The sequence below is a fragment of the Numenius arquata genome, chromosome 23 (assembly GCF_964106895.1).
Source record: "Numenius arquata chromosome 23, bNumArq3.hap1.1, whole genome shotgun sequence".
In the NCBI taxonomy this organism is placed as follows: domain Eukaryota; kingdom Metazoa; phylum Chordata; class Aves; order Charadriiformes; family Scolopacidae; genus Numenius; species Numenius arquata.
In genome coordinates, this window is record NC_133598.1 from 5212147 (window position 1) to 5281747 (window position 69601).

The window sequence follows — 69601 nt, forward strand, 5'->3', positions numbered from 1 at the left end:
GAGGAGCAGGGTGGAAGGGTGAAACCAGGCCATGCCACGAGCCCAAGAGAAACGTACACCCTCCCCTCTCCCTTAATGCTTCCTCCTTGCATGAAAAGATTTAACATAAAGCCCTCTGCCCTCTCACACCACCAGGAAAAAGCGCCCTTGGGGGCAGACGACCGCCCTTCCCTCAGCTCCCCACAAAGCCGTGAGGGAAATGGAGGGCGCCGCGCGCCGCCTCGCTCGACGCCTTTTCCCGCCTTTTCCCCCCGCCCTCCCTCGCGCCCCGCCCCTCCCCGCCCCGCGCAGGCGCAGTGCGCCGCCCCCGCCCCGCCGGGTGTCGCGGGGAGCCCGGATGTGTCAGTTTAGGGCAGTGTGAGGAGAGCGCAAGGGGACAGCGGGCGGCGGTGGCCATCGCAGGTGAGGTGGGAGGGGCCGTGCGGGGGAGAGAAGCAAAAGGACTCGGGCGAGGACCGGAAGCCTCCACAGGGACGGGGGGGGAAAGGTAGTGTCGTCGTCCCCCCACACACCGCTTTTAACCTCTGTGAGGTGTATCGTGGGGCAGCTCTCCTCCGTCCTTGCGGCGGGCCGGCCTCAGGGCTGAGACTGCCGCCACCCCCCCCCCCCCCTCCTCCGCTGGCTGTTTAAATGGCGCTGCGACAGGAGTAGCTCCTTGCCAAATAGTGAGCTATCACAGTTGAGGGGACCCCAAGGCACACAGCGCATGCTCCACTGCGCTGCCAGAAAGTGAGCCACCGGGAGGTGGAGCGGGCGGGCGGGGCCGAGCGCGCATGCGCAGGGGAGGAGCGGGGGGGGCAGGCTGATAGCTGCCTGCGCATGCGCGGAAGCTGGCCTGGCGGCGGAGGGCGCATGCGCAAGGAGAAGCGGCGGGGCAGGCGTTTGGGTCCTCTGCGAATGAGGGTGCGCAGGCGCGGTGGGTACGGGCTGGGAGGCGGCGCTGGTGGTGCGCTGCGCATGCGCGGCCGGGAGGGGAGCGCTGGGAACAGCCATATCCTGCCCGTTCGTCAACGCCGCGCCTGCGCAGAAGGGTGCTGCGGGGACCTGCGGAATAATGAGCCGCTGCCTGTGCTTGGGGGGACTCGGAGGAGGAAGACATGCTGCCAAATAGTGAGCCCCAGCTGCTGGTGTTGTGTTAGGGGGGCTGGTTGCGGAGCGGGGGGCAGAGTCCGGGGCCGCCATCCCCACCCGCCGCACCTGCTTTGGGACAGGGCTTCTGGGGCTTCCCCGGGCCGGCCTGGGAGCGGGGCCGGCGACAGGAGTCACTCGTAGGGCCGGGAGGTAAGAGCTGGGGGGAAGGGGACAGGAGTTGCGAGGGGAGAGGGCTGGGGAGCAGGGCCTGGGGGTTTGGGGCGGGAAAGTTGTGGGGAGGCCTGGTGGGGGGATTCCTCGGGATCCCCAGGCAGGGATAGAGTTTCAGGGGGGTGCCAGGAACTGAGTGAGGAAACACGAGTGGGAGAAGGGAAATCAGGGCTGGAGTGGAAAAACTGGGATGACTAACAGCATCACCAAGTAAGGGATGACAGGTCGAGGCTTCGCCACTGAGAGCTGTGAGGCATGTTTCTAAATCCGGAGGGAACTTGGGCTTCCTATGAATGAGACCCCCGGGGTGTCTGGGACCAGCGCTGGTATTTCTCAGCTGTGTCTTAGGCCTGTCGTGGTGTTTAAAGGAAATGGTGCATCATCATGCAGTATGGAAAGGCAAAAGAGTTCCCTTTCTCAGTTAAATGTGTCACTAATTCGATTTGATAGTGCTCGCCAGGAACATTAACAATCTTCTATCTTGATTAGTGATAGATAGTATTATTAAGGTAAAACATTATTCCCGTAGTATGTGCAAAGCTGCCTGTGAAATGGCATTGTCTTTTTCTGACAGGATTTGGGAGGCAGGGGGGAATACTGAATGTAATGTTACTTGTTGTCATTTTTTCTGTAACTCAGCATTATTAGATGTGTTTGCATTTATGATTGTGGAACATTGTTGTGACATAATGAAAAGGAATCCTTTTTTGTGATTTCCTGTTTTTTTTTCCTTTGCCTTTAGAGTTCTAAATGGTTATGTCTGGAGTGGCTTCATGTGAAGCCCTAGAAAAGCAAAGAATTTAACTTCTATTCATGCTTTATAAAATAGAACTCATTGGTTATAAAAAACCCTAAATTACTTAAGTAAAACATGTAACTGGCTTTCTTCTTTTTCACTGACAGTTTCTAACCAGATGCCCAGAATGATTTGGTTTCATTATGTCACTTGTTCTGATGTGACCTGAAGGAAAAAAAACAGATTTTTATTATTTTTTTCCTTAATGGTACTTTGTCATGGGTGTATATCGAGATCAAGACAGCATGATAACAGAAGTACATCGCAAGCTGTCATCCTGTCACTGGATCAGTAGAGGACAGTAATACAAAGCTGTACCTACCATGAGATCGTAGAAACTACTGTCAAATCTGATATCCTGATTTATTGGAGTATAGTTACCGCTGTTATAAAACTGATGGTGTTTCCTCCCCCAGACCTCCAGGATTTGCATGTAGATATAGATGAGGGAGGGAATTAAAATGGAAGAGGTTTTGGGTTGACACATGGGCTCAGCGAGAGATACCATCGCTGGCTGCACACATCACAGTGGAGTGCTTAAAATACCCTGATTTCTTGTGTAATTGATCTTAAAATTTGCTGCTGTTTTAACATGGAGAAAGTACCAGTACTGGCACTGGTATTAGGTTTGATTAGAGATGATAAATATTAAAAACAATTCTCTCAGCTTCCCCTGAGCCGGCTTGACCAGTGTGGGGGAAGGTTTAGGGTTAATCTCTGAACTGCAGCTGAGGCTCTAGACAGACCTAGCGTTAGGCATGTACCGTGAGTGGAGTTTGATGCCCTGTGTGATTTTTCTAGATGCCAATCCAGTTTACAATAAGAGGGACTTACCAGCTTTATTCTTGGCACACCCTTCTGTTGAGCTTTTTACTCGTGGGGCTTGCCATTCCACTGCCTAGCTCGCTGTGGACCTGTAAACTTGAAATCATCTGCTTCCTTTCTTCCTGGACATTATTGCTGCAAAATTGGGCCTGAAGCTGGCAAAGATACCTGTTTCTTGTATGATCAGAAGCTATTGCTGTGTTATCAGTTGCATTCGTAGTTCCACGTTTGGAAATACTTGCTGGAATTTTGTAAAATTCCTTCTTCCAGCTTTGGCTGGATTTTTCTGCACGATTGGAGTATTATGTAAGATCTTGCTGTATTCCTCCGGCCTCTGATGGCTGCTGTTTCCTACTCAGCATGGAGAGGAAATGCAACAAAAATGTGGTGGATTTGTTGTTGGGTTTTTTTGGTTTTTTTGGTGTTTTTTTTTAAGCCCAGCCTTTATTGAGAGTGTTGCTTCTTGATCCTCAGTCGATCAGCTGCTGCTGCATTCTGTCTTGTACTTTGTACTTGAGAGACCTCTTAAATAAAGCATGTGTCCCAAGTTCTAGAAACACATGACGGTACAGGAAACTAGCATGAGATTAAAGTTTCTATACCCTTGAGGAGGCAAAGGAGCTGTTGTTTTTCAGAATCTGTATCTGTAAATAGAACTTCTTTTATTGGTTTCACGTTGTTAAGTGTCCCTTTACTGAACTCTGTAACAGAGTTGAGTGATTCTGGAAGTCTCTTCCTCTTTGCTGATGTGCGTAGCTGAGAATTCAAGAAAATACGTAGCACACATGAAATGTAATTTGTGGTTTGTTTTGTTTCCCCCCCCCTCTCCCCCCTCCACATTTTTAGGACAGAAAAGATGCAGAGCCTCTGACTGTGTAGCAAATGCCCGGAAAAGACTTGGGAGTTCATTTTTATACTGTGAGTAAATTCTTTGGCTACAGGAAGGAGTTGTGTTGCTGCGTTCTGTGCGGTGTAGCTGGTCTTAAAACTGTGGATTTTTAGGTATCTGTAGAGTTTATAAACTCAAGACCATGAGAGGGATTAAACACTCCAACACTAAATGCATGACTGAAGATACGGTTTTGGCCATTGATGTAGTAGAAGCCAGTAGGATATTTGTAACTTTAGATGCACTGACCACAGAAAATAGCATTTAAATTTTCATACTGAGATCTCTGCTCACCTTTTCTTAGCCTGTATTGTAGGTCTGTTTCAATAGGTTATTTTATATGACTGTGGACTTTAAAAATGGCTTTCATTAGAAATCTAGTGTGTCTGTTGAGCATTTTAAATTGGGTCTGATGTAATGCTTGGGCTGTGAATCATATACAGTAATGTTAATGCTTTTAAAAAATTGATCCAACTTCTGATAACAGAAATCATTTTCCAGCAAATAAGCATGCCCTTGTGCACACCTTTAAGAGACTTGCAGACAGAGAAAAAGTCAGAATATTCATTTGAAAACGTGCTAAATTTTAAGCATTTAAAATATTTAGGAATTCCGAAGTTCAGTAGTACTGTTTCTGAAAATATGCTGGAAGGTTTAGAACTGTAAACATTTAAATTTATTGCATATTCAGAAGCATTTCATGTTGCATCCTGTGTAAACTTACATAGGGTATCGTTGGACACTGACTGATAGTTTAAGTTTCTCTGAATCACTACTTATTCTTTGGGGTTTACGTGCCACCCTTTGAGTTTGGAACGCTTTGATACATGTGACATCAGACATGCCAGTGACATCTATCCAGCATCAATCTGAAAAGACTGGTGTGATGGTTCTGAAAAAGGCACCTGTATCTTCTGAGATCAAACAGAACTTCAAGAAACACTTTTTAAACTATAAATATGCAGGAATGATACATGTAGAGGTTCACAACATGATTTATGGGACTTAAACAGTGATGTGTAGTTAGTTATTCATATTTTTTTTTGCTCCTTTCTATCCTAGATCCTCATATTTACCAATAAACATCTATCTCCAAAATGAATGTAACACCTGAATATCTCTGGTAGGGCTGTACCAAGAATTGATAGTTAAGCAAAATTGCATGGGCAGAGAATATGGTCTAGAAAAACTTAGTGATCTTAGAGCCAAAAAAGAAGTAGAAGTTTGCTTGCGGGACTCAGTCAGATGAAGTGATTTAATTTAAAGAATATTTGTATTTTTTTTTAAGTGTTTCTGTTCTGCCCGCATTTTTTGCCCAATACTGCAGAAATTGTTCAACAAATCATAAATCAGATCATAATTGTATATAGCAACTTTTCTTTAATAGTGGTTTACTAGTGGGGGACTTCCCAAGACTGTGAAGTTGTATTTCTTCGGCTTCGATTTTCAAGCTAGTGAGGCCTCACTTCTCTCTTAAAAAGAAATCCTTTTTAATTTTGATATTTTTATTTAAAAGAATGGATTTGCCTTTGTGTCTGAAAGCAGAGCTCGGATGACAGCCCTGTTTCAGAGCCGTTCTTACAGCAGTGAGACGGAACGAGCAGGTGGAGACAAGTCGGCGAAGTGGCCGGAGCCACTCTAGAGCGATGCCGAGAGGCTGCCTTGGCGGCCTCCCAAGGGTGGCTGCATAAAGAGCCTGGAACAGACGCTGACTGCATTGATGGAAAAGTTTTCAGTTCACATGGCTAGAATCATGCCTGCGGATTAACTATGCCGGCTGTTAAAGGATGTTGTCATATTGCCTCCCCCCCCCCCGCCCCAAGAATCCGTTATCTTATGGTGAAGACATACAGTACCTTCCTCGGATGGATGGAAGGCAGGTTACTGTAGGCTGGGGGTCCTCGCCTTACGGATCTGCCTTTGTCATTTCAAAATCATGTTAAATGACACCACTGCATTGGTGCCTTCATTTCCTCGGCTGCTTTTTTTGCACAAATCTGCAACCTCAACAAGTTGTGCTTAAAAGCCACATGTATCATCAGTTTGATGAGTTTCTTAGAAGTGCCTGTGGGCAGCAAATGAAATTCAGAGAACAGCATTTGAGAGACAGACGATTTTCTTAAGATTTCCTGTTAGATTGTGATTTTTTTTGTTGTTCATGCTTGTTCCCGGAGAGGAGAACAGTGTGTCAGCAGAGGTGTTTTGAGTCCAGAAGTTTTGAAAATTGCCATCACGTGTCATCTTCTGACTTGGAGACCTCTGCGTTCTAGCAAGTAAGATCACAGAACGTATGATTGAAATAAAAAATCAGCAAAATCAGTTCCCTGTGTCCAAGATACTCCCTTTGGAAATTTTTCACTTAAACCACAAGTTATAACATTAGTGCGGAAAGCAGTGAAAGAAAATCACCTTGCTGCCCCGCTTCCAAAGTGCCACTAATGTAAACAGACATATAATAGTGCCTCTGGCCCAATCTTTTTTCCTATTGACTAAAAACATATTAAATATAGAATATCTAAGCTACTGAAATTTTTCTTTGCTCTTTGTCTTATTAATTCGATAATCTTGGTCTTGAATGGTTAGGATATTCAAATAGGGGTGTAGGCGAATGCCATAATTGTGTTATTTTTGGAGTGTGATTTATGGTAAGATGGGATTTTTTTGATGTTAATGTGAGTAAGATTATTAAAATTACACTAGCAAAACCATCACGCCTTATTGAAGTTGGTGTGATATGTTTTATAGAAAACACAGCTGCTGATTTTTGAGGAAAATATAGATTGTTTGGAAGTGGAAGTTGGTTGGAATTTGATTTCCTATCGCCTTCCTCTCCTTATTCTTTCTCATGTTGATATCTGATAAGATCTGAGGAAAGACTAAACACAGTAACTTTGAAAATTAAGGACTCTTCCTGCCGATAAAAACAGAAGTTTTGGAGAAGGGTTACCTGGTAGGACAGGCTGTAAACAGGAGTCTTTTCAAGAATTTGTAATTGCTGTTTATTATCTGCAAGAAATAGGTCTTGGAGTGAGCTTTCTGTTGGGTTGATTTCCTTTCATGCATTTCCAAAAACCTGGGCTTGCGTGTTCTATTTATTTATTGGGTTTGGTTTTATTTGGCAATCATATGATCTTTATGTTTAGCCGGTTAAAATAATTCTCACAACCATTTTGAAGTCGTGCTGCCGTTGCTAGGAGGTGAAAGAATCCAGTAGTTTGATGTCTTAGTTTTGGCCACGCGTTGTGATCACTAAATTGATTGTTTGAAAGCTTGATTTCCAGACTAATAATGGCAAAACCTGTATTTCAGCTCCAGTTGGTTTTGATAAGCTCTTAGAAATATTAAGGCAAGATGGCAACTGGAAAATGTTACGTGAGGACTACCAGATGTTTGTGTTACTGGAAAGTTGATATAAATAAAAGGCTCCAGAGGGGATTATAGTCTTGGTGGTTTGTGAGAGGTCAGGTCTGCAATCCCATTGAGTGCTCTAGCAGTGCTCCATACCGGGTCTCAGCGCAGCGGCTTGAAAAATTCAGTCCTGTTTAATTTTCAGTTTCTGCTTGTTCCCTGATTAGACGTCGTACCACTTAGGCTTTTTCTTCCAGTTATTTTCAACTCCCGGGAATCCGTTGGGATTTTAGAGGTGTGAGGTATTTCTAACAGGGTGTTACTCTGGAGAGAGATGAAGTGTCTATGGAGGGGAGCAACCCCCTGCTGCTGCCAGAGGCTTCCCTGGCATGTTGGGAAGTTTTTCTGGGAAAGAGTCATTTTCATGGCCTTATTTTTTGATTTGGAAGATGACTTACATGCTACAAAAGTGCAAATGTTTCACTTTTAAAAAGTTAAATTGCTAAAATGGCAACTGAGTTACTTGACGAGTGACAGGTAACAATTTACCCTACAAATATAAACCGAAGCCGTAAAATACTTTTTTACGACTTGCCTGTGAGGGAGAACCTAAACTAAAAGAGTTCACGGGCAATAGCAAAACCCTTCTCTTCAAAAATAAGATTGGGTTTCTTATTGAAGACAGAAGTCTGCTCTGGCTGGTTCTTTCTGTAAGACCGGAGCTGGTGTGTTGGAATAACATTTTTCCTTGTGAGAGGAGAGAAATGAGCAGGAATGGATTGGCAGGAGGGAAGAGAAAAGAAGTAAAAAGGAGAATTTGGAGGAAAAAAAAAAAAAAAAAGTAAGAGATTTATTTCTTTTTAACGTGCTTATCATCTGAATTAAAAAATTATGAGGAAGATTTAACTTCTGAGGAAAAACAGTTTTGAAGATTTAAGCTTTAAGCATCTCATGACTTACCTCAAGAAGATTAAAGGTGGAAGCAGAAAGAGTTAAAGAAGAGACAAACATCTGGTGAAAATAGGAGTGGTGACACATGCAACAGTAACTCTAAAATAAAAAGAGTTTTGTTTGCTTTTAAGAACTTGATTACTTTTTATATTTACTGGTGTGGATGTAATTCGAATATACTTTGGGTAATTTATAGTTAGGGTTGGATGCGATTAAAGGGGATACAGTTTTCTGCATCTGTTCAAACATCGGCGCGAAGCGGTCTTAGAATGTCAAAAATACAACTTAATGACCGAAGAGCAGAAGTTTTCAGTGGGGCACTTGTTTATAAAAGCAGAAGGTTATTTGGAGAACTCTCGGCTGCTTCTTACCACCAACTTCCTCTCTCTTCCCTTGGTTGGGTTTTAGCTGTTTGCTATTTTATCGGCTGATATTTGGGGAGGAGGGGGAAGGGATGGTAGATGGTCTATAGCTAAAGAATGATGGTGTTTCTTTTTTTACAAAATAAAAGTAAAACTTGTAATTCTCCGTGCAGTGCTGACGTTTCACTGATAATTGTCCCATGCCTTAATAGTTTCTCACAAATTATGATTTTTGTAGGTGACCAAGCCTCTGTTTTTCCTCTGGAGAAACTGGAGAATTGGTTTAAGGGAGAAAATGAAAAACATTCCAAGAATGGAAAAGAAAGCCTTAGTTTTGGAATATTTCTCGAAATGGAATTTTACTTCCTGAATTGTAGTGGGCTGCTGATATTCAGTGTGTTCTGAGATAACTCTTTCTCTATACCTTATTGACTGTGTTGAAAATGCTTTTTTCTAAGTTACTCCTCTTCACTTTTCCATGATCTGTCATCTTAAAAAGAAAAAAAAAGTCATTCTGGATGTTCCAACTTGATAGAGTTTTCTGAAATAAACTGAATGAAGGTGTGTGTGTTTGCCTTAATAAAAATCTTCCTTTTATGCAGTGTCCAGAGGGCCCTGTTGTGACCTCAGGAATTTGGCCTTCTCTGATGTATTTGGCAACTTTGGGGTATAATAAAAAGAAGGATTCAAGTTCCTGAATGCTACTGATGGTATAATGGGAACAACTTACAAACTGAATTAGGCCTGATATATAGTGCCATGGGATGGAGAGAAAAGCAGGACCACTCTTAACTCTTGAGAGAGATCGTTTTGCTCTGTATTTTAAGGAAACCAGGTTCTCCCTATTGTTTCTGTCTCCCAGGTGAGAAGTTGTAGGTCCTTTAGCCTGGAATGCGTCTTCCACTGGATGCCGCTTCCTTCCTTTTACCTCTCTGCTGTGATTGTGTTGATTTTCCAGTCTGTTCTCTTATGAGTGAAGATTGTAAATGAAACTCTCCATGTGTCATTTTGAGCTCAGCAGTTTTTGTGGCGCTCAACTGCGTACAGGTTAAGTAAGATCTTTTTTGGATTTGAGAGCACAGAAGGTAGAGGAAGGTGTAATGCACACACTCCTGGTTTTTAGAAAGTATTCAAGCTTAATTCACTAACGTCTTTTTTTGACATAAATTATTCTTCCCTTTAATTCAGGTACGGTTAAGGCTGTATATATCCCATTCATGTTACTCCTTTATAGGCTGTTTTTTCCAGGTGGAGATTGGCTTCTTGTAGAACTGTTCACATTTCTTTGTTCCAGAAAGATAAGCCTCTCGCTTGTGTAAACCAGGCTCCCTTTCAAGATGTAGCTTTTTGGTATGGGTCACTTTCACAGAATGCGAAGTGTTGGTTTCTAATCTTAGTCTATTTATATTGGTACAGGTTGTTTGCTACCTCGGTGCACTCTCTTCTGTGCTACCATGTTAATAATTAGGCAACTTTGTGTAACCTCTGGAATTCAGGGTGCCTGACTTTCAACCTGCATTTGTAGCTGGACCAGATTTCCTGCAGCACAGGAGACGTTGCAGTCAGCATCACCCGGCAGTTGTTAGCACAGGCTCTGGGAATGCTTTGCCCAATGATTTGCCCATCGTTGCTTTCCTCTGTGGTATGCCAAGCAGGAAGAGTGGTATAACGCCCTGTTTTGTGTATACATTAAAATCTGAAAACTTACTCATTTTATTCATCCGCTAGTTAGATAGCATTGCATCCTGCTTTGCTCTTGCAGTTAACTTGCCCTTCTGTTTCTTTTTTTCCCCCTTTTCTTCTTTTTCTTTCTTTATGGCAGCAAATTCAGACCTTCCATTGTCCTTTCCAAGGCTTTGAAGAATGCAGGAAGATAATGGTCTCTTCCTGTGCTTCCATATCTCATCCCCTTGTTTTATTGCTCCAATTATCTTTGTCCTGCTCCTTTTCTCCCCACTTTGTGCTGTTCTTGGGTAGTCTTTGATGCATTGCTGGTCCAAGAAGCAACCTCTCCCATGTTTGAAACAATTAAAAATACGCTTCTTTTACAGAATTCTCTAAGTTATCTTTTGCTGATTAAAACTTTCTGAAAACTAACATGCTTGGAAATTTCTGGTGTAAACTCCAGGTTTCTTAAAAGGTAGTTGATTTATCTTGAGAAGAAGTAGAGATTGATGGGCTGTTAAGCAAAAGTCTAGTAATTTTGAGGCTTCTTCTAGAATTATTTGTTAAGATTCCCCACCTCTCTCGGGTCAGGTCTCTGCTGCTCACGGAGTATTTTTGACTGTTGATTCCTACAGTAGATAAAGTTTTGAGTTGAGATGTCTGTACAGCTGCGAAGTCAGGAGGTAATTACAAGGACAAGGTGGCAAGGGAACATTTCCTGTGCTTCAGAAAGGCCTGGTCTGGCTCTGGTTCTTAGATAAAATGTCTTCATCTGGAAGTGGTTGTGAATGAGGTGAGAATTATTCTTTTTCTTAACTGTAATCTTAACTATGTCCAGAGACAAGTGCTGTTTGTTATTTATAGCCAAGGAAGTAAGAGACTCTCAGCCGTACATGGGCTCCCAGGGGTCCATAGATAATATTTTGCATTTTGTTTCCTGTGACTTGATAGTTATGCCTGTAGCTTTAAGTTTGTCCCTGCTTCTCCTCGCCAGAAAGAATTTTGATATCCCAACTATTTATGAAATGTTTTCCTAAAACCTCTGCCTGCAGCGTTTTTCAATTCACTCCGAGTTCAGAGGTGCCAGCACCGTTAGTGAAGAAGTGTGAACTGGTGAAGTATTAAGTGTTCATGAACAAATAAACACCGGGGGTGCCCTGCTGATTTTGGAAACTTAACTTTACCTTAAGTCAGCTGCGGTTCCTTGGAAAATACGTTTTATATTGGTCCATGGCAGAAGAGCGATGCAGCATCTGAAGGTGGAACAACAATGGCAGTTTCCACAGGACACTTCTAAAGATATCTTTCACTGACCTTTTATGTGCTTCTCCTGTTCCCGTGCTTGCTAAGCAAGGCAAATGGCAAGTTTTTCCTTACTGATGATGTTTGCAAAAGGCAGTGATGGATATTATCTGTTTATTCCCATTATGACTTGCTACAGCAGTAAAAGTACCAGTGATACCATTTGATGACAAGTATTTGATGGCTGATTGCTGTATTGAGCTGGGGGTATGTTGGAGTTTAACATCTTTTTTTAACTGTATTTAACTGCCTGGCAAAGCATCTGGAGAAAGCTTTGACATACTAGATTGAAAGTATTTTCCAAATACTAGAAAAATCTTTAAAATCTAGAACCTTTGTCCCTTTTGGGCCATTTTAAAAGCGTAACGAATGACGCGCTGGCATGCAGCAATTCTATTAGCACGTTGTCATAACTTTTATTACCACCTGCCTATCCAAGCCATCTGGGAGGAAAGGATATAAGATATAAAAGTGACAGTTACTCAGAGGAAATTAAATAGTCCTGTGTATTTCAAGCTCATACATTTATCTTGCCTTTAAATCACAGAAGCTTTCTAAAGCTTCTTTGCATATGTAAGATGGAGGTAATATTTAGGTAGGTCTTAAAATCCTGTTGAAATACAGAAAGTAGATGTTTAAAGTTTCAATTTTATCACACAATTAACTATTTCCTTCCCCAATTATCTGATTGATGGCTACAGTCTTCTGGAGTTTGCTCCTTGGAGACCAGTGAATGGTACAGGAATTTAGGATTAACTTCTGCCCTCCATCCAGGAAACCCTTCAGTTTCTCAGTGTGTTCCAAGAGGCTTGATGAATGTGCCATTGTAACATTAAAAGTTGTTGTCTCCTCTTTCCCTCCCCATTAATCCCTCATTTTCATGCCATGAAGGGAGGTGTTACCACTAAATTTACCAATTTGTCTTCAAGAAGGACCCACTGGAGTCTTTTAACTGTGTAATTACCTTTCCTGTTAAACCACTTCTCTAATGTGTGTGTAGAGATACTTAATTGCTTCAGTTTACCTGAAAGTAGAAGTCATTTTAGAGAAAACTGCTTATTGTGGATAACTACTTTCCATGGAAGTTGGTTCCTTATCCAGGCTGTTCTGGCTCTGTTCCTTGTAATTATCCCAAAACAAGGAAAGGAGTCCGAGGAGGTCCCTGCTGACTGGAAGCCAGTCCGTGTCCCAGTTTAACAAGAAGGGTGTGGGGGAAGACCCAGGGAACTACAGACCTCAGGATGACCTCAGTTCCTGGAAAAATTACGGAGAAGGTTATACTAGGTGCCACTGAACGGCGTTTAAAGAGAAATGCAGTCATCAGGCCCAGTCAGCATGGGTTCCCAAAGGGAAAGTCCTATTAACTAATTTGATATCCTTCTATGATAGGGTCACCGTCTGGTGGATGAAGGGAAGGTGGTGGATATAGTTTTTCTGGATTTTAGTAAGGTTTTGAAACTGTCCCTCACAGAATCCTTCTGGAGAGGTTGTCCAGCTGGGGGATGATCAGGTTCACAGTGCACTGGGTGAAGAACCAGCTGGATGGCAGAGCTCAAAGGCTTGTAGTGAATGGGGCTACATCTGGCTGGTGACCAGTCACCAGTGGTGTTCCTCACGGTTCAATTCTAAGGCCAGTTCTGTTCAATATATTTCTCAACGATCTGGATGCAGGAGTTGAACATACTATTAGCAAGTTTGCTGGTGATGCCAAACTGGGAGGTGCTGTTGACTCTCTTGAGATGCCTTGCAGATGGATCTAGATATGGGCAATGGTTAATAGGATGAAATCTAACAAGTCCAAATGCTGGATTCTGAACCTGGGACAGAGTAACGCCAGGCACAAGTATAAATTGGGAGAGGGGTGGCTGGAGAGCAGCTCCCCAGAAAGGGATCTGGGGGTGCTGGTGGGCAGCGGCTCAGTAGGAACCAGCCGGTCAAGAGAGGGGATGGTCCCACTGTGTTTAGCAGTGGTGCCGCCTCACCCTGAGCACTGTGTGCAGTTCTGGGCCCTATAATTTAAGAAGGATGTGAAGGTACTCAAATGGGTCCAGAGGTGGGTAACCAAGCTGGTGAAAGTGCTGGAAGGAACATCTCTGAGGAGCGGCTCAGGGCTGTGGGCCCAGACTTTGTCTAGTTTGGAGAAAAGGAGGCTTGAGGGGTGACACCATTGCTCTCTACACCTTCCCACGGAGGGGGTGTGGAGAGGGAGGTGCTGAGCTCTTCTCCCTGGGATCCAGTGGTAGAACATATGGGAATGGTTCAAAGCTATACCAGGGGAGGTTCAGACTGGACATTTGGAAGCATTTCTTTACCAAGAGGGGGGGTCAAACCCTGGAACAGCCTTCCTGGAGAGCCACCTTGAGAGGCGGTCGATGCCCTAAGCCCGTTGGTGTTTAAGAGTCATTTGGACAATGCCCTTAACATGCTTTAACTTTTGGTCAGCCCTGGATTGGCTGGGCAGTTGGACTAGGTGGTCCTTGTGGGTCCCTTCCAACTGAGTAGTCTGTTCTGCTCTATTGTGGCCTCACGGAATTCCTGGGAAGATGCTGATGGGACGTCCCTGACTCCAGCCATTCCTCACGTGGAGATCCAGCCTGTCTCACGGTGACGGGCTGTGACCAAATCCCTGTTAAGAGGAAGACGTAGGTTGTTGTGACTTGAGGTTTAATTCACACCTCTGTTTTGGCCACAATGTCATTGTTTCAAAGAATTCAAAAATTAATTTTAAGTAAGTTATTTTTACATCTTTTCCTTATCCTTCTAATGCTTCTTAAATAAAAGTTGCATTATTTCTCACTTCGCATAAGGAAGTATTTTAAAAGAGACTGGAATACTTCCATGTTGCAAGTAGTTTGAGTAGAAAGATGTTGGTTAAAAACTAAAATCATTGAAACTACAGTTTTAACAGGAAAAAAAATATGTAATTTCACATCCCGCTCTTGTGTTTGATTTATTTGTTTTACTTTCTTCTGGTCAAACCTTCTTATTAGGCTTAGCATCCTGCTGCTCCGTGCGGAGACAGGTTGCCGTCACTGGGGAGGTGAGATTCATCCTTTCCCTGGCTGCTTATTCTCCTTTCGCGAGTTTGTGTCCCTGTGCTATAAAACAGATGACTGGAATAATGTCGATCAAAAATAGCTGTGACCAGGACAATGCGAGAGCCTGGGTGGAGTTGAGCAGCAGCGCTTCTGTGAGTCCCGAGGGGACGCAAAAAGCTTGGGTCTCTCCTGCCCATAGACTAAAACTAGGAAAAAGGCATTCCTTCCCCAGCTGTGGAGAGACAGGTGTTTCCTGCTGCCCGTGATGGAATTTAGGTTTTATCTGTCCTCCAAAGACTGGAGACAGTGAAGCGATGATGTCCTCGGAGGCAAGACTGAATGTTGCCCATGGAAGGGCAGTTAGCTAAATATGCAAAACTAACTCTGCTAATTTTCGCTTAATTTGAATGACACAGAGTGGCTTAATTGAATTTCTTTGGAGGAATTGTGGTAATTTTAAGTTTAATGTAATAAAACCTGCAGCAAGTACCTAAAGTGCATATTGATGTCCCTTTTTAAAACATTTTCCCCCCCTCATTCCACACGCACAGCACAAGCTGCAAATGCAAGACTTTTTTAAAGTTGTTTTATCTGAGACCGCTCGGTTTTCCATTCGTGCTCCTTATCTGCGGTTCAGATCTTACGGAGTTCATTGTTTGCCCCTGAGCTTTGCTCTGGCAAATAAATTTCCACTGAGTTAAATGCGCATCTCTATAGGGTTAAATACCTATTTCTTAGCTCCTGACAGACCTGCCCCCCATTTGAAGACTCCAAATTATGTTGACAGCAGTTTGGGGGAGAATAATGTGCATATATGTTGATGCGCTTGTTGTGAACTTTGTCCTGTTGCTTTGAGGTGTGGGATTTTTATATATTCTCTGTACTTTCCTCTCTTTCCTTTTATTGACTAATGACTTGGTTTTCCTCAAGAGCCTGACCCGCTGCTTTCCCTTTCTCCCCCAACGAACCTCACTATCAGCCTTTGTGTATAAAGCAATTTGTATTGCAAGATAACAGTTTTATGCCTTTCACTCGTCCTTTTTTAATTCTTTCGAGTTCAAAACCAACAGCAATGGAGTTCTTGTGTCCTGTGCAGTAAGAGGAAGGCAGATAAATAACCACCTGCGAAACAGAAAGCGTTTGGCAGAAGGCTAAACTGTGAGGCATGTGATGCTTTTGTATCTGCCAAAGTTATGAAGCTGAGTTTCCAAGCTCATCTTTGAAGATGTTTTGTGTATCTGCCTTAGGGATTGGGACTCAGAAGTCAGAGATGAGTTGATTATTCTATTTTGTTTTAAAACCTCCCCGCTGGTAACTAGGTGCCTGTTTTATCAGTCCTGCCTGTGGATTCATTCAGGTGCGTTGCGGGGGTTTTAACCCCGTATGTTCTCTGCAGATGACAATTTGATTTGGCACTTAGCAGTTGGGAACTTCGTTTGCACATAAAAGTGATGAGAATTTCCCTCTGGCCAAAAGGATTCGATTTGAAGTAGAGAAATCATTACCAGCGCTTTCCCTAATAGTTAAGCTTCAGGAGAGGGTTTAAACTATAGGAAATTACTCTGTTGATGTTAGCAGTGTTTTGCTCTTGAGTTTGGGTTGTATGTTGCTACCTGTAGCTTTTTCAGATTAAGAACTTCATTTGTCAAGCCTGATCTCTGATATTCTGAGACTCTCAAAGTGAAAATAGGGAGTGAGTTGAAATGGTGGCCTCAGGGTAAAATAGTAAATCTCAAGTCAAGTGGGGAGTCTCCTGTTTGAGTCTTGGACTCCTTAAAGGAAATTATATGCTGCGTTTATTCCTATAAGGAGCTGCATATTGAAAGAATGAGTGGAGGTGGTATATCCCCTCTTCAGAAAACATATGGTAACACTTTAAAATGTTTAAATGTAACATCATATTTTGAAGGTGCTGGGGGGAGGGAGAAAGTGTGATGGCTTTAACTTGTGTCCCATAAGATTTAACAGCGCTCCTGAAGTCTTTTTTCCTCTTTGTTCTTAGCTTTGCTTTTTTTTTTTTCTCTTTTTGGGGACTGACAGGGTGAAGATCAGTTATAAATTTCTTCTGCTGAATTGTGAAATTCTGTTTAATCTTCAAACTGGCGATGTCAAGGGTGCCGAGTCCTCCTCCTCCGGCAGAAATGTCGAGTGGACCTGTAGCCGAGAGCTGGTGCTACACTCAGGTAAGTCCACACTCTGCTGAGATATTCTTGACGTAATGTGATTAGAAACTGTGGTAAGAAGTTTATTCAGAACAAGTTTGGAGTCTGGATTTTCAGATGATGTCACTCTTGCAAACCCAGCATTCACCAGAGCAACAGTAGAATGTTGCCCTCAGCCCTTGGTGGAACTTCGGTGGAGGCAGTTGGAGAAGTTGGAGTGGTCCAACTGCTACTGCCAACCATTTCCAGACTGTTTTCTTGCGCTTGAGGGGTTATTTGTCACGCGAGTGACTCACTAAAACTTCCAAGTTCTCAGGTTTTGCCTTTAAGATGGCCAGGGTGAATGGGTATGAGCCTAAACCGCCTATTATCCTCTGTTTTAAGATCAAGGTGGTGAAGTTTTCCTACATGTGGACCATAAACAACTTTAGCTTCTGCCGAGAAGAAATGGGGGAGGTCATCAAAAGCTCAACCTTTTCATCTGGAGCCAATGATAAACTCAAATGGTAAGAAACAGAGCAGAGAGGTTCACCCTGTTTGTACAACTCTGTGAAAGAATCTGGGGCTCTGTAACAGAGGAAATAGATAAAAAACCTACTTGTATTGCACATGGGTTCTTGCTTCCTTGAATGTAGAACGTATGCACGGGGAGAAAGTACTGTTGCTTCAGCGTAGTGTTTGAACATACAAAACCAATGTGAGGATCTGATGGTTTTCAGTGTTCCTCTGATGATGGAAAACATCAGTGGTAAGAGAAGCCGTGGCTGGAAGAGACATGCCATGGAGGATTATTAATGTCTTAAGTTTGGGTTTTTTTGACCGATACTTATTTTGACAAGTTCTTATAAGCCAATGAAAGCCCACAGCCAGTGTATTAAAGCTCTATTTCAGCCTCCCAGTTTCAGACTCTAGTATTCTGTACTGTTAAAAAGATAATTTTTGCTTGCACTCTAAATCCTGCAAGTCTATTGCTACTGTATTACCTTTCTCTTTATGGCAGCTGTTTGTAAATTCAGAGACTTAACACAGAGATAGTCAAAGTAACAATGTTCTATAACTCTGCCTCTTAAAGATAACATTATTTTTTCTCTTTTCCTTCCCTTTAAAACCTTTCTTATCTTCCCTGAGTCCTCCAGTAATTTCCAGTAACTCAGAGTGAACTTTGGTCATAATGTGTGTCTACTGTGACTCGCATCTGACCTAGTGTATCCATGGACACCTGGTTCCTTATTTTATCCCTTGTTGGTGATATTAAATGTTTTAGCATTTTTCTTTAAACCACTTTAGTATAGATTGGGGTAAATCAGCCACTAAATAATATAGTGTGTGTGTGATACAATTTGTATTCCCTTCCTTTGGGTGGCAGACCTGTGCTTTCCTTGGGACTGCTTTTTGTTGTTAAATTACTTACCTTTGTAACCTTTCCTAGTCAGATCTCATTCTAATGTCTAGATCTTTCTGATTTCTTTGTCCTTGTGTGTTTGAGCTGTTAGTCATTTGGCCTAGTTTTTGCTTCTTGTTAGATTCTGTGTCAAGTTTCAGGTCATGGAACTGCTTCTGAGTTAGCCTTTTCCTGCACTTACTACTTTTTCTTCACAAAGGAGTATTCTTCTCTTTTTGCCCTCGTATTATGTTTTTGAGAAACTACCAACCTTCCAGAAATCCATTTTTCCTTTCAGTTGCTTCCTGTGGAATTTTACCTAGCATTTCTCTGGATTTCCTCGAACCCATTGCCTCCATTCTACTATTTCTTTCCTTTTGTGACAGTTGACATCAGGGTGCTCTTCAATAATTTTAAATCATAGCCCCCTCTCTCCTCTTTTCCCCATGTTTTTTTTTTTTTGTTGGTTTTTTTTGGTTTTTTTTAATTGGATTGCCCATAGTTCCTGCCTGTTTATTATTCTCTCTCTTGGAGATGTAGCATGAGGCTGACTGTAACAAACAGTTCCACTCGTGTTTACCTACCTGTTATTTCCTGGGGGTTTGGTGGCTGTTAAACAGAACTTGTTTGCTGTACGTTTTATTGTGAAAATTCTACAATGCCCTTTCTTTGAGAGCTGTGAATGACCTGCCAAAACCCGTTCCTGCCATCTCACTCAGCTGCCTGCTTCTACAGGTGTTTACGTGTGAACCCTAAAGGCCTGGATGAAGAAAGTAAAGATTACCTATCCCTCTATCTGCTGCTGGTGAGCTGTCCAAAAAGTGAAGTTCGAGCAAAGTTCAAATTCTCCATCCTGAATGCTAAAGGAGAAGAAACGAAAGCGATGGGTGTGTAAAAAAAACCCTTTTTCTGTCTGATGGGGTCAGGTGTTTGTCTTTTACTGTTTGATCAAGCGAGTTGCTCAGCTGGGGTTTGAAGCACCGTATCTTTCTTTCAGAGAGCCAGCGAGCGTATCGATTCGTACAAGGCAAGGACTGGGGATTCAAAAAATTTATTAGAAGAGACTTTCTGTTGGATGAGGCCAATGGACTTCTTCCAGATGACAAACTCACTCTCTTCTGTGAGGTAAGTCTTCCTGTGAAGCTGAAAGAATAGCGGTTCCATTAGCTTAAGGGAGATGTGACCTTATTTTTCATCATTGCTTTTAAGGAGTCAGAGGTGCCAGGAGAAATACTGGGTGTTTATATGGCACTTAGATTTTATTTGTGCGTGTGTGTGTGCGCCTGTGTGGCTGGTGGCTTTTTCTCTGCGTGATTCATCCCATTTCACTTCCATTTATTTTTTTTGTTGCTTTGTATTTGTCTTTTACCTGTGATGATGGTAGGAATTAAACACCTTTCATTATCATTTCACTTTTGGTTTAGTATTATCATCCATCTGTTTGTACTCCCTAATTTGAAACTCACTTGGGATAATAACCAGCACTAGCTCTGTGGTGGGAACTAGCCCGCCTATTACTTGCCTGCTGAATAAGGAAGAGTTTTCTTTATTTTCCTAAGTGTGTCTATACAGCCAACAAAAAGAAAAATTTAAGATAAAGGAATTCTATACTAACCGCAATTTTCTGTTCATTGTGTTTGTATTTTTCTACAACTGCTTACCAAATTATTATTTCACTAATACTCATTTCAGACAAAGATACAGGCAGTTATTTCTAAAACTAGATATTTAGGTTTAGAAACCTTAATGAGAAAATTTAAACTGTCTTAATTTAGTGTCTTCAGAGCTTCTGCTGTCTTATTTTCATTGTCTTTTTAACTACAAAATGTCTCCTGTAGCTGTGATTTTTGCCAGAAGACAGGTAGAACAAGTTGTTCTCTTTTTGGATCTCCTGCAGGTTTTCTATGGGAGTCTTTTCTTTTGCTGTGTTTTCTTTCAGGAGTGAAAGAAACGCTTCAGTCAAAGTTGTTTGGCAGCTATATTTTTTTTTTTCATTATTTTTTAGTGGGTTCTTTTGGCCATCATAAACACACATATTTAAATGAACAAACATCTCCTAAAGGATGTGTATTCCATCAGTAGCATAAATTACTGTCATGGAAGGAGTCCTTCCTTTAGCACTTGTAGCAGTATGGAGGGAGAAGAGGACAGTGTCTTGGATGTCACCTCTGTAGATCTGGCAATTACTCTTTCCTTCATAAATAAAAGAGCCAGAAAACTTAAAATTGTGGACTGAAACTGAAAAATTAATGTCCAAGAATGGAATTTGCGAGGTGTGATGTAGATAAACCTGAAATCCACCAGCTGTCTTGGCAACCGGTACTAATTCGAGTCACTTTTTACTGAATTACTCCCTTCCAGAGCTTCCGCTCAGGGGTTTGGTTTGTTCTGGATGGAGAGAAGACTTGTGCTGGCTCCACCTGTCCTTGGTGTCTTCTGGTTTCTCTTCCAGTTTGTTCTACATGTGAGAAATCTTAAGTTTAGTGATATCAGAGGGGAAGGTTTTGCTGTCTGGAAACAGTTTGGCGAGAACTTTCAACAGCTTGGTTTTGGGTTTTTTTCCCCCGCTCTTTTTTTTTGTGGGGCTTATTTTATTTTTTCCTTTTCTTCCCTGAGCTTCTAAGTCTCTTACCGTGGAAACCAGTGGGCCATATGCTCTCCTAATGCTTCCCTGCTGGCCACAGGTGCCAAGTGATGCTGCTCACAGCTGTACTTTCAGCGAGCGTGTTCTGTATTGAGAAACTCTCGAAGGAGTTCACAGTTCTGCACGTTGAGATGCTTCTTATGTGGGGTTATGCTGGAGTTTTCTGCACACCAGAAGGTTGCCGAGTGTCTCCACTGTACCTTCTCATTGCTTTATTAAAGTTAAAAGGAAAAAGCCTTTTGTTCTCTGCTCGTGTCCGGTGCCGGACGCAGATAATGTCTTGCTGAAAATGCTGTTAAGGCAGAGAATGATGTTCCTTGTCAAGCATTTCAAATCTGACCTCGTTTAGTTGTCTGTTGGGGGATTTTTCGACCTCTGTTTTGCCAGTGGGATTGATTGTTCATATCCCAACTGTATTACTTTTGGCTGTTTAAATTATATTCCAACATCATAGGTAAATATCATTCTGGTAAATCTCCAAAAAGAACAGTTTTCCCAAAATTGTGGTAATAGCTCTCTTGTGAGGTAGGTAGCATTGGTTCCCTTGCTAACAGGTTGAAAATAGCTTAAGCAAAACCATATCTTATTTTGACCTCTAAGACTGGTCACCACTTGGAATCTGCCAGTGTAAGCTCCTTATGTAAAACCCCATGTAATATATGAAAGAAAGTCAGTTACTGGCTGAAAATGGAAATCTATGAAGAGAATTTATATGTTGATTTGAGACACAGTTCACTAGTCTTTTTTTTGGCTGATCTGTAATCAGTACTGGTCCCCAGCAAGAGATCTGCATCTTAGAATCCCTTTTTAATCAATCTGATGAGTTTTCATGGAATCACAGAATGGTTAGAGTTGGAAGGGACCTTAAAGATCATCGAGTTCCAACCCCCTTGCCATGGGCAGGGACACCTCCCACTAGACCAGGTTGCTTAAAGCCCCATCCAGCCTGGCCTTCATCCATCCTCAGTGGTTTTCATTCATCCTTGAGTCCATGTTGCTGGTCTAGATGTCACAGGGCACAAAGATGTTGTAGCTGTCAAATTAATGATGAAGAATATTAGCTTCCTCACGTTTTCTCCAGCTAATCATTAGTATTCTTTGGTCAACAGCATCTGGTATTTGGGTTTGAGTGTTGTGTAGTTTATACAAGATGTGGCTGCCACCAGAAACCCACGGGAGGTTTCTCAAGAGAGGGGGGTATGTGCTGTCAGCAGGTTTTTTTTCCTTAAAAGATGCTTCTGTCATCTCTCTCCCTTCATAATTTACTTCTCCTTTTACATAACTCTGAAGCTTCCTTTGCTGTTGGTTGTTATTCTTTGGCCATTGGTTATTAATAGAACTGAAATTTAACTTGGACTTGACAGCAAATCCAGGAAATAGTCTCACGTACGCTTCCCTGTCAATCACTTCTTCCTTTATTCTTTGCTATAGCGGGGTAGTATTAGTCACTCTGATCTTTTCTAATTGGAGTCTGCTGTGGAAGGCGTATGATTTACTGCGTGTTTAACAATAATGGGTCGGTGCTGAACAGGCTCTTAACAGTTCCCTTTGTGTGGGTTATTCATCAGTCAGTACGGCAATGGATGGTGCATGTGTGCTTTAGAGCAGACGAGAAGGAATCCATCTGCCTTCTCCAAATCTTCATGATTACTGGACATAAAGCTGCTTTTTTAAACTTACTGTTTAGAGGGTTTAATAAATTTTATTTTGTAATATGGTGGAAGCATTGGACTCTCGAAGAAATTTAGAACCAGAAGCAGGAAGGCATCTGGGGGATCAGATGCTGCCCTCGCACACGCGTGGATGCGGTGCTTGGTGATAGAAGCTCTCTATGTACCTCATTTTCATTTGTACTGCTGTCTGTATTGCATTATTGATTGGGGAGGGTTTCGGAGTGTTGATGGAAGGAAAAAACTAGGTCAGGTACGGTGTCTGTAAAAGCAGAAAAATAAGGTTCTACTTCCTTAGGAAACCATCTATAAAGTTATGATTAAATTGCGTAGAAGTGTTGTTAATTTGGGGTTGAGAAGAAAATCTTCTGGTGTGATTTAGGACTTGGGACGGACACTATGGAGGAGCAGAGGGCAGGGTTAAGGCAGGGGAGAAAGGATGCTTTAAATATGGAGCCATTTTTAATCATACAACGATTCTACTTGAGACATGTGGGTTTTGCTTTGCATTTCCCTTTACCCCCTTGGGAATAAAAACTTCCTGTAGGGAGATGAGATTTTCTAGTGTGGATTTTTTTAAACTTTGGGGTTGTTTGGTTTCTTTTCCCCTCCAGGTGAGTGTGGTACAGGACTCTGTCAACATCTCTGGCCAGAACACGATGAACATGGTGAAGGTACCGGAGTGTCGCTTGGCGGATGAGCTAGGAGGCCTCTGGGAGAATTCCCGTTTCACGGACTGCTGTCTGTGCGTGGCGGGCCAGGAGTTCCAGGCTCACAAAGCCATCCTAGCAGGTCGGTATTGACTCGGATGGGCCTTAGCGGGATAGGAGACAACAACGTGATGGCAAGTGGGCTTTTTTGGAGTTATTTCTTCTTTAAAGGAGGCATCTGCAGCACTTTTAACTGCAGACCTGTAGTAAAAGGCTGGTTTGTGAACTGTGACAGGGAGAGGAAATATCTGCTCCATTTTTAATTGCCTGCCTCCTGCCACGGCGACGGTGGTAGGATGAACCTTTTGTGGCTGTAGTGTGCTATGATGTATTCCTAAAGCAGCTGTAAGTCTGTTACCACATTTGTTACTACATTCCAGAGGAATACTCTCTTGTAAAGCCAAGAAGCACACCTTACTGCCTGTGTACTCTTCAGCCTTGAGAGAAAGGACATAAGAAATTCTCCCGTGCCCACTTCGAAGCTACATTGGCCACACGACATTGTCACACCCTCTACTTCTTTACCAGTTGTACCCAATTTGCCCTGTCTGCCATAGGAGAGTTTTTCCTGCATTAAGTAGAAGGACAGTTGTTGAGGTGTTGCCAGGCTACGCTTAGCTCCTCCTGAAGAGTAAAAGAGCATCTCTAACTGTGTTTTATTTTCCTCGCTGCCGTAGCGCGTTCCCCGGTTTTCAGCGCCATGTTTGAGCATGAGATGGAAGAGAGTAAAAAGGTAAGTTCCTGCAGGAGGGAGAACCTCTCGGCTGGGTGAATAGTTCTCTGGTCCGCTCTCGGCATCGCTGGGCAGATAACTCTCCTAGGTAGCATTTGTGACTATTGTCACCCTTTAACTCTTTTTCTCGCATTAGATCCAGGTCTCTGCTTCAGCTGTCCTGAAGGGAGGAAGAAAGGGATCAAGGAGGCAATTGTTACCTTTGTTACTCTCGGGGAAAGAGTCTGGGGTGGGACAGGGAGAAGTAGAGAATGCGAAATACAACTTAGAATTTTTCTTGTTTCATCCACATATTTTATTTTATTTTTTTGTGAGTAGTACACATTCTAAATAGTTTCTCTGTAGCAAATTTTTGAATACTGAAAGAGCTTGGGTACGGGGAAGCCTTTAGCATCTTACCAGATTCTTAATAACCTTCTTTTTTCCGATACAGAATCGGGTTGAAATCAATGATGTGGAGCCTGAAGTTTTTAAGGAAATGATGTGCTTTATTTACACGGGGAAGGCACCAAATCTTGACAAAATGGCTGATGACTTGCTGGCAGCTGCTGACAAGGTACAGTTGGGATTTATGGGTGTTGAGAGAACTGGGAATGACGTGGACCTTGCTTTACAGAGAGCTCCTTGGAGATGGCTGCAGCGAGCACTTCATGTGGTCATTGTGTTGGGCAGTTTCTTTGAATTGGTTGTGGTAAACCTGGGTGTAGTATAGATACATAAAAGATAGCTCTATAAATACATAACATAAACCAGTCAGGAATTTCTGTGTCTACTGCTCATTTTTGAGTGATTTCTCAAGATTTCAGAGGACGTCTCCGTTCAGCGTGATCTAACATAAGAACTGGGGGTGAGAGGAAAATGTCAAGGTGAACCTGGTGATATTTTTTTGTAGTGGGATTATTACCAAATCTCAAAAGTAGTGTTCTGTCTTGGCAAACAGGGCCTGCTTCTCCTTCTGCTCTGGCTGGTAACAGCAGCTTCGAGAGATGCTCTAAAGTGATGGATAGCCGAAAGTGGGACGGTCCTGTTGTTTTATTTCCTTTTTGCAGTGGCAATCCCCACTGTTTATGGGTGCACTGGAGGAAGCCCTGTTGCCTTAACCCCTCTGTGGTTTTGCAGGCTCCTTGCCAGGGAGGTGTCGGGGATGGTCTGACTGGAAGGAAGGCTGCTGGTAGTCCCCGTGTAACAGGTGCAGCGCTGTGGCCTTGCCAGCCACTGCTTCCTTCCCTTTGCATCACCAAGGACAGAAGAGAGTGCTCTGCTGGCCTGTGAACCGTATCAACCAGTGAAAATTCCTTATATATAACCAAAATTTTATTTCCTTTTCCTTTTTTTTTTTTTTATTTCTTCTTCTCTTAAAAGTGAACTTAGTGCTGGTGAAAGGTGCCAGTTTGACAGCACTTGGAGACTAAAGTCCTGAATTTATCCCTGGAACAGGTTCAGCACGGGTAGCAGCAGTGCAAGATTCTCCACACTGCCCTGCCAATGTGCCTCAACTCTGACCTGGAGGGAGCACCTCTAGGGGTGAGAGCGTAGTTCAGTCTCCATGCTTCTTCAGGCCTTGGATTCTCTTGTTGGGTGCCGATCAGGGTGGTGGATTTTTAAGGTGTGGATGCATGTAACCTTGTTCCACGCAGCCACCACACACACGGCCATCAAATTTCCTCTCACTGCGGACCTCTGGGCTTCATCAAATCCGCTGATTTTAGAGGTGAAATGCTCCATACGCCATTATTGGGGCCACTGCAACTAGAATTAAAATGGGAAATAATGGAAGGAGATTCTTGGCTTGATTATAATCACTGCCACATATTTTATTCAATATTTAAAGAGTATTGATTGAAAGCTCACATACCAGCTTTAACTGAGAGAATTGTAAGTAAGAAGCAGTACATTAAGGACAGAGTAGGCTTTAATTTTGAGTTTTCTGGCTTTTAATGTAGGGTTTTTTTCCTTTTAAACTCATTGTGTGTCTTTTAAAAGCAGAAATAAAAAATCTTTCATGAAAGCACATAAAACATCTAATATTTACTCAAGAGACTGAAACAGCTTCTTCTGAGTTCCTCCTCTCTCTTGGGGAAAATATGTAATTAGACCAAAACCAAAACAAAGCACGTCTTCTCAACCCGGGAGATACTATTTCACCCTCTTGGGTAAATGTGCTATTAGGTAGGGTGGTTTTTTTAAGTGTAATTAAGAAAGGGGGGGGGAAGGGGAAATCTTGGTACCTGAGAGACCAGAATGGCTACTTTTGCCCAACTCTGTAATTAGAAGCTGAGCTATTTGTAGTGAAAATCAACATAAAAATTGTACATGCGTGGAGGAGAATATTCAATTTACAAAAGGCATAATTTTAAGCTTCGTTTGCTGCATTTTAAGCTGCTGACAGACAATAATATAAACTAATGGCTTGCCCCTCATTTGAAACTGTTTTAGTTATTGATAGAGATTAAGCAAGTAAATTTGATTTGCCTTCTCAGATGTTCTGGTGGGAGAAAACTGTCCTGGTTATGAGTGCCAGGCCTCAATTGAAGTAATTATTATTGCCCAGCCTTAAGTGAAAAAATATTTTTATACTCTAAAATTATTCATTTAAATTTAATCACAATGGGATGAAAATCTCCATCAGAATATAAAATCAATTTCTAGTAATAGCGCTTGTCATATGGCAAGCGCTCCCGGCGTCGTGCAGATGAGCTTGTTACTGGCTCTGCTCAGGTCGACAGAGCAGTCCTTGAGATTTGGTATTTTTTCTGAATGCGACCTCACATACTGAAGAACTGGTTTAGCATCTCGTCTCCTGAGTTGTCCAAAAAAGCTTTATAAACAGTATGAAGGATACTCTCAAATGTAGTTACCTGTCCGATTAAAAAAAAAAATTAATAATCTTAAATATTATTTTTTTTCTAGAAATGTCACTCAATTTGGAGTCATAACGTGGAGACTTAACTGTGTTTAATCTTTAGGACGATTTATATAGTGCTAATGTTATTACTCATATAAGAACTGCATTAGAATTGACTACTTTCCTAACCCCTGGGAAATGTAATCATGGCATCTAGAATATTCAGAAATACTCAGTTTGTTTCACCCAAAGAGCCGCAAACCCCAGAATCAGATCACACGCACCAAGATTTTCAAAAGTATCTCAGTCTCACCATTCCCAGCGATGATACTCTAAAAGACTGAGGTTTGGGTTTTATTTCTTGATGATGACAAGTTTTCTGAGCGTTGACCTTTCCCAAAGTCTGCCCGAGACCACTGCGTTGCTTTTGAAAATCTTGGCTGTGTCTGCGTATTCCTGAAGTGCTGCAGAAAGCAGGGTGTGAAATTCATTAGGCAGCGCCCTCCTGAGTACGTCCTTTGGATTTCTCAACCATTGACATGGCCCAACCCTGTGGATCTCTAAAATGTTGAGGCAAATGGACAATTTAATGGTAGGAGCTCTTAGATTGAGAATGTGAAGTTAGAATAGAGCTTTTGCCAGGGCGTTACAGACATGCTGGGATGTTTTGTTCCCAGCTGGGTAGCTGCAAGAAATCAGGGGCATTTATTGACCATTTTACTACTAAACCAGTACCACATTCTTGAGCAAGGCTGATCTTAATATGCGGGTCATTAATGGTAAAAAAAAAATGGAGTGAAAGCTGCCTAAACCTCACTGGAACGTTCACTGTTAGATAGGTCTTCCCACTGAACCCGGGTGATGCTGTCAGGCAGTAATAGAGTGAGAATAAAGATTTGGCTTTAGCATTCTGTCCTTTGAAGTAACTGAGATAGTAAGTATTATGGGTGACCTGAGATTCTCATTTCAAAGCATGAACACAGCGCCAGTAAGGTTGTAACACAGGAAGGCCGGGCTGAGAGCTATGGTGGGTATGTTTCCTCTCCATTGCTTTTCCTCAGGGTGGGCGCATCATGATTCTCCTATTTTATTTTATTTTTTTTTGCTGGTCACTGCTTCTTTGAGTACAGTTCAGCTGCAGAGAGCAAAGCAGAAAGAGCTGTTCAGCTCAAGAGAGTAATTTGTTACTGAGGAGTGAAGGAGCACAAGTAAGGCTTCACGTCAGGCCTGGTGAGGTGTTTTCTTCTCTGTAACTCTACTTGGACTTTTATTTTGCAGTACGCTCTCGAACGTCTAAAGGTGATGTGTGAGGATGCCCTGTGCAGTAACCTGTCGGTGGAAAACGCTGCTGAGATCCTCATTCTGGCTGACCTACACAGTGCTGATCAACTCAAAACTCAAGCGGTGGACTTCATTAACTAGTGAGTTTACTTTGGTGCCGGGGTGCAACAAATCTAGAGGAAAGTGGTGTTTATTAGCAATGGGGTTCACAACTTGTGAACTGCTGCATAAGCAGCAGAATAGAGATTCTCCTCTATTATTCTTCTGTTGGGATGCTTCATTTACCTGGCATCCCAGGACTGGCATTGCCCTAAGGGCGGGTTGGTTTCATTCTGTGTCCTGGTTTGAGGACTAAACCACGACATCCTGCTGGGACTGTTCGGAGTGTGCAGCAGCTCTGTCTCTGGGAGATATTACGAATCTCTTTAACATCACCAAAACTTTTAGGCAGTAAAATATCAGGTGGTCCCTGATACTGTGGGACTATTTGCAGCTCATAATGTAACAGCCCTTTCAGTAAATGTAAAGTGACTACCGGCTACTTTGATGTCTGGAAATATTTTTTCATCTTATTTGTCACTACGGTTTTTCTTAGTACTTTCTATATTGATTTAAAATCCTACTGTGCTGAGCAGTCAGGGTAGATGAGCATTGTGTTCCTGCTGTCCTCCACCTGTGGTGTCGTGTACGTTTGAGCTTTTAATCCTTAAGTGAAGGACTGTCCAGCATAAAACTGTGCCAGCAGAGCCAGAACTTGTAGTCTTCCCAAAAGATACCTAACGTACATCCAGAGCGATCACAGAATCACAGAATGGTTTGGGTTGGAAGGGACCTTAAAGCCCATCCAGTGCCACCCTCTGCCCTGGGCAGGGACACCTCCCACCAGACCAGGTTGCTCAAAACCCTGTCCAACCTGGCCTTGAACCCCTCCAGGGATGGGGCAGCCACAGCTTCTCTGGGCAACCTGTTCCCATGGCTCACCACCCTCACAGCAAAGAATTTCTTCCTAATATCTAATCGAAATCTCCTCTCTTCCAGTTTAAAATCATTACTCCTCATCCTAAAACAGTACACTAAAAATGTCGGGTTTCTCGGGCATGTGGAAAGAATCTATTTAGTTAATCCTTTTTTATCCTCGGTTGATAACTTCAGATTTATTCTCTCTTTATTTCTAGTCATGCTTCTGACGTCATGGAGACATCGGGCTGGAAGTCCATGGTAGTATCGCATCCCCATTTGGTGGCCGAGGCGTATCGCTCTCTGGCCTCTGCACAGTGTCCCTTTCTGGGACCCCCACGTAAGCGACTGAAGCAATCCTAAAGCCCGGCCTGTCACACCACCCCATGTTTTTCTGGAAGCAGCATCAGCTGTTGCTGCTGTAACCTTGACCACCAGGTAGACGGCGAAATCTGTGGAGCTTTTACTCTGTTGTTGGGGGGAAGAGACTGCTTCGTGACACCCAGACTTTTTAAAACAGCACCAAGTAACTTGGGGGAGAGGGGGGAGGGTGGGGCCTGGGGCTCTGGGGCTGTTTCAACCTAACGAATCCCTGTCGCTGCATCGTCTGTGTGTTCCCTTCGACTTGGCTGAGTCAATTAAGTACAGGGTTCGGTTTAGGCGCCGACCCAAGTCGGAATAACCCAGCAGTGGTACTGGGGGAAAAAACAACGTCTCTGCGTCTGGCAGCACAGAACAAATCGTCAGATGCCTGGAGCAAGAGGACATTTTCGCTTTGGAGAGTGTTTGGAGGGTTAAAAAAAGAATTTCCAGTGAGGTTCTGGAAAGGAAGTACCTGATGGAAGCTCCAGTAGTATTTATATCAAAAAAAAAAAAAAAAGAATTTAAATCCTTCCAGCTGAGCTAAAAACTGGACGTTTGTGTAACTCCTTATTGCCATCCAGCAACAAGAAGATCAGTTTCTCTGTTAGTAGCACTTGTATGTTAATTGCAAAAAAAAAAAAGAAAAAAAAGAAAAAAAAAAGGAAAAAAAAAAAAAAAGAAAAAAACCACCTTTTATAAAATGACAGGTTGAAGTGAAAGGGGACGGTGAAAGACTGTGTGTTCTGGAGGGTGTGAGTAGACCGAAGGCAGCCTTTGGCAAGTCTCTCTTGGTTTTGAAAGGACAAGAAAATCCTTGATCTGGAGCGTGCTGTCTGACAAGAACAACGGTTACTGTTTTTAGATATTGTGGGAAATGTTTTTGGCATTTTTCCCTGCTTTATTTCCCTCCTCCCTCTTTTTTTAAAAAAAAAAAAAAAAAAAAAGGAGAAATTTTATTGTTCATGAACGCTGCGTCAAAAGTCCCTGTCCTGAGTTGCTAAATGATTCTTAACAACTGTTTGTACCTGACTTGCCGACTGTATAGGAGCCAGTCCTGTTCCTTTCTATTAGTCACTCTTCTTACAGGGAAGAAGTTTCAAAATAGCTGGTAACTTTTTTTTTTTTTTCTTTTGGAAAATATAAATAATTACTATTTTGTACTGTGTGGTATCTGTCGTCTTTTTTTTCTTGGTGGTGTTTCATTTTTAAGACTTCGCAGTTTAAAACCAGCTCCTGAAAGGTTCGGTTTCAGTCTGTCGTACTGACAGCGACACGCTGTTCCTGGGACTCATTTGAGATTTGTAAGGGGTGTTGCACACAAAATTGCAATGCAAACTGGTTTTATTTCTCATAGTGGGTATTACCAAAATACTAGAGAGCTTTGGGTTTAATAAAATGACCCTTAGTCCTTCCTTTTACCTGTACCAGTTTAGGTGTGGGAAGGGAGAATAGTATTAATTAACCATCTGTTTTATAACACGAAGGTGCGACGCGAGATGGCTGGGTAGGACAGACACCGTCCGTTTCTGGCCTCGTTAGCTCCAAACCTCCAGGGAGCTTAAATTGAAACACGCGGTGCCGGAGCGGTGGCAAATTGATCTGACCTTAAGATGGTCAGGTAGAGCACGTAATGTATTTCAGAGAATAACTCTGTTTTGTCTAGAAAATAGATGAGGTATCTGTTGTCTCTGATATTATTTTTTTTTTATTGTGTTATCATACTTTCTCTCACAGCCTCTTGTCCCTCGTGTGAAGGAGAATTCCGTTCGTATGCTCTGGTGTTTAATCCAGCTGCCGTCTATTTTTATCAAATGGTGACTCATGAGAGGGTCCCTGCCCCTTTCCATGTTCCCCGCTGAAGCTCTCAGCACAAACACACCACCCTCTGGATAGTAAAGCCTTCCTTTTACGTGGTTCACAAATTCCCACGTTGCATCTATTGCTTGAATGCCGCTAATTCCTTTTATATTGGATTTAGCCTGCGTTTCCTTTTAGGTAAGCAAAGCATTTAGTCCTAACGAGATTCTCCCCGCTGCCCTGTCAGAACTCAAACCCAGCTTTTTCGAGTGTATAATTGCCTACAGACGTGAAAAGTTCATTGCCAGGTAATTGCAGAAGTTGTGTGTGTGGCGCAGAGATGTCTAATTCTGCTGCAGCGTCTGCGTTGTTTACTCTGAAATGCTGAAACCTCAATGAGACCTTTTATCCTTGTCACGTTAGTGACCAACTGGTGGAGGAGCGTCCCTGGCTTGGTCGCGCCCTGGGAAGCAGATACTCCATGGAGAAAGGAAAGGGGTGTTCACATCACCTGTCCTCGGCGTCTTTTTGGGCAGGTATTTACAAGAAAGCGATGGAGATTCGGCAGCCTCCTTCCCTGGAGGATGGGGAGATGCCTGCAGGAGGAGAATCTGTGCTGGAGGAGCCAGGTTGGAGAACACACGCTGTCATGGAAGGGCTGAAATGAGACCCATGAAGAAGGCGACTTGTTCAGATTGTTCCAGTTGCAGGTGAATTAATGATTTATTTGTCAACTTCACTCTTCTTTTTTTTTGTTGTTGTTGTTTGTTTTTTTTATTGTAAATGATACAGCTGAAGCCATCTGGTTGTAACAACATCAGAGCTGGAGCATACTGTTCATAAACCTCCCACTGACATCCTCCCCTCCCCAGATCTGAAATGTAATTCAACTTAACTCACAATCTGTGGCATGTGGCGGTGCTGCAGAGATGGCCATGCCAGTTGAACAGTTGGAGATTTGAATTCCACAAGGAGATGGCATATTTATCAAAACAATATTTCAGAGAGACCTTTTTTTTACCGGGCTTTCTGAACCGCAGCGAAGCGACCGCAGGTCCCGAATCAGAATTTGGCTTGGCCCCCGCGCTCCTGCTTTTAATTCCTCTGTGTTCCCCTCCTCAGGGGTGTCACAGAGACTCTTCATCCCCGGGTGCAGCCTTTCATGTGCTTCCTTCTCCCTTTTACCTCCTTCCTCCGCTGCCTTTCGTGCTGCCCGGGGGGGGATTCCAGCCTTCTCCTGGGTGTGGGGAGGAGAGAGGGCAAGGAGAAACCCCTGGGTGAACCCCTGAACTCCGGCAGCCGCGGGACCCAGGGGTGCAGCCACCTCCCTCCGAGGAGCCAAACACCAAATATTTTTTTTCACTTGGCCAAAAGCTTTCTTTCTGGCTGCCCCTCGGGCTTTGTTATTACAGACTCAGGTTCTATTGAGGTATTTTTTCTTATTGCGTGAGTTTTTCCAGATGAAAGGAAACAGCTTGTCTGGTTATGAGCAGAACAAACAGCGGAGTAGGGAGAGCTGCTGCGCTTTGAAACTCTCTCTGGCTTTGTTCTGCTTCTCAAACTGCTGGTAAGGACACAATACCCGCTCTCTCCTTTTTATTTTTTTTTTTTTTCCTTTTTTTCCCCCCTACACTTCCTTGAAGGAGCCAAAGATTTATTTTTTTTTTTTTTAAAAAAAACAACAACTTCATTTCAGAAGGTTTCTCAACTTCCGTGCAATTTATTTTGCAAACGGCTTTGTTAAAATAATTATCTTGTTTAGTCAGCTCAGGCCAATGCAGTTTTCCTCTCTCCCAGTGCCTGCCATTTAATTTGTGTCGCAGAATTTCTTAACTCATTTATTTCTAATGACTTTTCTTTCTTTCTTTTTTTTTTTTTTCAGTTAATCTAATACGAAGACGTTTCATTATAGAGGGTGTATTTATTTTTTCTGACCTGCTGCCCACTCAGATCTTTGGCTGCAATTCCAGACAAATGCTGCGGCAAATTCCTGCTTTGGCAATTCCAGTTTCTTGTGGGGGGTTTAAATTTAAAACTTTAACTTTAAAACCGGTGCTGGTGGGTGCTGCTTTGGGGGCACAGCAGGTGGGTGCAGCTTGAACTGCACAGAAGACGCCGGGCAAAAGAAATAGGGAGAGAGGAGGAGGAAAAAAAAAAAAAAAAAAAAAAGACAGCCCACAAAATAATTGGAGAAATAAATTGCAGTGACCTGGAAAGCTTTTGGAAAATCTATATATGATAAATAAAGCAGGAGCGGTTCAGCGGAGGAGGTGGCCTTTTCACCCGGTGGAAGTTTGTCGGGCTGAGAGCAGATGAGAAAATTCAGCGGAGTTTTGGGTTAAGTTTGGGTTTGGATTTTGTGTCTTGTTCCTGCTCGATGCATCAGACTTCGTCTCTCAGACTGAATTATTAAAATCACTTGAGGAAATGTGTTAATTGATGGGGTAAATTGGGGAAGGATGGAGAGAGGATTGCAATTATTCCATCAAATTATGAAAAATCGCAGGCGGGAGAGGTATAAAATGTAGGGCTCCTCTTTGAATAATTGAAAAGCACCAATGGCAAAAAAAAAAATTAAAAAAAATAGTAGTTGATGGAGATGGTGGATGATAAACTGGGTGGGAACTGGAACCCTTCCCCCAGCCCTCCGGAAGAGAAGTGATGTCCTGTGTTATGCTGGAATATTTGTCTCTCAATCCGAATGCAGGAACGCGATGTTGAGCTCTGCCCGGGGCGGGGGAAACCCAGCGGGGATTGAAGGGAAAATGGTTGACTCTTTGCCGCTGGGGAGCAGTGTTGAGGACAAGAGCTCTGCCCGCCTTCCTGCCGAGCTGCTAACGAAGCCTTCGGAGCCTAGAAATAGCCAGAGGTTGCGCGTCTGGGAGGGATGGCATGAAAAGGAACAAACCAAAACCATTTTCAGACTCTCCTTCCCACTGCTTCTGGAAGGCTCCCGGCGGAGTTATCCCTGAGCGCTTGGAGTCCTTTCAAACCTGCTGGAGAAAGCGCTTGGTCAGACGGGGTCTGACTCCCGCACCCCCGGGGGAGGTGGGTGCGCTGGTCCTCGCTATTTAATGGTGTGGCATCCTGGAGGGTGACATCCCCGCGTGGACGTCCACAAACCTCCTCTGCCTCTGCTGCGGTAGCTGGAGTGCTTTTTATCCGCTTTTTAATCTTAGATGTGGTAAAACGAAGCCGTACGAGCGTTAACTCTTAAGATTGTTGCATCTCATGGCTGGGATGGCTCCTTTTTCCCTGTCCATACCTCCTTATTTCAACGTTACCGTAGGACCACAAGGTTTTGGTTGCTTTTTTGTGTTGCGTTGGGAGGCGAGTTGCCCGCTGTTGATTCCGGTTGTTGCTGCATTGCAGTTTGTCCGCGGTTCCTTTCTTTCCCACTAACTTTTTTTTTTTTTTTTTTTTTTTTTTTTTTGTCTCTCCACTCCTCTAGGCAGGTGGCGTTGGCAAAATTAATGCTTATTCTTGAATTTTTGCCAAGCAACAAAACACTCGACAAAAATAGCTAAACAGGATGTTGGGTTTGGAGCCCGTGGCCAGGTTACAGCTCGCAGCCAGCTCCGGCGGCTGTTGGAGGCTCGTCAGGGGTGTCACCCCCCCTTACAAGGACAACCGGCCGGTGCTTTTTGTGGCCAGCGATGGGAGAGTTGGCAGCCGGGGAGTTTTCTCTTTCTGTAGCCTGTGTTTGTGGATCTGGGGAGGTTGGCTTCTCTCCTGCCTGCCGTACAGCAAGGAGGCAGCGCACTCGGGCTAGATAATTATCGTGCCTCGCTGTCCTGGGGTGTTTAATTGGAATAACGGTGTTCTGGAATGGTGTGGTCACCCAACAACGGGCTCAAAATTAGTCTGTTTTGGGATGGGGTGGGGTGGGATGGAGTGGGATGGGATAGGATGGAGTGGGATGAAACGGGATAGGATAGAATAGGATGGGATGAAACGGAATGGGATAGGATGGGATAAGATAGGATGGGATGGAATGGGATGAGATGAGATAAGATGGGATGAGATTAAGATGGGATGAAATGGAATGGGATAGAATAGGATGGGATGAAACGGAATGGGATGGGATGAGATTAAGATGGGATGAAACGGAATGGGATAGAATAGGATGGGATGAAACGGAATGGGATGGAATATTTTCAGTTGGAAGGGACCTACAAGGTGCATCCAGTCCAACTGCCTCTATCTCTGCGCAGCCGAGATCTGAGTATTTCATTGCACATTTCCTTCTGCGTACGCAGCTGCCGGGAGGTGGGTTCCCGCGCTGTGTCTGCCCTCTGTGATGGCTCTGCTGGGGGGTAACTCCATCCCCTGCAGCCACCGCCTGCGGCTGTGGAGCGTTTAGACGTAAACGAGCAGGAGGTACTCTGATGGGGTGTAATAATTTCTCTCTCTGGAGGATGTGAAATTAAAATGCTTTTTCTTTATTCTCCTCTGCCCAGTGTGATGCCACTCCTAACTCAGATTCTCCTGAATTAAAAAAAAAAAAAAAAAGAAAAAGAAAATAAATAATCAAAAATAAACCACCTTGCAGATTTGATTTCTAATGTGATGTGCCAGATGGTAAAACCTGAATTAGGTAGCAGGCATTACTTAGCTGGGGCCTGTAAACAAAACTGAACTACGAAATGTTCTTTAATGAGCTAGATTTATTTCTAGGTGCTGAAGCCTCAAAAGGCAAGGGAAAAAGAGAGACATTTCACATACAGTAAATGTTTAAATAGGCCTTTTCCTTCTTTTTAGCACCATGGCAATAACTCCTTCCCATTCCAGGGCTGCTGGGACTTTTAAAATGTACAGTTCCGTGAGGTTATAATTATTGTGGGTGCTTTAGCGTGGCGTGGAGCTGGGCTGTAAGACGTAAGTGCTGTTTTTGTTATATTGATGAGTGGTTTTGCTTTTTAAATCCTATCTATATATTCTTTGACAGCACGGTCCTCCAAAATTAAATCACCCAAATGCCTTTGTCCCTGATGCCCGTGGACCAGCACTGCTCTGCCGCGATGACCCGCGGTGATGGAGAGGTCGAGGTAGATACTTGCAGCGGCAGCTCAGCAACATGGAGATGAAATGCTGTGGATTTAAAAGCCGCGGCTGTTTTGACTGGTGGCTCCATTGGTCTTTCCCCTCCTGCTCCCACCTCGTGTCTCTCAGCACCGCGCTCTTTGCCTGCAGCACCTGGAGAGGAACTTGTTGGAGTTTTGATGTGAGAAGACTTTTCCTGCTGGTGAACAGGCGCTAGATATTTTAAATGTGTGTTATTACCTTCTCCCTAATATTTTTAACTTCTGGCTACGGACTGGTGCGGTACAAAAAGCATGTGGGTGAATGCTGCTGTGAAATGGCAACATAAGGAGGAGAAAATAGGCTTTAGAAATGGTGGGAGGAGAGCTTGATGCATCGGAAAATAGGTAGGCTGTGTTTAAGTATAGATAATGTGTACAATAATACTTTATCTTTTGGAGCTCTTTAGTTGTTCTTAAAAAAACCAACAACAAACCAGCCCAAAACTTCAAACCTTTCCTATCGTTGGCTCTCAATACCGTACCAGAAATGCTTTGCTTTAATAGACAGAGGTCTGTTAAAGACAGGGGTCTCAGCACAGTGGGTTTAGACACTTGCAGGTCCCGCCGCTGGCAGTCTTGGCAGAAAGCCGTGCCTGGGCTGGGTCTTCGTGTTTATTCCCCATTTGTTTGCCCGGGAGATTTGGGGACGCTTGCGTCGCCACTCCCTCCGCTCATGCTGTTCTTGGCGGTGGCGGCATGGCTAGAGAGCTGCCAAGAAAAAAATTGGGCCAGTACCTTGTTTTCAAAGGTTTATTGGATGTTGCAAGCACCCTGTAATGTCGCATCTTGTGGTCAAAGGGTTTTAAGCAATTTTAAGCCCTGCTTCCACCTGTTTTCCAAGCTTCATTCCCAAAATAGAAAGTAAAAAAAGACAACCCGAGAATGCCAAGCTCACCTTTTTGCTCATAAAAATGTAAATGGGAAGTTGTGTCTTCTGAGACCTGCTTATGCTCTTTTGGTGCTTTGGGGATGAAACAACCCTCTTCCAACTAGATGAAGAGGGATGTTTTTCCAAAATTCGGTTCCATCCCTAGACACAAACAACCCTGTGTAATAGAAGCAGACCTCAAAATGAGTCGTATTTGCAAAATAGTAGCCGTGGGGAGATTTCTTCCATCAGCACCTATTAACCACGAGTCTGTCCCTGTTGTCTCAGATCAGCCATAGAGAGACACTCCTTGTTGGAGCCCAACCGTGATTTATTTCTGTAGGGCTTTTCTTGGAGAATAATTTTAAAAGAGACCAGAGGAAATAATCTGGCACATCCTTGTGTCCCAAGACAAGATTATTTTTAAACTGGGTTCAGACCTCTTTACTGGCATTAATTGGCAGGTTATAATCCATAAAGCAAAAAATATGTGGATCTTCTTCAGCTTATTTGCTGTAGCTTGAGGTGTTGGGAAGACATGGGTTAACACACAGGCATCGTGTTTTCCAACTGATTTCCTTGTGTGTGTTGCCGCTTCAGAGCTCGCTTCTGTTTATTTTCAATACACAAGGAGAGATCAGGCAAAATCTAGATAAAATTCAGCCGGTTTTAGCGGTGAGGAAGAGGAGTGGTAGGAAGAAAGCACTCAACAGCATTTACTGCTTATCATCGATCAGTATTTGATAGGATTGATAGCTGCTCAGAAAACCTTTCACTTCTGCCCGTTTTTTTTAAAGTCCTACTATAATAGGTAATTAAAGTATACTAATTGAATTAAGATCCCATCTGTCTGGGTTCAGCAAGCCAACAAGTCCCTTAATTAAGATACTGTGTTTGCTGTAACAGAGGCTGCAAACACAGAGCTGGCCACCAACGGTGGAAGCAAATCTCTGCCTTCCCCTCCCCGAGTGCCAGAGCATCCTCTGGGCTGAGGAGAGCAGAACAAGAGCTGCAAAGTCAGCGGCGCTCACTGGTGGGATGACAATAAGCGCAAGAATAGTTCTGCTTCCTCTGATAGCTGAGAAAAATGCCAATTTAAGCAGGGTGCAAACATTTTTAAGGCAACTCGGAGGTAGACGGCAGCAAATACTCTGTATTGGGTATCTCAGCATCTCAGTGGGACGAGGTCTAGTATTGGAGGCAAGAAGAGAGAAGATAGTAGTTAAAAGTCCATGTCTTCAGGCTGCGATTTCAAAAGGTTTATAAAGCCCCAGCCTATCCTCGAACTGATTTGCGGACACAGTGGGCTCCTGGGCTGCTCCACCGTGGGCTGTCCTCGCTTCATTATTTCACCATCAGTCCCACATGCGTGCGTGGAGTCCATTGAGGAGTCTCCTTATAGATGCCGTATCTTCACCGGGTTTGTTGTTGGGATTGTAGTTTTCTGAACAAGATGTAAAATTTAAGAGCCCCTATGCTGGAAAACTAAGGCTTTCCCTCTCGTTTGGGGTGCTTTGCCCATAGCACTGAGCAGGCCCCTTCCCAGGAGATGGTTTCTGCCAAGGAACCTGCTAAAATTCTCATTTAGTTTATAATTGTCTTTCTACGTTTCCACCAGTAGCTTCAGTCTTGTGAAGCTGCATGAAAGCAGGTTCCCAATACGTGTGGTTTGGATGGAGATGTGACATGGAGACAGGGAGAGGAGGTAGGTTCAACAAGGGCAAGTGTAGGGTCCTGCACCTGGGGAGGAAGAACCCCAGGCACCAATATAGGTTAGGGGTGGATCTTCTGGAAAGCACTACTGAGGAGAAGGATCTGGGAGTCCTGGTGGATAGCAAGCTTTCCATGAGCCAGCAATGTGCCCTTGTTGCCAAGAGGGCCAATGGGATCCTGGGCTGCATAGGGAAGAGTGTGGCCAGTAGGTCGAGGGAGGTCATTCTCCCCCTCTGCTCTGCACTGGTGAGGCCACAACTGGAATAGCGTGTCCAGTTCTGGGCTCCCCAGTTCAAGAGAGACAGGGAACTACTGGAGAGAGTCCAACGTAGGGCAACAAAGATGACTGAAGAATTGGAGCATCTCCCTAACGAGGAAAGGCTGAGAGAGCTGGGGCTCTTTAGCCTGGAGAAGAGAAGGCTGAGGGGAGACCTTATCTATGGTTACAAGTACCTGAAGGGTGGGTTGAAGGAGGATGGAGCCGGACTCTGTTCAGTGGTTTCCAGCAATAGGACGAGGGGCAACGGGCACAAGCTGGAACATGGGAAGCTCCATTCAAATATGAGGAAAAACTCCTTTCTGGTGAGGGTGCCAGAGCCCTGGAACAGGCTGCCCAGGGAGGGTGTGGAGTCCCCTTCTCTGGAGATCTTCAAGCCCTGCCTGGATGCAGCCCTGAGTGATGTGCTCTGGGCAACCCTGCTTCAGCAGGGGAGTTGGGCTAGAGGATCCCTAGAGGTCCCTTCCAACTCTGACAATTCAGTGATTCCGGGACTGTGGAGGGTGACGGCAGGGACTAAGGCAACTGCATCCCACCTGTGACAACTTGCTCCTGGGCATCCTTTGCCCCCGGTCTGTTTTGGAGCAAGAAAACTGGATATTTATTTTTTTTGCTGCTCATAAAGGAATTTTCACTGATGTAGGGTTTGCGAGGTAACACAGGTGGTAGTTTGTGTCCCAGTTGACTGCATGAGGGGCTTTCAGGAGGACCACACGCCATCGGGGATCACCCCATGGTCTTCCCAGTGCATTGGGGGGGACCAGGGCAGGTGTGAGGCCGTGGGTCTTCCAGAAGGATTGGGAGAAGTGGGGGGAGCAGGAGACCTGCCGGTGCAGGATAAAGTCCTAGAGACAAATGCCGAAGATGGAGACGTGCGTCCTTGACGGCGCGATGCTTTGAGTAGACCGCAGCAGATAGATAATTTCATTTTTTTTTTTTTTTTTCCCCCCTTATGGGAAAATTTCCCAATGAGGAGGCTAGATGAAAGCGGACGCTTCTTGATGCAGTTTGAAAGCGGAGAGACATCTGCCACAGATCAGAAAAGCCTGGCAGGTGGAAAAACACACCAGCCCTCCCTTTTCCCTGCCTTTATCCTCTACATGGCACAGCTCTAGTCTCCCTGTGTCGCAGCCACCGCGCTGACAACGGGCTCCAGAAACCAGAGCTCTGCCGTCCCGGAGCGTTGAGGGGGGTGGAATATGGGCCGACCTCCCTTCCGAGTTGTACCTTCTCCCTAAAATACCGCACAAAGCTACAGGAGCCGGGAGGAATCTGCGGCTCGAGAGCACACGAGTGAAAACTGAATTATTTAGCATATTTTTTTAGTGCAAGCAGGTGTGGGGGTTTGAAGCGGATTGAGATGGGAATTCTCTGCAGAGGAATGAGGGTCTGGTGGGATTTGAAAGAGCTGGACAAGTTCTCCATTCCTGTCCTCCTCTTGCTGCCTCTTGACAGCCTTTTCTTTTTTGGTTTTTGTTTTTTTTTAGGTCTGAATTCTCGTTCTCTTTTGCGTTTTCCACCCCTCGTAACAACTTCCCCCTCTCCCTTTATTTCACCTGCTGAAGCGCCGGCGGATGCCGCTGTAACGATCTAGCGAGCACCGACAGCGGTGGCCACTGTCAGTGAACCGAGGTGGCCACTGAGTCCCCGGGGGGGACTTGCCCGTCTCCCGCAGACACCCACGGAGCGGCGCAGACCGTCGCCAGCAGCCAGATGCCAGTTCAGCTGGAAACGGAGCCGCCGAGCCTCGCCGAAAGGCTTGGCAGGAGGCGAGGGCTGGCTTTGGAGGTGGTTTTGTTCGGCTTTGCTTTGTGCCCGGGTGGGTTTTGGTGTGTCTGTTCCCTTTTGGTTTATTTTCTTTTATTTTTAGAAGGCAGGTGGCGGTTCGCAAAGCTGTGTGAGCGCTGAAGGGAGAGGACAGGGGTGGACAACACAGAGGGAGCTCGGGCAGCTCCGCCGTGACCCACATCCGAAGTGGATTTGGACCAACGTTCCCCTAAAATCTCTTCCTCCCCTCTCCCCCGTCCCTTTTGTTCAGGCATTTGGGACCGTCTGTGCGTGAGCATCAGGCAGACGCTGTTCTCCTCCGCGATCTGCTCGGCTCCGTCTCGCCCAGATTTTTCCTTGCAGCCTTCGGTGCTCGTTCATCCCCGGCCCCACTCCTGGAGAGGGCTCCTCCTGTGTGTGCAAACCTCAGGGCTGTGACAGCGACTGGCCCAGCTCTGCCTGTCCCCGGGGGCGCGGGGAAGGGCTCTTTGGGGGGAAAAAAATGGCTAATTCAGCACTGCTCCTGTGCACGCATGGAGCCAGACCACCCTCCCACCCCAAGGCTCTCGGATGATTCTGTGCAACCCAAATAAGTCTGAACTATCCGTACAGCACTTAAATAGGAATATTTCTATTTTTTTAAAAAAAAAAACCACTATTCTTTTACTCAGCTCTTTTCGTCTCTTTGTGATCTGGCAAGAGAGGAGAGGAAACCTTCACCACCATCCGGATGGTGACAGAGATGCTCCAACGTGGCAAAGAGCCAACCACGCCGTGAGCGGTGACCTTAGGGGACTGGAGGAGAAGGGGTTACTGCATCCCATCTCCCCCCTCCTCCTCCTCCTCCTCCTCCTCCTCCTCTTTGGGCACAAGCCTTTAGCAAATAAGACATGTGGGTAACAGATGGGTGCTCTGGTAGGTCTGGAAAACCTCTCAGGCAAAAGTAAATCCTTCCTTTCCCACCAGGAGGTTCAGGGCTTGTTCTGCAGAACAGCGTGTACGAGCCCGGCTCCCCTAAGGGAGCAGATTGCCCCATCCCCGCGGCGCTTGGCTGGGTGCCCTCCTGCCACCGGTGCACCACACAGCAAAGCAACCCGCTTGCTCAACCCTCGAGCCCCATCCCTCCGGCCGGAGTTGTGTAGGATGCTCTCAGGTGGGTGAGGATTTTTTGGAGGGGGGTGGTGGTGGTGGTGGTGTTTTTTTTTCTCACCCACCCCCTGGGCACGGCTCCCTCTCGGGCGAGAGCGGTTGTTGCCGTGATGCGACTTGAGACGTTGGAGCTTCTTTCCGGGAGAGCCGTGCACTCTGCCATTAATTGGAGGGAAAACAATCAGAGACCTGCTGCTTTTGGAGTTTGTTGAAAGCGCAGGAAGAGGGGGAAATGTTGGTGTTTATGAAACGGCAGCTGGTGCTAAGCTCTGGCAGGGGAGCGGGAGGAGGAGGAGGAGGAGGAGGAGGGGAGCGGTTGTATTTGGGTTCTGGGTCTAATTGGCAAAACTGTAATAATTCTTAGATCAAATACGTGATGCATTCAGCCCACTTGCATTTTTAGGCGACTGCGTGTAATAACAAGTCATAACACTGGGGATTTCATGAATAATCATTTCTGCTTGCCTCCCCTTTCAGCGGAGGATTTCCAGAGTGCCTGACGGTCGTGCAGTCTCGCTCCATCCCCAGAAGGCAAATGAATATAATCTTTATAAGGGAGATAAGGCAGACTAGACAAAGGCCTGGAATAACTTGGTTAAGTTTATCAGGGGAAAAAAAAAAACAAAAAAAACCAAAAAACCCAAACCAATAGCACCACCAGGATTTATGCCCAGGAATTAAGATTCTCGAACCGTTTGGAGAAGGAGATGTGTCGCAGCTTTGCGCAGCTTGCGTCGGCACCGCGAAACCAGCTCTGGGAAGAGGAGCCGCTCTTCCCTTAGCGAAGGAGAGAAGAGACAGAGCAGCGGCGAAGAGACTTCAAGGGGATTCGAAAGGAGCAGAATTTAGGTCTGAAACCCCCAAGGGATGCAGGGGGGCTGGAGGGGGGGGGGACCCCGGGCACCCATTGGCCTGGCACCAAAACAAAATTTCGTAAAAACAAAATCGCATCCAAAGTTGCTTTTTACGCACCCAGAAGAGCGGGAGAACCGGCACCGTTAATGCATCCAGGAGCTACCTATGGCTATTGAAATGGGGGATTACAGGCATAAAGGCTTGGCTGACTCACTAGACCTCATTAAAGTCTAATCATCCCTGTAAAGACGCAGCATTGCGCGTACGCAGCAGCCCTCACAAGGGCTCTCTATTAGCCATTTGGTAGTTTGGGCATGAAACCATAAAATGTGTGTTATTTGTGTTGTGAAAGCACTTAGGTCAGGGTTCCCTCCGCGGGGCTGGACCTCGGCGGTTTGGTTTAGGAACAAAAAAGCCAGGCTTGTCCCAATGAGGGATGTGACGGGAGCCCCGATGTCCCTGGAGACCTGGGGGGTCGTGCTGGAGCCTTGTAGGGGGAGGCAAAACCCAGGAGCGACAGAAATGTAAATGCTTTGAGGTTCCAGTGCCCTCCAAGCGACGCATCATCCGCCCACCCAGCTGCAGGAACTTTGGTATCATCAGCCTTAAAACTTGGTAAAATAAAACCTGAGATGGATCGTAAAGCCAGCTTGTAGAAATCATGAGATCTAACACAAATTGAGGGTTCTCTATTAGTATTGGGACATCTAAGCCTTTAGAAATCCCCTTTCCTTGGGGTCTTTTTTTTGGTTTGTTTTCTTTTTTTTGGTGATGAAACCAATTGTTTGTTTTTCGGGAAGCTGAAGTTCTTGAGTAACCAAGTGGCTTCAAGAGCCGCCGCTCTGAGAACTCCTCCAAATATTGCCAAATTCTAGTGAAAACCTCAAAGCTTGGCAGCTCCGCGAGGTAAAGAAGTTCTCACGTCAAGTCGGGCTCTTGTGACAATGACCTTTTGTTGCTGGTGAATTTGTACAGAAGCTTTTAATGAAGAAACTTCCTTCTTGATGGAGATCTTGGGCGTCTGGCTGGAACCTGCTAAAAATGTTTACGTTTGGGGAAAAAAACCAACCTGCCTGACCCCAAGTTATGGAAAATTGATGCCTTGAAGCTGTCGTGGCGGGGAGAAGGATCCAGTTGTGCCATCCTTGGCACATACTTGGACTAGATGATCTCAAAGGTCCCTTCCAACCTAGACAATTCTCTGATCCTTGCGTTAAATTGTACCTTCCTGTGAGATTTGTCCTTTCCGAAATCCTGGCGTAATGTGCATTAGCACATTTTGGAGGTGAGAGCTGGCCACAAGAGTCTCATTTGAATCTGAGGCCACTGCTGGTTTTTTTGGGGATATGGGAAATAGGAAACTGGAGAAAAACGATGTCTGATTGACTGGGAGATTACAAAGGGAGAAGAGGTCCCGGTGTCTTCCAGAGAGATGGATTGAGGTTTATTTGAGGTTGATTAGAGTTATTTTTTACGATATAGGGCAAAATTAACAGTGTTAAGAATTACTCCAATATCAAACAGCATTTAAAAGAAGACGGTGGAAGTCTCCTCACTTCACTCCTTCAAGCTGGAGGAGGCAGAACTGGTGGGAGCCACCACCCTGGGATGGAGAGAGCGGTGTTGGGACTGGGAGATGCTGGTCTGGTTGTATTCCCACAGCAAATCCATCGGCTCCTGTTTTGGCTTTTTTTCCTGACTCATCTAATCCTGATGCTGGGGAGCCCAGATCCACCTGGTCCCCGCCAGCTCTAATGAGTGCAATTAATGGCCGGGGGGGGAGAGGGAGCTGCTGATTGACTTTGGTGGGAGGGTGGAGCAGGCTGTTCTGGGAAGCCAGTTTCTAAATGTGCAGAGGCACAGGTTAGCTGGGCTGGGAGACTCATGAAATTTAAATTAGGAGGATTTTGTGGGGAAGAGGGGAAAAAGTATTAACAAACTAAAGAGAGCTAATTACTGGAGATGGAGAACATTCACTGTGTAGTTGTAGATGACAGCGGTAAGTAGTTCCCATCGGGGCTTTTCCTGCTTTGGAGACAAAGGGATCGGCTGTGGACCAAGTTATCAAAGATGATAAGGGGCTGCATTTTATAAATGGAGATAGGCTCTAATTGCAGAAATGCCTGCGAACACTTCTGCGGCACTTTGCTGAACCCTGGTGTCACGGCGCATTTTTGAAGTCTGCTTCCCACAGTCATTACGGGCCGCTTCATTTGCCATGAAGTTTGCAACTTGCGGAATTTCATTTGGATAAATACGAGGCTCTCCCCACCCCCGAATCTATTTTATGTCCATCTACTAATGGGGAAAGAAATTAAACCTTGGTTCCTTGTGTGATATCTCAGCCGAGGCAGGGGCAGGGATTTAACGACTCCGTGGGCGACCTCTGCGGCGTGAGCAACACCCCACAAAGCGAATAATCGGGGGCTATAAGCCAAATGCATTCGAGTACAGCTTGATTTCGTCTCCAACGAGGGAAATTCTAGGATTCTGAATTTTCCCAAAGGAGTTGAAGGCTGTCCCTTGCATCTCATTCTAGCGGGGGGGGGGGGGGTTAAGGGCTGGGGGATTTAGGGTGTGGGGATATTTTTTTTTTTTTCTCATCTTGTATTGTTTGCCCTCCAGCTCAGAGAAATCCTTCTTTTTTTTTTTTTTTCTTTTCCTGAGCACGGGTTGTGACTCCGCTAGCAGGAATCCTCTTCTCTGGAGCCCGAATAATGGCCCGTCCTGGTCTCCTAGTAACTGCGGCTGCCACATCACTTTTGACAATGGTGCATCCTTTGAGCCTGGTGCTCCGCTCCCCGCTGTCTGCTCTGTTTCTTCAAATGGCAATTGTCTGAAATTTCTCCAAATGAGCAACTTTTGTGCGCGGCCCCGCTTTTGTTTGGTTTGTCCGTGCTGGCGGAAAGGGGGTTTAACTCCGTTTTTTGTGCACTTTCCTTAAAGCAAGCGTGAACCCTCAGGGAACATACATTTGTGAGAGCACTGCTGGTAGGGTTCCCCCCCCCCCCCCCCATCAAATATTGCTCCTGTTATTTTCTAAAACCGGGCTCTCAAAGCCTTTTTAAACTTTCTGTTCTGGGAGTAGAAGTCTTCTCATTGATTATTTGCACTAAAAGGCTTTCTTTGCTCGATGCGTTTTGGAACCGGCGTGTCTCTCTCTCTCTCGATGTAAAAGTGCATCTCGTGAAACTTCGCCAGGAGCCGGGAGGCAAAACCCCCCTCCCTCCAGGCTGCAGAGAAGGAATGTGACTTGTGGAGGCTGAAGGATAAAACCCGTTATGGTGGCAATACCTGCCCCCTAACTCTGTCGGTGTTTTCTTTTGGAGCTGCCCCAGTGCCCTGGATATAGGGAGTTTTGGGGCAAAACGAAGGGCTGGGGTGTGTGTGTGTGTGTGTGTGTGTGCTGATATTTTTCGGGGGGTCTTTTTTATAGAAGGGAATGTGTCCGCATAAATGTGTCCGGGAGCTTAAAGTTCAGATGTGTGGGGAAGGGGAGGAAGTTGGGAATTCCCATCCGTGGGGCAGAATGAGCCTGTGCACGAGCAATAGCAACCGAGCGTCTGGGTTGTCCGAGTCCCAGCAGACCCCGAAGCTGGACCCGCCGCCCAGATACTAGAAGGGGAAAACTCAGATGCATCTGAACGGAGCCTCATCCACAATCCCAGGTTTATTTTCCTTCTCCCCTGAGGAGCCTGAGATTGCTTTCAGTGAAAACACTTGACCTGCCTCCGTGCCACCGTGAAAACTTTATTCTTTCAAGGACAGCCTTCTTGTGGTTTTAGTTGGGGTTTGGCTTTTTTGTTTTGTTTTGTTTTTTTCCCTTTTTTCCTTCGAAGTAAATGAAACGCTACAGTCAGAGCTCCACTTCACACACACACACACACGTACGGACGCAGGCACGCACCTTTGCACCGGGGAACGGCGGCGCTCGGAGCCAAATTGTGGCCGGGGCGAGGGTGGGAATGGGTGCTGGGGAGCCGGAGCAGGGAGGAGATGAAGGGGAAAACGCATGAATCACAGCGTGTCAGGGGAAACACATGAATCATACATTGTGTCAGCAGATTGGACAGATTCCACCAGGATTTCTCTACCGACGGATCCACAGTTTCGAGTCCCTGAAACCCCTCGCTGTGCCCGGTGTGAGCTGTGGTGGGGGGGGTGGCACCCCGGGAAGGTCCCTCCCACCCATCCCGGATCCCCACTTCCATCCTGGTAGCCCTTGGCATCCCATGGTGGGAAAACTCGGCTCCAGCTCCCACTGCTGCAGAACTCGGACATGGGGGAGAGGATGTGGCTGCCCATGGACATCTTACAGCCATGGAAGGCATCAGGTGCCTTTTTTCCCACCTGAGATCTTCCCTGTGCCCCAGGCTGTGCAATCCTGCTGGAGCCTTCTTTGCCTGGTCACCAACCTTTTCAGGTTTTAGGTGACCATGTGGCCCGAATCCAGGCAAATCCATTATTGCGCTGAGAAACCCAAGTCCTGACTGTGTCTTTATGTCCTATTTTCTGTATCCCAAATTCTGCCCCTGCCTTCACATCCCAGTCTCCAAAGACCACAGATCCAGGTTTAGCGATGCCGGTACCCCACAGCCTCCAATTCCTCCTCTTGAACATGGGAGCTTTTGGGGAAAATGGAAAAATCCTCCTCTTCCTTCCTCGCTCCTGGTTTCTAGGGACCGCCGCGCTCCCCCCCAGCTTACAAAACCTTCCCTGTTCCCTCCCCCCCCCCTCTTTGTGTCCCCCCCCCCCCCAGCACCCGCTCGTCACCGGGGCATCCTGCGACGGGCAGAGCGCCTCATCCCGAGGGGTAGTAGGGTACGTCGCTGTGATAGTTGTAGTCGGGACACACTTTCTGCACCAGCCTGTAGTCTGTGCTGTAGAAGGTGATGTAGATGCAGATGACTTTGAAGGGTTTCGAGCAGACCCAGGAGACGTGACTCTGGGTGTGCTCGTGGTAGCAGGTCTTAGATGGGTCGTAAGTGCAGAGGGTGGTCTTCTTGGCACGATCCACTTTCTCGTACTCCACGCGGCAGTTGAAGATTTTGGATTCTTTGGCCTCGATGAAGATCTGTTGCTCCAGGTCAAACTCCACCGCCTTGGTGGGGGGGACGAGGCTGACAGAGATGTTCCCTTGCCCGGTTGAGTTGTGTCGGAAGAAGACGTTGACTGTGCCGTTGCCGTGATCGACCACCTTCCCGGTGATCAAGAGGTTCAACTTCACCGTCTTGATATTGGAATAGAAATCTCCCCAGCCAAAAATTTTTTTAAGCTTGCCCGAGGCTGGCCCCAAGTCCCTCTGTCCTCTGGGGTGTGGAGCGTGGTCCCGCTCGGACAGGTTGTCCAGGATATCCCATAACTCCCGTGAGCTGCTCACCAGCTCCAGGAGGGTCGTGTTCTGCAGTGAGGTTGGAGTTAACAGGGACTTTGGAGAGAGCAGCCCTCTCATCTTCTGCGCTTGAGCTCTCTCCTGGGTCTTGGGTTCACGTTGCTCTGAGCCTTTCCCTGGTTCTTCTTGGCCACAGATCACCTGAACATAGCGATGGTGGGGAGTGAGAGATGGGTGATGGGTGCCCCCCTTGTCCAGTCTCGCTCTCCAGAGCCACCCCACTTCTCCAGATATGACCCAGCCATCCTCTTTCCCATCCTTGCTTTCCTTATTTCCCTTTTCTCTCGCCTCTCCTCTCCGCTCCTCCCCGTAGTCCATATTTCGCTTCTGCCAAGCAATTTTTCCCTGCTCTCGTTCTCTCATGGTTGCTCAGGGAATGGGTGAAACGAGCTGGGATGGGTGCTTTCTCCTCACTGATGGTGCCGCCTGGCAGGGCAACTCCCTCAAGTCAGAGCACTTGCACCCGGGGCATCTCTGCAGATAGCGGGGAGAGGGTGCTATGGGGAGGGGGGATGCCCAGTTCATGGCCTTTGTACTGGTCTCTCTGCGTACAGCACGGCCCATGGACCCCTCTTCTGACCCCAAACTGTGCCGTGGTCCAGTGGCAAGAGGGAGCTGGGAGCAGCGGGGCAGGACGGGGGACAGCAAAGCTCAGAGGTGAGTTCTCACCCCGGGGAGATGCCCTTCGCCTCTAACAGCCATGGACAGGCTCCTCTGGAAACTCTCCTCCTGCTGCCATGGGGGCTCTGCCTCCAACCCGCCCTGGACCCCAAAATAAGCACAGGCGGGGGCCTGTGGACCCAAAAATAAGCACAGATGGTGGTTGGGGGGCTGCCTTGCAGCCAGGTGGTGGGCACCCAGTGGGCTGGGAGGGTTCCTGGGGGGAGGCGGATGCTGCAGCCCCATCGTCCTCAGTGCTGGGCTACCAGCCGTGGTCCTTGGGGTGCAAAGGGCTCGCCTGGCAGAGGGGGGACCCGAGGGGGAGGTCAGCCGGGGGGGGTGCTGTGCCCGAGCTCTGCCCCAGCCCGGGGGGTGCGGGAGAGATGCCCCCAGCAGCTCTACCAGGACTGCTCTGCCGGGGAAGGTGGGGCTGCAGATTTTTAGGGTACCTTTAGCACCAGCCCTGCCTGCGAGCCCCCCACTGCCCACCCGCTGCAAAATAACAGAACTTTTGCGACGCTTGTTTTTTCCGGGGATGGGGTGCGGGGGGGGGTGTGGGGGTGTGGGAATGGAATTGGGGAGGAGGTAAATTGCTCGGGGAAATATTCCTGGCTGCCGACTCCCTCTGTCCCTTTGGCTACGCGACCCCCCCCCCCTTAGCCTCCCCCTTCCCCATCCCCATCCCCAGCGCTCACCAGCAGAGAGATGCTCCCCTGGATGAGGAGGACGATGCAGCTCCGGGGGAGATGCATTTTCCAGCCGGTGCCGCCCGCCTTCGCCGTTATCGCAAATTTGGAGAGGCTCGGGCGGGGGGGGGGGAAGGAGGAAGATTTTAATTTTGATTTTGATTTTTTATTTTCTTTCCTTTCCCTCCCTTCTTTTTAAGCGAGGGACGTCAGGGAGGGGAAGGGGGGGTGTCCCCCTTTATAAGCCGGTTCCTAGGGCCACCCCCCGGCCCATGGTGGCTCCGGCAGCTCCCACCCCGTTGTGCCGGTCCGGGAGGCGGCTTCACCTGCTGCCTGTTCCTCTGCCTGTTCCTCTGCCTGTTCCCCTGCCTGTTCCCCTGCCTGCTCCTCGCTGCCTTGTTGGAGACTCAATGAAACTCCGCTCCATCCCCTCCTCGCTCCCTCCCTCCCCTGCCAGGTCCTGGGAGCAGAGCGGCACCTCCGAGCGTAACCCTTTGCTGCCTGCAGCCCAGGCAAACCAGCTCCAGGGATGCGTGGGAATGGTCCCCCCCGGAGCCGGTGGGGGGTCCGGGGGGGGGCCCATCTGGCTCTGGTAGGGTGGGTGCACCCGAGGAGAGGGCTGGGGAGCCGTCGTGCAAAAGAGTCCCCATCGCTCCCCGGTGAGGAGCATCCCGGGCTGGGAGTGGAGAATTGACAGGAAAGGAGCAAACGAGGAGGGGGGGACACACGCAACTGGGGGGACCCACTGGGGTCCCTGCCTCTCTCCTTAGAAACCGCTTTATCCTGCACCGGGGGAACAGGCAGGATTGTGGCATTACCCTCTGCCCTGGGGCTCGGCTCTTCCCCATCCCGTTCCCCCCAGTCCCACCACCAGGAAAAGGCAAAAGGTTTCTTCTTCCACCAGTGCCCCCCACCCCGGGGAGGCTGCGGGTATGATGAAGGGGGGGGTGGGCACCGTACGGGGCGGCTCTGCCCTTTGGGAGGGGATGGACAAGGAGACTCTTTGGGCCTGGATTTATTGGGGAGGTTTAATTTCTGTTTCTCTAAGACTGGCTGCTGTAGCGCTGCTCCCCCCCCCCCCCGCATCGTGTGACCCTGTGGCTGTGCAGTCTCCTTTCCCTCCCCACCCTTAAAATCATTAAAACCAGAGAGAATTGTAATATTTCCAGCATCTTTTGATCCTGGGGTCTGCGTGTGGCCCCTTCTACCTGCTCAAAAGGGATGTGGAGCTTTTCCCTCCCCTCCCCCCGGAGGGTCCGGCATCTCCTTTGCAAAAGGTACAGGCCGGGTAGGGAGTTTATTTCGAATTTTTTTTTTGTGATTTTGTGTTACAGGCGTACGTGTGCACGCCCGGGCAATAACGTTCTGCCCTTCCCTCTGCAGGGCAGAGCCGGGGGTGGCAAATGGTCGCCGTGTCGGGGCTCTGCTCCTCTTTGACTTGGGAAATCGTAAAAGGAACAAGGAAATGCAGATCCTGTTCCTGTTCAGGCAGTTTGAGTTTTGTATTATCTCAGAAGTAGAGGCACAACCGGCAGCACTGAGCTTAAGAAGGACACAGAAGCCACTGGTTTGCTGTTACAGAAAGACAGATTTCCTCCTGATGGGTTTTGTCCCACTGAAGGCAACAGTTGTCCTTTCCCCATCTTGCGGTACCGGGAAGCAGCCTCCCAGGGACAGGACTGGAATTAAACCCGGTATTTTCTCAGCCCCTAGGCGACGATTCTTCTTCTTTACATCAATTCCCCGTCCTTGCTGTATCCTTTTTGTATCCCCCCCGCCCCTTTTCCTGAGCTGCTTTGGAAAGCCAAAGGTCTTGCAGCGACGCTAAAGATGAACAAACTACGGGGGGAAGAGCAGGTTGTGAGAGGCAGGATGCTCTCGCCGAAAGCCCCGCTAGCACTCCCATCTGCACAGCAAACTGGTCCAGCTTTCGGCTGCGATTGTGGTGCTGGGATCTGGACAGGGAGGGTTCTCTTTGCAGTTTTTGTGGAGGGCAGGAAGGTGGGTGACAAATCGGTGGGGTGGCTGCTGCCTGCACCCGAGGTGCCCGCTGCCTGTTGCCTCCTGGGTTTGCTGGAAATCTGAATCGGGTCGGAATTACCACCCTGGACGGATGCCACGGGAGTTACCTGGGGCTTGAATGGCTTTTTACCCGCTATCGAGTCACCTGCTCGGTGTTGATGGCACTTGCTCCCCTGGAGTGGTGGCATTTTGGGGCACGGGAAGACAAGCCACCTCCTTAATGCCAACGGAGGGCGAGAGGAGCCTGGTGAGCCTGGTTCCCCCAGCTGACCTGTGCCAAAGAGAGCAAAGGAGTGATGAATCCCTTAAAAAAAAGCTTCCTGGTAGCCAGGGCTATTAAGCTCCAGAATATTCATCCAAGAGTGGTGCTGGAAGGACCCTGGGGCCTCCTAAAACCAGAAGGAACACAGTGTTAGAGGATATACGGCGGCACTAACGCTGTCCTGGCCCCAGCGGTGTGCTGGATACCTTTAATAGGCTGCACGTCCCTAACTACTGTGATTTCGATAAAAGATCTTCATAAAACTTCCAAATGCCTGTGCCGTCACCTGCTTTTCAATCACTCTGAGCGCTGCATCCCCTGCACAGCCTTGATGGAACGTGGGCTCGGGTCCACGCCACCACCCCCCCTCCCTGCCATCCTGGATGTGTCCCACCTATTCCCACACTGGTTCTGGGTGGCGAAATGCTTTTGGGGAGCAGCTCCGCGGTTCCGATTCGGCTCCTCGTGACTCAGGGAGGCTTGAGCTGAGGTCAGCGTGGCTCAGGACGAGGAGGAAGAACAAGGGATAAAAATGATTTAATGTGACTTTCTGGGTTTCCTGGTGTTTGGAGGGAGCTGGGGACTGGAGTGGCATAAAGAAGGACTGATTTAGGAGCTGCTCTAGCTCATCTTGTGCTGCGATGGCTCCCTCTGGAGCTACTTAAATAGCCCGTGCGTGGTGAGAACGGGGCTGGCGCTCTCCCCTTCCCGGGGCGGCCATGGGGGTGTCTCCCCCAGTCCAGCCCGAGGACACGTCCCAGTGCACGTGGTCCATCTGAGGGGCCCATTCAGTAAAAGTGGGCTCCTGCACCTCCCCTGCAGAAATGGGGCCTCGACGGTGGAAATAAAACCACCCAGGCGAGTCCTGGGCCAGCACTGAGGGACAGGTTTCCTTTTAAACACTGGCAAATACGTTCCGGGTGCTGTAAAATTGGATGGGATCGGGGTGGGAGGAGGTGATGGAAAGGTTGGGTGCTGCTTTCAGCACATCGAAAGAAAAGTCTTTGTCCCTGCTGCTTTTTCCCCAGGAGGGTCCAAGCTGGAATGGTGGTGGGGTCGGAAGGGGTGTCTTGGCCTCTCCATGTGCTGCCGATGAGGATGGGTGAGTTGGTGCCGAGGTTTTGGTCCCAGCTTTGCTCAGCTGCTCTGAAGCCACAGCTCCAGCTTGTGGGGGCCAAAAATGGGTTTTCCAAGTTTATTTCTGCTGGGTTTTGCCAATAGAGAAATATCTGGTGGCCAACGTTGCTCCTTCTTCGTTGTCCTTTGCGAGGGCGACGCTCCTGGGGTGCAATTACATGGGGAGTGACGGGGCTTTTCCATCTTCCTTTGGTTGTGCAACCCCCAGCACGACAGTCTGGCCACCCCAGCTGGGGCTCCGGGGGCTGCCGTAAAAAATATACTTTCAGGTTGTGCAGATTTCCAAAATCAAACGTTACCCACATGTTTCTAGAGCTTTGGGAAGCCTCTTTTTTTTTTTTTTTTTTTCCCCAGGTCAAGGGGATCCAGCTCTCTGGGAGGGATGTTCTTGCCATTGCAGCGAGCAGGGGATGGTTTTGGGGGGAAGGAGGATGCAGCCTCTCGCCCGGTGCCGATGCTCGCCCCCCCCATACCACACACCCCCCCCCCCCCCGGGGGAAGGGACCCGGGATACAGGGGAGCAGCTGAGATTTTTTTATTTTTTTTTTAAGGCGTGATTTATCTGCAAGATAAATTGAAGGAAGCCTTGGCGGTGCTGCCAGGCCCTTTCTCCCCTGCTCTGCTCGGCCCAGCTCTGCTTTTCCTGGGTTTCTATTGCCCTCTAGTGGGACCCTGTGCTGGGAAGATGGGTTCAGACTGGGGGTGCTGGGAGGGGAGCTGAGGAGATTTCTCAGCTCTGCCGAGAAATCACAGGATGCTGAGCACCGGGAGGGAGTGAAATGGGGAGGGGGGAGGCTCTGGGAAGCACCTCCCGTTTACCAAGGCAGCTTTCTAATGACGGATCTTGGTTTTGGAAGCGTGTTTTTCACCAGGCGTTATGGACCTCGGCAGAATTAAGGCTGGAAGGAGATCAGAAAGACAAAAAAGGCCAGGAAAGGGGGAATATGCTTTTAAGCAGAAAGATTGCAGTGACCCGAGGTGAGATGCGAGGGCGGGGGTGGGGGGGGAAGAGGCTGGTTTTTGGCAGCAGCAATGGCAAGGAAGAAGGTTTTGCAGTGAGCTGTGGCTCTGGTGACACGCCACAAGCATCCACAGGCAGCGGAGGCAGCTTAACTACACGGGGGACACGTGCCGAGGGGTCCCGGTGGCTTTTGCAGGTGTCTTGAAGGTTCATCACCAAAAGGAAAGAGCTGGGTTGTCTCGTGCTGTGGAGGAGGAGGAGAGATGAGGCATGCCAGAACCGCCCGGCGGGTCCCATGCCCCCCTAAACTCCTGATGTTTGCTCTCGCAAAGCTGGAGCAGCTGCATGTAAAGCAGCGCTGTCAAGAATGTGATGCCAAAAGACCAAAAAAAAAAACAAAACAAACCCAAAACAAAACACAAAAACCCAACAAAACCCCAACCCCGAGAGTGAAGATGCTCTGGGAGAGACAGCAGAGATCGGGAGGTCAGGGAGACTGGTTTATGCAGAGACTTAGAGAAGCAAGGGAGCAGAGAGAGGGTGGGAACCCAAGCCTTCAAACGCCTGACAGCTGTAAGGAGAGGGAGATAATTAATTCAGGTGTTGATTAAGAGGGATATACAGCCTAAGATGCTGCGTATCCCCCTGCTGCAGCCCTTTCCCCCTCCCAGTTACTCTGGGAAAGCAGCTGCCATCCTCCTTTTTATTTTTGCAGCCCGACACCCCAAGGTTATTTGGCTGCAGCGGTGAGATTTCAGCTCGGCTCCACCGAGCCACGGTTCAGTGCTCCGGCTCCTGCCTCCTCTCCGGGAGCTGCTGGATGTGCTCTGCCTTCCTCGGCTGGGCTGACGGGGAGGGATGCGCTCCCAGGGAGAAGGTGGATGCCGTTGGCACCCAGAAATATATGAAAAGTGGTTAATTTATACTTTGCTTTCGCAGAGCCTTTCATTAGCAGGTAGAAAAAAAGATTGTTCCAGGCTGGTAAATATAGTTATTCTGGATTGATTTGAATTTAGGGGTCCAGTGGCAAAGCTGGGGGGGGGGGAAGGCAGGTTCCTGGGTGCCCGTCGGCTGCATCTTGCTTCATCCTCTGCTGCAGGTGCAAAACAAGCAGATTCCCCCCCCAAAAGTACCACCCTGTGCATGCGTCTGCTGTGGTTCATGTACGTACCGCAGCTCCATTTTTTGTTATGAATGTATACGATAGAGATGTTCAAGCTCTCTCAAGCTGTTCTCCTAAAACCAGCATCCGAATCCAGCTGCCGGATGGGAGGTTTGGAGCCGACCTGGCCCCATCTCTGGATCCCCTCAGCCCTTCTCCGGATCCAGCTGGACCCCCTCCCCCCAGCCAGGTAGGATCCCTCTTGCTGGGGCTCGTAGACTGGGTACCTCCAAAAAGCGGTTTGGTTTTGCTTTTGGAACACATCAGGCTACTTTGTCGGATGCTAAAATATAAAATAATGTTGCTCCTGGGAAAATTATCTCTCAGTCCCGCTTCTTGCACTGCCCCAGCTCTCCGCCCTCTTCCCAGCCGTGCACACAGGTATTTCCCCTCCCTTTTCCAGGAACGAAGAAGAATAATTCCCAAAAGGTGACACCTAATCGCAGCGCGTTTGCCAAGTGCCGAGACCTCTCGGCTAAGGCTGCGGGAGCCTGTTTGGATTTTTAAGTAGGGAAACAAATTAAAAGGTTCTCCCCCTCTTCCGTTTTCTCTTGCGGACACCTGCAGGTATCGGGGTTTTCCTAAAGAGCTGGGGGAGATGGTTTGGCAAGGCATTGCCCAAAACCAGAGCAAACCTGGGGGTTTAGGTGAAACTGGAGCCCAATATCTCAGGGTGGGGATGCACGACCGCATCGGGGGGTGATGTGAAGTGGGGTACGCACCCCTCCCCGGGGAGCAGGAGGATGTTCTGGGGAAGGGCTGGGGGTAAATCCTGCCTGTGCCAGGGGCCAGGCGGGAGGCAGAGGAGGCTGGGAGCCGAGAGAGCCCTTCTGCCGTGCGACTGCAGAGGGTAGCAGGGAGCCGCTCTGGGCACCGCCGGCTTTCTGGGTACCCCCACCACTGCCAGGGATGCGAGAGCAGCGAACCCCAAAACCTGCTGCCCCAAACCACCTTCCACATCACGGCGTTATTTATGGCGGGTGAAAACCGAATAATTTGGGAAACTTTGAAAACACCGTTCAGCAAGCAAAAATCCTGTTTATCCTGGGAAAGTTGGGGACCCGGCAAGGACGAGCGTGTCCTGTTTTGCCGCGCTAGGGAGGGTTTTGATGATTTTTTTTTCATTCCCGTCTCCTTTGGGTTTTTCTGTGTTGGCTCATTTGGTTTACTCAGGCCTAATGGGAGAGAAAAGTCTTGCTTCTGCTCTGGAGGGGTTGGAAAAGAGGGTCCCGGTTGGTCTGGGGGTACTGGGAAAGGGGTGTTGCTGCTGCTGTCCCTGAGGTTGCTCAGCCCCAGCCCGAGGGGCCCAGCGGGTCCCCCCCCTGCTGGGGACGGGTGGCTCCAATTTCCCTTCCCACCCTCCGAGGCTGAATATCATTTCATAAAAATAACCGGAGAGGCAACTGGGATCTCTGTGGGAAAAGAAACAATCCTGGGGAAAACAAAGCCGTGCCAAAGGAGTGTTTGTGCAGAGATGAGGCTTGGAGCCGTTGCCCTTCCCTGCGTTTTGGGTGTAGATGCAGGATCTTTCTCAAAGCAAGGCTTTAATTTCACCTGCAAATCCTCCCATAGGACAGCAGGGCATGTGCGAGCGGCCGGTACAACCCCGGTGCCTCGAAACCACAAACCTCAGGGGGGGGAAAAAAAAAAAAAAAAGTCATTTATCCTGCCCGTTCAGGCGATGCGGGGCGTTCTGCTGGATGAATCGCTGGTGGAGGTGACGGTTCACATCTCAAGCAGCATCTCCTTCCTTCGGAGCAGGACGGAGATTAACAGCTCATTTCTGCTGGGCTCAGCAAACAGCGATGCCACCGGGGTTCCGGGGCTGATCTGAAATGATAAATTGGAGATGAAAAGGGTTCACATCCCAGTAACGTCTTACCGGGTCACGTCCCGTATTTACATCGTGGTCCTATCACTGGGAAAAGGCGATATAAACACGATACAATCTATTGGCATGAAAACTGCACGGCTTGCAGCCGTCAGGGTTTCTTGCCCCGGTTCTCGGAGCGGGGGCAGCGCTGGATGAAATTAAAATGATCAGTAAAAAATGCTGCGATGCGATGCCTCTGGCTGGGACCGAGTTGTTTGCGTGCCTTTGAAAGGATGAGGGGAAAAAAAAAAAAAAAAAAAGAAAAAAAAAGATCTCGGCGTAAAAAATGCCCTCTGTGCTATTTTAGTCCGGACAGAGAAGAGGCCGAAATCTTTACAGTTTGCTGCTCGAGCTGCGAGAAGAGGGAAAAAAACCTCTTAGCAGCAAATCTCGGAGGGTCAAAGCTCCGCTTTGGCCCCAAAAGAGCGGCTGTCGGCAGCTCTGCCGCGGTAGGATGGGCTGCTTTTCCCCCGCCTGGCCTCTGGGCTGATATTTAAGTCATAGCCGCTGGAGTCAAGGGATTTTTTTTTAATTTTTTTTTTTGACCGGATCTCACCTCGTGTTTTGAATGTGCTGTAAACACCTGATCTTTGCAGGGAGAGGTTTGGGAAGACGGCTGGTGTGTATCTAACAGCGGAGGAAGGAGATGCCCCCGCCGGGCCCCTTGAATTAACACAGCTTTGCTAGAAAAACCTTAATTTCTCAGGCGCATTTTGGAGGAAGACAGTTGAACTTCTCAGATGCCTCTTCCCAAGCGTGTGCAGGCAGGAATTCTCTTTTCTCTCACCTCCGAAAACTCTGTTTCCCCCCACCCCAGCTCATCTCTAGATAAGAGCTGCTTTAGCCAAACCTTCCCCCCCCTCGGCCCCGTCCTCCTCCGCATCTTCCCGTGCCTCTGTGCTTCCCTGGGCTGGCTGCGGAGGGGATAAGCCCTGTCTGGGAGCCGTGGAATAATGTTAACGATTAATATTTTTTAATGCTAGAGCAGGCCGGATAATTGATGAGTTTTTCCCCCATTGAAAATTTTGTCTTTTTGACACAAAAAAAAAAAAAAGGGATAAGGAAGCAGGGAGGGTGTTTTGAATGTGACGTTCATGGTGTGAAATAATCCTGTTGGGAGCTGGGGGTCAAGTGCCCGGATCTCCTTCCTCCTCATCCCTGCACCTGGTGAGCTCGAAAACACCCAGACCTTGAAACCCACATCCCAGAGCTGGCTATAAAGTAAATATTTTCACAAATTCAGACACTAGAGTCTTCTGAAAATGCAATTTTCCCAAGCGTTGGAAGAGACCTTACCGAAAAGTACAGTTACTGAAAGTCGCTCAAACCAGGACACACCCCAAAATTTCCTCGTAATAATTAAAAATGTAGGGTTTTTTTTTTTAGCAGCCCGTGTGGAGGGGAGGGGGGAGGGCAGGTATTCCGTGGTGCTTTTCCAGGGCTCGCACTCCATCAGCAGCCTGGGTCAGGTCCAAGCCGGGGGCGGCCGGTGCTGGCCAAGCGCAGCCCCCCCCCTCCCTTCCCCGTCCCATTGGGCTGGGAAGGGAGCCCCTTTCCGTCCCGGGGATCGGGTTGCCCAAAGCCAGGCGCCTGGGCCAGGTGGTTTGGGCTTATTTTGGGACAGATGTGGGGGGCGATTTGGCCTCGATGGGGTCAATTTGGACTCGATGGTCCCAAGGGTCTTTTCCAACCTGAATGATTCGATGTGGGCTGGGGGGGGACGTGCGGGAGGAAGGGGGTAAATGGGGCAGGTGCTTTAAAAATAGGAGGTGAGCGCACATGGCGTTGCGTGTGTGGTTTTAAGTGATATTTCTATGTGCTGTGGGGCTGGAGCAGCATCAGCCCCCACTCCTGCCCTCGTCTCTTCATTTAGGGGTCCCCATGGGGCGCTGTGTGCCTGAGACCCTGCGTTTTCCCAGGGGCTTTGCCTTCTCAACCCCTTCTTTCCATCCTGGCACCGATCCTCGTGTCCCATCCGCCCCAGCAGTGATGGGAAGGCTGATCTGAGCCTTTCCAGCCCTTTGCCATCACTGAGCTGTGACTTGGCTTCGTGGGGGGGGACGGGGACTCCTAATTATTGGGGGGCTCAGCCCAGAGCTGAAACCTTTAGAGTTGAAACACAGGGTCCTGCAGACGCGTCTGGCTGAGATGGGTTTGCGTGTTCAACCCAGACCCCCGTGCTGAGACATGGCCCGGGGTTGCGCTTGGCTTCTCCCCCCGAAATAAGGCACCGTCTGGAACCCCCAGTGAAAACACTGCATCGACTGCATGTGCCCCATCGCCCCCCCCCCTCCAGCCCCGCAGCTCCGCTCACCCCTTGACCCTCCAGCTGCCTTCTCCCCGTCGAAAAGCAACAAATCCAGCCAAAAAAAAGCTGCAAATCTCCCCCTCGACACCTGCGCTTCCAGCCCAGCCTTGTCCCCGAGGAGGGGACGGGGTCGCACGGGCAGCAGGTCCCGGATCCCGGCGGAGGGTGTTTGGGGGGGGTGTGTGTGTGTGCATGGGGCTGGATGGGGCTGTGATTGATGAGCGTCTTCCCTGCCCTGCGGGGCCGCTTCGCTTGTTCAAGGGCTTTGGGGGAATTTCTGCCTTTCTTTAGGCTCTGCTTTTCAGTTCACTGGGTTTTAAGCTTTTCTGCTTTGCTTGAGAAGGCTGGAGGGTCAAGTGCCGGGGGCGGGCGGGGTGTGTGGGGGGGGAAGAAGCAGCTTTTAACCAGCGAAGAGGCTGCAACGCTCTTCTCAGCGTCGCTTTTTCGCTGTGAGAGCCCCATTTTACTCCCAAACTGGCTCTTTTGCTCTCTCCGAACCCCTTTCCCACAGCCAAACCCAGTGCTTGCCGTCCCGGGAGGGGGCAGAGCACGGCGCGTTGGGCGAGCTTGTGTTGACAAGCTCGGGCTCTGCCGGGAATAACCCAGATGGATTTGCTCTTGGAAAACCGTGCCTCGGATAACGATGCGGCTTTCCTAATTACTCCGATGGCCGGATCCCAGACAGCGTAAGAGCAGCTCATGGACGGGGGCCAGTTTGAAGCAGCTGAGGCTCTGGGTCCATTGATGCTCTAATTCACGGGACGAAGCGGCGAGCGGCCCCTGTCCCATCGCCTCCAGCTCTGGCGGCAGCAAAGGGGGCGATTCATGGGAGCCAGGGAGGAAGGAGGATTTATTAGATCAGAAAGTCTCCCAGTGAATGCAAGATTGTTGGTTTTTTTCCCTCCCAACAAGCCCAAGACGAGCCTCGGTGGGTGTCGGGGGATGCTTGCTTAAGGGTGACATCCCGGGCCAGCAAGAGCCTTGGGAGAAGCACCCAAAAGGGGACTATATAAAGGTCACGGGGACTATTGGTGCCTCTGTGGGGTGGGTTGTAGTCCTTCTCTGGGCTGGAGGAGACCACATCCCAGTCCTCCTTCCTGCTGGTGGAGGATTCACACGTGTCCATCATCCATAGGCAAGTGGCTGGGGGTCAGGGCACAGGTCCCCACCGGTGGCCACTTCTTTCCAAAAGCTGCGGCGGGGCTCGTGCCTCTCCGGTCAGTGGAACCACGCACCCCGGGGAGAGGGAGCCCTGGGGTTTCCTCCCTCTGCCAGCGCCTGTTTATGCATTTTATCCAATTACTGCTTAATGCAAAATGCATAAGGAGCCCTTGGAGCGGGGACAGAAACCCATGGCTCTGCTTTGCCGTCCTCGGCAGTGGAGCCGACCCTTTAGGACAATTTCCAGCTTCAGTTGAATGACTTCATGAGAAGATTTCTCTGTCTTTTTTTTTTTTTTTTTTTTTTTTTTATTTTTTCTTTATTTAGTTCCAACCAGTTGCTGCTTACTTTTTGCTCTGATTTAAGAACAAAAAAAAAAACCCGTGTCTGGAGGGCTGAATTTGCTTCACTTCAGCATCCCACCGCTGGGTCTCAGCTAGGTTTTTGCTGCCAGATTAAAAGCTTTGGCACGGGGGGAATCGGGGCTGCTTTCAAGAGGTCTTGAGCCGGTCCACCTCAAACACCCAGCGTCACGGGGGGGCTCTTTGAAGGCACAAGCCACCCCCGGCATCGCGGTTCCCGGCTAACCTGGCAGGGTCCAGGCTGCCGGCGCTCGTTTGACCTGAGACAGGAAAGAAAGAGCTTGTATAACCCAACCCTGTTGTGGCTTTTGAGGTTTTAGCAAGTTAAAGCAACAAATTGTCCATTTAAGTGAAACCTACACTGCAGGCCCGTTCCCAGGGGAGCCCCAGATCCCGAGCCAAAATCCGAGAGCGCAGCGGGAGAAAAATCAATCATTATTATAGGAAATCAAGCAAACTCCAAAGCTCTTTTTCCCTTCTTCCCTTGGCAGATCTCTTTTTTTTTTTTTTTTTTTTTTTTTTGGCTCCAATGTTCACATTTTTGTTTCTAAAGTGGACAAAGAGATAGGGATGGGGGTGCGTTTCCCTGCCCCCCTGGCCAGGTTTCACCCCAAGGGGGAGGCTGAACCAGGATCTAAAATCTCCGTTATTTTACTAGCGATGCACCCTGCGAGACGATTAACCGCAGACCTTTTGCAAGCCCGGGAAAGAATTTTTCCAGCCTAATTGGATTTGCTCTCCCTATTTCTGCAGCTTGTGTGCTCCTTATTTTGTTATTTATAGAAAACATCTGTCTGAGTGTCGGCCAGCCCTGAGGTGGGAAATCGGGGCTTGGTGATTCCTTCGCTCTACACCAAAACACCAGCTCTGCCGAAAGAAATAGCGGTGACCCCCCCCTAGTCCCTTTGGGGAGAATAGCAGCAGGTTTCACGGGCGATGAGATACCCAGGGGAGCCTTTTTGCACCCAATGGCAGCAGGAGGGCAGGGTGAAAACCACGATTGCATGAAAAAAAGTAGGTAAATCCTGGCTGGATTTACCCTGGACTTCCTCCACCCCAGCCCTGATGAACGGGCAAGGAAAAGCCAGGGATGGTTTTTCCAGGTAAGAAGCAGACCCGCAGGATGAGAGAGTGTCGTAATGCTGACTAAGCCAATTATTACAGCTGCGATTAAGCCGGGTAATTAATCTCAGGGACTGAATGTGGTCGAGGTCAACCTTTTCCAAGCTGGTTGGGAGCCGTGGTGATGCAATTGCTTTGGAGAGGTTAATTCTCCCCATCCACCCCCCGCGCACACCCGCTTCTGCTCATCTTTTATGGATTTGGGAGGCTTTTTCTCATCTTTTCTCCTTTCAGGGGGCTGAGGATGAAGGGGTTTGTGCAGCCGATGGCAGCGGCACAGACAAACCCCCCGTCCTCTCCCTCCCCGTGCCCGACGGGGCTGGGGTGGGCTGATGAGACGGGGTGCGGGGCCAGCTGCGCGCAGCCGACGGGATGACCCGGCTGCGAATCCCTGGGTGCCAAATTGCTTTGCTGGGTGGGAAAGGGGAGGGAACCGAGCCAGGGCGGTGGATTAATTGGGTAAGATCATGCAGCGAATTTATGGCAGCTGGAAATGAGATGCATCCTCCCCAGTGCTCCATTAACCCCAGAGCATCCATCCCTCTGCCTCCCTGGGCACCTTCCTGCGAGCTTTGCCCTATGTGTAACAGCAAAATAGGTAAGAGCCGAGCTCCCGAACACCTTTTATCCTGGTGCTTTTGAATTTCAAGAAATACTATAAAAAGTACAGAAAAAGCCATGTGGGTTTTTTTTGTTTTTGTTTTTTTTTTTTCATTTTTGGTGGCTTTTATTGGCGATGACGTGAAGGGGCACTTCATTCTCGGGCTGCGGGGACGCGCGGTGCCGGCACACGATGCTGCCTGGGTGTTTTTATTTGCATCACGAGGCGCTGCTGGCAAAAGGAGTTCTTGGTTTGAGAACAGAGGATTGGCTACTGATAGCAAAGTGATTTACAGCCAGGCTTAGGCCAGCCAGCTCCAGGAGTGCTTTTACATGACGGCCTAATAGTTATTAATTTGTCCGGAATTTACTGTAATGCTATTAATCCTGATAGGCTTGTTGGGTATTTAATGCAAATATTTTAAGGGCTTCTGTGGGATATTTTTTTTTTTTTTTCCCCTCCCTGGAATGATGCGTTCAGCTGCACAGCTCACGTGTGAGGAGGAGCTCCTGTTTCGAGGGAAATTTCAATGAATTTTGCAACGGGTGTAACTCAGCCAGGCTCTTCCCCATCCCCTCGGGCAGAGCTCCCCAGGCTTGTCCGGCATCTCCATCCTCTCTGCCCTCAGGTTTCAAATTCCTCTTCTTTTTTTCCAGCTCTGAACATCTTTCATCTCCTCTTTTTTTTTTTTTTTTTCTTTTGCGAGAGCCACCGAATTGCCCGTGTCCCCCCCTGGCTGGCGCTGCCGAACCCGCTCCCGTGGGTGACCCCTTTCATTTCTCCCCCCCCCCACACACGCTTTGATTCCTGGCTTTGCGCTGCTGGCTGGCGAGCTGAGCTCCAGCCATGTGTTTCTGTTTAGGTGGCCCTGACGGGTTGAGGTTTCCAGCTTTCTTGGTGGGAAACGCGGCTCCGAAAGCCTTGGAAACGTGTGAAGGTTGCAATCGGATTCCGGCTGCTTTCCCCTGCCCCCCCCCCCTCCTCTCTATCCCTGCAAGGGAGAGAATGGCTGATGCCAAAGTTGGGGGGGCCGGGGGGAGAGAAAAAATACAAACCCCAAACCTCCCCCAGTGAAACTGGAAATACGTGTAGGACTTTATCCAAAGAGCCATTAAATAAATCACAGGCTGGGGCTGTGAGAGAGGCAGGTTCCTTTGGAGGGACCGGCTCCCAGGGCTGTGGCTGGAGCGAGCTGGCTCAAAGGGGGGGGGTTGTACAGCCAGTGCCCCCAAATTTGGGGGGGGTGAAAAGGCTCCGATATCAGCATAAATCCGGGGAACGCGTGTGTTTCCCGTGAAAGGGCGACAGACCCCCAGCTCAGACCCTCTCCAAAGGGGTATAAGCCTGGTGTGGGTGAGCAGAGCTGCCTGGGGGCTTCACCACCCCCTCGCGGAGGGGATGGCGGAAGAGCATCCCTGGGTGCACGTGCCTCCTTCCTGCCATCCCCACAGGGCTCGCAGCGTCCCCAGGGGTGGGATAACGCCTCTGCTCCCCTCCCGGGCGAGCGGGTTGGTGCTGGGGGGGGAGACAAAGAGCGCTTTGAAGAGTTTGGAGATGTGAGTCAAGGGCTTGGCCATGCCCCTGCGCCGAGGGGCGAGGGTCGGGGCGAACTGTCTGCCTCAATCGATGGCTTTATACTTTATTTTCTGTCTCTGCTCAATCTGGAGCTCCTCAGCGGGAAGCCAAGCCAGACGCCTGGCATTTTGGCCGGCCGAGGGTTGCCACCCCTCATTGCTCAGGATCGTGGTCACCCCCAGCAGCTCCCCTGGACCTCCGTGTGCCCCCCATGTGTGGTGTGGGGCTCGGTGGGCATCTCGGCTCGGCCGCAGGGGTCTTGCGTGGCTCGTTCCTCTGCATTTGCCTGGTTGGAGCCGGGGTTTTCAGCCTCCCTTGGCTGGAGGGAGGCGAGCGGGTCACCTCTCATGACCTTATCGCCGAGCCAAATATCAGGGCTTGGCTCCCGCTGTGGCCAAGCACATACAACCATTTCCTTCCCAGCCGAAAAAGCCTTTCTGGGAATGAGGGGGAGGGAGAGAGAGGTGCTTTCCACTCTTCCCTGCCCCGAGGCGTTTGGGAATAGGTGGGTCTGGAAATACCCCCCTAAGGCGAGTGCCCCCGCGTTGGGCGCAGCCGGGCGATGCCGACCACCTGGGGACGGATCCCTCCCCACGCTTCTCCCCTCGCAGCTCCGTGGACGCCCCCCACCCAGGGGACAGGGGGGTTGGGAGAAGGAGGGTTTGCGAAGTGGGATCACTTGGTCGAACGCGCCACCCCCCTTCCCCCCCAGGGAAAACAGACATGAGGTTCCTCTTGGTATCATTTAATAAGGGAAAGGTCCGGGGACAGCCCTGCCTTTTTGCTGAATGATTCCTGATGGGAGCGGAGTGTTTGCCGGGAAAAGGGTTGGATGGAGAACACTGTCATCCCCAGGCTCTGCTGCCAGAGCCCAGCTTGTTCCCGGCAGCCTGGCAGTGACCGCTTCGGTCTCACAGCCCACCCGGAGAGGGATGGGAGAGAGCAAAGGCGAGGACCGTGCCGCCTGCAGGATGCTGAGATGTTTCTCAGGGTGGTGAGGACATGGGGAGGAAACCCAGCGAGACGGGAGAGGCAGAGGAAGGATGTCGTTTTTGGAGGGGAGGAAGGAGCAGGGTCCTGCTCCAGCCCTGCTGGAGCATGTCACAGGAGCGCTTGGGCAAGCCAGGCTGGCGTTTGGCCACCGTGCCCGGGTGGCTACGGCTGCTCCTGGCCAGATGTTCTGTACTTTCAGGCTGTTTTCAGTTCCCAGCGTCTGCTCCTGCCATCAGCCTGGCCTCCAAACCTCGCTCTCCGTGGGTGGCAGATTCCCCTCCTGCCTTCGCCAGGGGGGCCAAAAATAATACACGGCGGCAGCGAAAACACCCAGGTCTCCTCTGAACCCCCCCGCCCCGACTCTCCCAACTCGTGATGGGCTGTGGGAGGATGGGACCCCCAACGCCTTGGGACCAGGAAGGAGAAGGAAATAACGGGGCTGGGGAAGGCATGAAGGAGGCAGGGCTGCTGGAAAGATGCAGCAAGGGGTTAGGGAATAATTAAGGGTATTTATAGGATTTTCCCATCCTTCCGTGTTCAGCATCTCGCCCGCACAGGCAGACTGTCCCCAGCCGGGGACCCCGGGGCACGGCAAGGTTAAACACCCAGGGTTCGTGCCTTTTGGTCTCCAAGAGAAAAGTCGGTGTCAAAAGCAGGATCTGCAGTGCCAGAGCAGGAGAAACGGCCTTAGAAAAATAAATAGTGTGGGTCACATGAGTTACTGGCTTTTTCTGGAGGAACCGAGTGTTTACATGAGTGCCTGGAGGCTTGGCTGTGCTTCGCGCTTGTAGGAAGGGTCCTGGAGGAGAAGCTGAAGCTGAGGCTGAGCTCGAGTTAATTAAGATTAGGCTGTCATTTGGGAGGCCTGGCTCTGCCCTTGGCTGCGAAGCTGCGATGGTTCCCTTCAACACACACGCTGCTGGTTTGCTGTCAGAGAGCAGATTCGGGACAAGACGGGCTGTGGGGCTGCTGGGCTGATGACTTTGCCCTGTTAATTGGGCATCTCTGGGTGCTGTCTACTTCCAGAGACCCTGCAAGAGCTGCCGGTGGCTGGATCCAGCGTGAAGCCGTGCCCGGAGACCAGCCGGGCATCCCGAGGGATGCCTGGAGGTGCCGGCACTGGGTGGTCCTTGCCCAAAGTTGGGGCTGGCGGTGGGGCAGGCTGCAGCATCGGTGGCCGGGACCACTGCCAGCGCCTTCTCTGTTCCTTAATTAGCAGCGTTACCCGCACATTTGGGCATCCCACGTGTCGAGAGAAGGATGTAATTTGTTCCTTCTGCTTATGCTTCCTTTTGAAGTCATAATCCCCCCCCCTCTGACATCACAGCCCTTACCGCCGCAAGCTAATCGCGATGCCACGGGGCCAGGAGGGAGCAGGTCGGGGGCGGAGGAGCCCAGCGGACCTCGCTGGGGTGTCACAGCCCCTCCAGCTGTCCCCATGATGGCGGGGGGAGCCGCAAATGTGATACTGGGACAGAATCAATTGGGCTCAACGCCCTCTCGGTGCGAAGCTGGTGGCTCCAGGAGGGCAGCATCTCGTGCTCCTCTCCTTGGCGAGCTCTGGCTCTGGGGCTGCTTTCCCCTGGGGAATTAAAACAAGGAGAAAATCGCTCCTTCGAGCTGCTGGGCCCTTCGTTTCCTGGGGTTCAGAGCAGAGCTCTGCGGTTTGACCCGCTTGGAAAAGACAACCCAAAGGTGTTAAGTGCTTGTAATCCGAGTATAAACATGACCCTGCCGGAGAGCAATCGCTGCCGTGTTTAACCCTGTCTAAAGTCCTTTTGTGAAAGCCACTTCTGCTCCCTGCAGCCTTTTAAGGTCTGGGCATCAAAAAAAAAACCCCTTCAACATCATTAAATCTTTCCAGGATATGATGCAAAAGATCTCACCCTGACACAGGTCACGCTCATCTTTTTTATTTTTTTTTTTAATTTTTTTTTGTTATTAACTTATCACTCATTCAACTCTTCTTAGTCTTCTTTTCTCCCTTTTTATCCCCTTTTATCCCCCATTAGAACAAACCTCGCGCGTTCCAGGTGCTGGAGCAGGAGCAGAGGCTGGGTCTGCCGGGGGGGTTGGGTTCCCACAGCCCAGCCACTGCCTTCCCCACATCGGACACTGCAAAACAAACAAAATAATGATGGAAACCAAAGCCCAGAGGGTAAAGAGGGAAGGGATGGGGAGGGGGCTGCGCTGGGAGAATATAGATTTCTTTCTCCCATCTTCTAAGGATCTTGGGTTGGCCGGCGGTAGCCAACGATCCCGCAGGGACTCTCGTTTTTCCGGGGGTTGCCATCGCTGCGTGGGATCCAGGCTTGCTTCTGGTTGTTGCGTCGCTCCAGGAGGCTGAAGCGAAAGGGCAGGTCCCAGGCACGTGTCCGAGCGTGGCTCGGTGGCCTCGCGCCCCCGGCAGCCGTACGGGCAGCTTCCCTTTTTGCCGGCTTCATCCCGGAGGCGTTTTGTTGTTGTTTTTCTTGTTTATCGGTGGAAGCAGAGGTCTGGGTTGCTTCCTTTAATCTCTCTTATTGCTCCACTCCCCGCCGGGGGGCAGGCAGATTTATTGCTGAGCCTGTATTCTGCTTTTGCCTCCTAACATCTGTGTTAACTCTTCCCTGGGCCAGCAGGAAGAGCCTGGCTGGCCCCAAGCCGGCTCCGTGGAGCGTCAGCCCAGGCAGATGCTTCTGGCCGGAGCTCGGAGGTGAGGTGATGACGGCAGTGAGTGTTTTGCCACATTGCAGCGCTGGGTGGGATGTCCGTGTCGCTGGACAGGAGATCTGTGCTCCTCCTCCGAGGATGTACAGCTCACATATGTTGTGCTTTACGTACCAGAGTTTCCCACGTTGTTGTCCCATCTGTCCTGTCCCCGTATTTACTTGCCACCCTCCCCAGCCTGGGGCTTCTGCCAAGAAGAAAGGCGATATTCGTGTTAGCAAGCCGTGGTTGCCCCTATGAGAGCGTGGATGGATGGAGCAGATCAGCTCCGGTTTGCTCTCCAGAAGCCGCTGTAGATGCTGGGGCCAAACGCCGTGTCAGCATCTCCCCTGGGGAGCTCTCTGTTGGGCAGGTTATATTTGATGCCACCTCTTGTGCGAGCACGGAGGTGTTTCCGTGGGTTTGGGAAGCTGCTAGCAAAGCCCCAGTTTCCAAATGGAAACGCTGGGCTGCTCCCCAGTGGTGTAGTTTTATTGGTTTTAAAGGCTTAAGCTCTCTGCTGGAAATATCGGGGCATCTTTAAAGATCCCCACGAGTCCTGCCTGGGGTAATACACTCATTTTTACCGGGTTTCTCCTCCTGCTGCGGCGGAGGGAGGAAAGCTTTCCCTTTACCCTGCTCTTAGGTGACTGGTGTGATAATTGGGTCTAAATTGATTCGAACCATTTCCTGTAAGTCCCTAGGGAATAAATTTCCCAGATCAATGGATGCCACTAGCAGTGGCTGGAAATCCTGCTGCCCTAAGCAGGGCTCAGAGGAGTGTTTTATTGAACCTGCAACAGTTCCCACTTGTACCAATTAATCCCGGGATTTAATGCCATTTTTCTGGGTGCTGGTGCTCTGGGCTTGGATCCCCATCATCTAATGAGTAGGACTAAACCAAGAATTTGGTACGTGGTGGGTGCAGGCGCTGCTGTAGCCTCTCTGTCCCCAGCACGTGGTGGCTGGTGGCAAAAAAAGGGGTTGTTTTTGGGGCAGACACAAGGGATCACATACTGTCTGCACCCCAGGAGCTTGTCCCTCCTGCCTCTCCAGTTGGAGGTAAAATCCAGCAAAATCTCCTTTATGCAAAGGATCTGCTGAGTCCAGATCCAGCTCAGAGTGCAATCAAGATGGTGGTTTTGGTACCTTTGTAGCATTTCCATGTGTCCTACCCCACACCCCGAAACACCCCCCACACCTTCCCCTGAGATCCCCTCTCCCTTTGGCTTTGCTTGGTGCTTTTTTGCACAGTCCCACGGGCAGTTTTGGGAGTTTGCTCCCCCCGACCGTGGTACCTGGGTCTGATGGGCTACAAACCGGCGCTGAGGTTTCCCAGGGATCTTTCCTGCCGCCTCCAAGATCCTATTTTAAATCACTTAGAAACCAGAGATGCTTTTGGGCACAAAAAAAATGCGCTCCCAAACACATCCCCACTGCTCCGTTCCTGTGCCCGGCGGCTGCGAAACACAAGCCTTTTCCAAATTAATTGGGCCAAGGAGAGGATTTAGGGAAATATCCCTCCTGGAAAGCCAATGAATCCTGTTACTTTTGCTGCTTTCAGACCTTGCCCTGCTCCATCCAAAGCTGCTCCCTCCAGAGCTCAGACCCACAGCTGGAGATTTATCGGCCCTTGGATGCGGCTCTCTCCTGTTATGTGTCTTCCAGGGGCTATTTCACAATGATTTCTTGCCTTCACCTTCTCGCCAGCTCTGCGGATGGTGTTTACTAAGTGTATTTTAATGTATCCACCTTTCACCTCCCGACTAGACGCGTATCGATCCGATATAGATCCCTGGGAAAGGCCACGAAGGGGATGGGGAGCTGCAGCCGCCCTGGATTGGGGAAAGAGGTTGGTGGCAGCTGGGGACAAGCCCATGGCAGGGCTCAGCGTGGAGAAAA

General features: G+C 48.3%; 2 protein-coding genes across 4 annotated transcripts; one reads left to right on the forward strand and one right to left on the reverse strand.

The window, feature by feature from the left end:
• The first annotated feature begins 344 nt into the window (after positions 1-344).
• Positions 345-30147, forward strand: SPOP (speckle type BTB/POZ protein). 3 transcript variants are annotated; one of them, XM_074162647.1, is made up of 11 exons: positions 350-402; positions 3770-3841; positions 16519-16661; positions 17025-17146; positions 18757-18908; positions 19019-19146; positions 22950-23127; positions 23723-23778; positions 24212-24334; positions 27902-28044; positions 29080-29853. In XM_074162647.1, exons 3-11 carry the CDS (start codon positions 16584-16586, stop codon positions 29222-29224), a joined length of 1125 nt encoding a protein of 374 aa, XP_074018748.1. In that variant the 5' UTR covers positions 350-402; positions 3770-3841; positions 16519-16583; the 3' UTR covers positions 29225-29853. The 3 variants fall into 3 exon arrangements, with proteins under 3 accessions (XP_074018750.1, XP_074018748.1, XP_074018749.1); XM_074162648.1 differs by lacking the exon at positions 350-402 and adding an exon at positions 1026-1281; XM_074162649.1 differs by lacking the exon at positions 3770-3841 and having other exon boundaries at positions 345-402; positions 29080-30147.
• Positions 30148-47535: 17388 nt separating this feature from the next.
• Positions 47536-49538, reverse strand: NXPH3 (neurexophilin 3). Its single transcript, XM_074162889.1, has 2 exons — positions 49482-49538; positions 47536-48267 (listed from the first exon to the last, which is right to left on the reverse strand). The coding sequence occupies exons 1-2, from the start codon at positions 49536-49538 to the stop codon at positions 47536-47538; spliced, it is 789 nt and encodes a 262-aa protein (XP_074018990.1).
• Between the last annotated feature and the right edge of the window lie 20063 nt (positions 49539-69601).

Coding starts and splice junctions, on each gene's coding strand:
- SPOP (XM_074162649.1), top strand. CDS start 16,584: ATGTCAAGGGTGCCGAGTCCTCCTCCTCCGGCAGAAATGTCGAGTGGA. Junction 16,662..17,024: donor AGAGCTGGTGCTACACTCAG/GTAAGTCCACAC, acceptor CTCTGTTTTAAG/ATCAAGGTGGTGAAGTTTTC. Junction 18,909..19,018: donor AGAAGAAACGAAAGCGATGG/GTGTGTAAAAAA, acceptor TCTTTCTTTCAG/AGAGCCAGCGAGCGTATCGA.
- NXPH3 (XM_074162889.1), bottom strand. CDS start 49,538: ATGCATCTCCCCCGGAGCTGCATCGTCCTCCTCATCCAGGGGAGCATC. Junction 48,268..49,481: donor AGGGGAGCATCTCTCTGCTG/GTGAGCGCTGGG, acceptor CGCTATGTTCAG/GTGATCTGTGGCCAAGAAGA.